The sequence below is a fragment of the Pelobates fuscus genome, chromosome 5 (genome assembly GCF_036172605.1).
Source record: "Pelobates fuscus isolate aPelFus1 chromosome 5, aPelFus1.pri, whole genome shotgun sequence".
Classification (NCBI taxonomy): domain Eukaryota; kingdom Metazoa; phylum Chordata; class Amphibia; order Anura; family Pelobatidae; genus Pelobates; species Pelobates fuscus.
In genome coordinates this window covers 370,297,597-370,369,685 of record NC_086321.1, presented here as the reverse complement: position 1 = coordinate 370,369,685, position 72,089 = coordinate 370,297,597, and the positions used below count along the sequence as shown (strand labels likewise).

At 41.6% G+C, this 72,089-nt stretch overlaps 2 protein-coding genes across 4 annotated transcripts in view; both read right to left on the bottom strand.

Annotated features, from left to right (window-relative positions):
• The window catches only part of LOC134611875 (sterile alpha motif domain-containing protein 9-like), a 32,458-nt gene extending 7,822 nt beyond the window's left edge, over nt 1-24,636 (bottom strand). Inside the window, exons 1-2 of one of the 2 annotated variants that reach the window (XM_063456162.1) lie at nt 24,555-24,636; nt 3,246-3,289 (exon numbers count right to left, since the gene is read on the bottom strand). In XM_063456162.1, the coding sequence (XP_063312232.1) occupies nt 3,246-3,255 (10 nt within the window). In that variant the 5' untranslated portion in view covers nt 3,256-3,289; nt 24,555-24,636. Of the gene's footprint in view, nt 1-3,245; nt 3,290-5,722; nt 5,812-24,554 lie in introns of those variants that run through there. The other variant, XM_063456163.1, reaches the window with a different exon arrangement.
• Nucleotides 24,637-29,231: 4,595 nt separating this feature from the next.
• ERN1 (endoplasmic reticulum to nucleus signaling 1) lies at nt 29,232-68,972 on the bottom strand. Of its 2 annotated transcripts, none has more exons than XM_063456160.1 (22): nt 68,781-68,972; nt 55,735-55,855; nt 52,796-52,829; nt 49,140-49,212; nt 48,675-48,747; nt 43,350-43,472; nt 43,109-43,210; nt 42,736-42,997; nt 42,334-42,412; nt 41,811-41,976; nt 40,297-40,415; nt 39,981-40,151; nt 39,415-39,685; nt 38,090-38,177; nt 37,675-37,864; nt 37,173-37,272; nt 36,146-36,345; nt 35,852-35,999; nt 32,061-32,188; nt 31,853-31,976; nt 31,417-31,484; nt 29,232-30,738 (listed from the first exon to the last, which is right to left on the bottom strand). In XM_063456160.1, exons 1-22 carry the CDS (start codon nt 68,829-68,831, stop codon nt 30,523-30,525), a joined length of 2,907 nt encoding a protein of 968 aa, XP_063312230.1. In that variant the 5' UTR covers nt 68,832-68,972; the 3' UTR covers nt 29,232-30,522. The 2 variants fall into 2 exon arrangements, with proteins under 2 accessions (XP_063312230.1, XP_063312231.1); XM_063456161.1 differs by having other exon boundaries at nt 30,515-30,738; nt 31,358-31,484.
• Nucleotides 68,973-72,089: the final 3,117 nt, after the last annotated feature.

The window sequence follows — 72,089 nt, the reverse complement described above, 5'->3', positions numbered from 1 at the left end:
TGGAACACAGCACCAGAATACTGCAAACACATGTTTGTTCTAAGCCAAGATATATCAATTCTCGCAAAGTTCATGTATGTTTAATGACAAATCCAACTAAGCAAAGCCTACGTATACTCAATCTTGGTCATTGCTTGATAACTGTGACGTACACGCCTCTGTGTAGGCAACCGTATGCTACTCTGATCAATTCGCAATATGCAAGCTCTCATGTCAATTGCAATTCTGATAAGCGCGCCTCTGCGTAGGCAACTGTTTGCTTTACCAGTAATATGTTTGACAACCGCGTATATACTAAGACGACAATAAAAATATTTAAAACAAATTGCAGTGGCGTTTTCCCTTTCAGGGCTGTGAAGATTCTTTGTTTATCGGCATAGGACTGACAGCATAATATGATGTCTCGGGTCGACTCTGCTGGTGCCTGGGGGGGGACTTTGCAATGCGGTACACTCCATCAAAGGAGAATTGTTTGGCCGGTCTTGATGATAATAAAAAGGCAATCAGGCGCCTTACGAAATGTGGAAGTTCCTCAGGGGGGAGTTTGTCCGCGACACCCCTTATCTTAATGTTTTTGTTCCTACTCCTGTCCTCTAGTTGCTCCATGCGGCTCAACAAGAGGAGCTGAGGTGTTGGACAGTGTCCCCAAGGCTATTCATGCCCTGTTTCAGGGTATTTATGTCTGTCTCTGAGGTGTGAAGCCTGGTGGTTACCTTTTGGAGCTCAGTTTTCACTGTTGTGATATCTGTTGTAAACAGCTTCTGCATGTATAGAAACAGATTGTATATGTCCCCCTTTGTGGACGGAGCATCACTGTCTGCTGATAACAGGGACCCTAGATCTGGGATAGTATCCTCAGGTGGGGTGAGTTGGGCCTCATGTCGCGAGGGCGCCATTTCTTTTGAGCGCGGCACCGAGGTAAGCATTTGTCCGATGTCCTGGGTGTCTCTTGCTGGCGGCTGGCTTAGTCGTGGGTTTTTGCGACCCATTGTGTCGTCAGGAGGGTCACCGAGTAGGTTCTTGGTGAAGAAGTCGAGGGTTGATGTAAGGCAGCTTTCTCGGGTCAGCCGCGGGCTACCCGCATGGTAGGCCCGAGATCCTCGGCGCCGGGTTTTAGTGGTCGCCGGGAGCAAAAAGGGCATCTGCGGACTTGGCTCGGTCCTCTGGATATAGATCTGGAGGTAGGATCGGTGTTTGTTGCTTTTTCCCCCACGAAAGGTGGGTTTTGTCGCTTATCTGGCCGAAGCCGTTTGTAATGGCGTCCGTCTCCGTGTGCTGTTACAGATTTCAAAGATCAGATTCTGTGTGCAAATGCAATATAAAGCTGCATCAAAACAGCCTGTTTGAATGTGTATCTATTAATGCAGAGGAAAAACTTACCATGGTGATATATCCTTCAGGCGATAACAAGATAACCTGCAACTGCCTACCTTGGAGAAGATTAAATTGTACTGTGTACTATTGAGCTATAAATATTTTTTTTGTTTTTCTTCAATCGAGAGATTGTGGTGGGTGGCCCTCTGTGTATATCCACCAACCCTTGCCCACTGTTATACAGAATGACACTTTGAAGGTGGGTACCTTGTACGTCTAAGGCAGCGTTTCAGTTGGTTCTGCGGAACACTAATTGGTGTTCCGCCAAAAAATGTGAAAACAAAATGGCCACGGGCGGTGAGGGAGCAGTGATCTCCCTGCTCAGCTCCCTCGCGCGCACAGCAGTGATGCCGGAGCCGGAATATGACTTGCCTCCGGCATCACTTAGAGGAGCACAAGGGAGCTGAGCAGGGAGATCACTGCTCACTTTCCGCCCGCACGCCAGCCGCTCAGCAGCCCCACTGGAACCCAGGGACTGCTCGTCAGCAACCCCACTGGACCCCAGGAACTCCATGCCTTCTCTCCAGCCACCCAGCAGCCCCACTGCACCCCAGGAACTCCATGCCAACACTCCTAAAGGTAGGGGGGCTGGGTGGAGTAAAATGTTTAAAAAAATAAATAAAAAATTGTGTGTCTGTTAGGGAGTTTGCCAGTGTGTATGTCAACGAGAGTGTATGTGTGTCTGTATAAGAGTGTGTGTGTTTGTCAGTGAGAGTGTATGTCAAAGAGTGTGTGTATTTGTGGGTTGTCACTGTGTGCATCTAAGTGTGTATGTGCCAGTATGTATCAGTGTGTTTGTATGTGCCTGTGTGTGTGTGTGTGTGTGTGTGTCTGAGTGTGTCAGTGTGTATCTGTGGGTGCAAGTGTGTGTATGTCACTGTGTGTATCTGAGTGTTTGAGTGTGTGGGTGTGTGTATTTGTGAGTCAAGATGTGTGTGTGTGTATATCTGTGTGTCAGATACATATACACACCGACACAGAGATACACACACACTGGCGCATACAAACACAGATATACACACCTTGACACACACACATACATACACACACACACACACACACTGTGTGTCAAGGTGTGTGTATCTGTGTGCCACTATCTGCCAGTGTGTATCTGTATGTCAGATTCATACACACTGGCACATACAAACACAGACACGCACACCTTGATATACAAACACATAGAAACACAGATACATACACACACACACACACAGAGATACACTTGCACATACAAACACAAATACACACACCTTGACACACAGATCGATCGATACATACATACATACATACACACACAGATACACACTGTGTGTCAAGGTGTGTGTATCTGTCAGTGTGTGTATCTGTGTGTCACTATCTGCCAATGTGTGTGTCAGATATACAACTGGCACATACAAGCACAGATATACACACCTTGACATACACCGGCACATTAAAAAAAAAACGGCGCAATTGAATTTTTTTTTTTCGCCGGGTGGGTGACGGGGAGGGGTTCGTTCCACAATGTTGATACACTATGTCAAAGGGTTCCACGGGAAAAACTAATTGGGAACCCCTGGTGTAAGGCATACTAAACCGAATAAGGATCAGAAAAGTCTGGCTGAGAGTGACAAGTGTGGCAGACCTCAGTACCGGTAATACCCCTCTTAAACCTGCAATGTGGGGTTCACTGCATATTATTTTTAATGTTGTGTCTGCCTTCAAGTGCTGAGTTGTTACTGCTTCACCCTGCTTATTCTTGACTTTTCTTCTTTTTTTTTCTTCATTTAAAAGATTTTTAAAAATTAAATATATTTAATTTATAGTTCTTGAGTTAGAATATTTGCTAGCCACCCTGTGTTATGTACTTTGCATATAGTCAAACTACTTACCCATTGCCATCGCTCAAGATTTGTTAGTTCTTCTGGCGCAGAATCTAGGAACAAAACAAATGTTCACTAAAATGAAAACTAATTCATTTAATAGATATCATGCGTCACCCTCCAGCCAGATACGAAGCCCCCTTCACTCCCCCTCTCTCCCCCCCCCCCCCCACCTCTGTTTTTCAAGCATCTTTTACCAATTACCAAGATTCCCTTTATGTTTCTTTTTTTTATTGTAATTTTTATTTATTTAAACATATTACAAATATATCTACATTAATAATTTATATTTCAATAAATATATTCAAATCTTCAATTTATATAAATTTCTTATGTGGAAGACAAAAACATACAACAAAGCTTAATACATTTACAATACTAATGATAAAGTCACTATACACAATTACAATACATTACACAATGTTGCAACATAGTTGAAAGTGTATACAATTTTCTCTGATAGGGTGGAAGGAGCAATCAAAGCATAACTCTTAGATTATCAATGTCCAAAGTATTTATTTTAATTGATATTATTTAAGTTTCATAAAGACCTTAAACTTACTCTCCCCTTCCTTTTCACTCTTTTTTAATGATTAATTAATTCCAAACGGATACTTTTTTTACTTAATTTTTGTTTGTTCAACATTAATTCCATTTTGATCTGAAAATCGAGTTGATTTTTAACTTTCCTCCAAGGAACGTCTAAATCTTTTTTCCATCATCTCGCGATCACTATCTTGGCATCTAAAAAAAGATGGGTGAGGATTAATTTTGATTCGTAAGACATAGAAGGCCAATTTAGGTGTAACAAAACAACTTCCGGGGAAATTTTCAACTCTACGGATATAAACCTTTGTATTTTTAGCCACAATTTTTTTAGTTTATGACAGTCCCACCATATGTGTTTAAAATTACCCCTTACAAAGCCACACCTCCAACATATATATTTTATTGAAGGATATATTGTGTTTAGTTTATCCGGTGTTAAGTACCATCTATTTAACCCCTTAAGGACACATGACATGTGTGACATGTCATGATTCCTTTTTATTCCAGAAGTTTGGTCCTTAAGGGGTTAAAACGTTAAAGTGAGTTTCTAACAGATTTAATGAATGTATGATCTTCGTAGCTTCCACCATTGAGGAGCCCCAGTGTTTCAAATTTATATCAATATTTAAATATTTTTTCCAAGCAGATATAGCTGTTGGAGTTTTATCCTTAACACTAGTTTTACTCAATACTAGAGCTTTAGAAAATGGTTTATCAGTTTTTTTTTTAGGTAAATAATAAATTTTGCGGATTATTCGAATTACATTTTAATATAATTAAATGAGTAGTCATATAACTTTTAAGTCTCAAAAAATTAAATAGCTCTTTAGCTGGAAGATCATACTCCTGTGTTATTTGTACGAAAGTTTTAATACCTCCTTCTGTCAGTGATTGTGTTAACCGTAGAATCCCTACTTTTTTCCAATCATTAACATTTAAATCCTCTACCTGTTTTTCCACAGTGTTTAGCTCTAAATAACTTGGAACTTTTTTTTTCCATGTCTAGTATTTTCTTTATTTTAAACCAACTATTTATTAAATGAGTTGAAATAGTATTGGGGTATTCTTTTTATAATATTTATCTATATTCCAAATTAAACAGTCCAAACTGGAAACTTCGCCTGCACGCATTTCCATCTTATACCATCCCTCATTTTTATTCTCTTCTAATTGTATTCTGTAGATATGTAAAATTGTGGCTGCTTTAAAGTTGTTCATTATTAACAGATATGCAAGTCTGCCTTTGCTTAATTTTTGTACTAATATTGTTTGCTTCAATCTTGGCTTCTTGCCTTTCCAAATATATTGAGTAAAACTTTTTTGTAGCAGCTCAAGCCAATGAATTGGAATGTGAAGACATATAGTTCCATTTTGGTATTACATATGAATTGATCACATTTATTCTTCCCCAAAAGGTCATTTCTAAATTTCTTCGATCTTTAACCCCTTAAGGACACATGACGTGTGTGACGTCATTATTCCATTTTATTCCAGAAGTTTGGTCCTTAAGGGGTTAAACCATTTATTGAGTTTTAGTAACAACTCTAAGAAATTTGTCTCCATGGTTTTGTTGGTCTCTCTGGTAATTTGAATTCCTAAATAATCCATACTATCTTTAACCCAAACAAAATCATATCTATTCTTAATTTCTTGTTGGGTTTTCTTATCAAGATTAATATCCAAAATCATAGATTTATTTGCATTTAATTTATAGTTTGATATGTGGCTATAACGGGCAATTTCCTGCATAAGGAACTCCAATGAACTTTTAGGGTTGGTTATAGTGATTAAAACATCATCAGCATATAGACTGATCTTTTGGTCCACATCCATTATTTTATAACCGTCAATCTTTTTATTATTTCTAATTTTTTCAGCTATGTTTCAACACACTTTAATGCAATTACAAAAAAAAGAAAACTTTAAGATTTATGCACCTGCATTCTTCCCGCACCCATCATCCAATAATCAAAAACTCATGAAATCTTCCAGCACACCATAAAAAGCCTCTGTGTAAAAGCACTCTACAGCCAAGTACCACGAGCCCCTTCATTTGTCAGTAAACTGATGTTCAAGCACTCACACAGCAATTGCCAAAATAAAAATTCCTTATTTTCAATTACCCAAAAGACAATTGTCAAGAGCCCTTGCTCTTCCAGTACATTCCGTCTCAGTCACAATACAAGTTTTGCAAATGGTACTGATAAATTCAGTTGATTCTGAAAACCTTAAAGGGACACTCCAGGCACCCAGACCACTTCTGCCCATTGGAGTGGTCTGGGTGCCAACTCCCACTACCCTTAACCCTGCAAGTGTAATTATCGCAGTTTTTCATAAACTGCAATAATTACATTGCAGGGTTAACTCCACCTCTAGTGGCTGTCTACTAGACAGCCACTAGAGGTCACTTCCTGGGTTCTAGCACAGGAAACCTGTACTAGAGCGTCGCTGGACGTCCTCACGCTGTGTGAGGACCTCCAGCGTCGCTCAAAACCCCATAGGAAAGCATTGAAATGATTTTTCAATGCTTTCGTATGGGGAGACGTAAGCAGAAGGTGGAGCGGCGGGGGAGGAGCAGGCAGCGACGTGGGACATGTCGCTGCCTCAGGTAAGTCACTGAAGGGGTTTTCACCCCTTCAGCAACTGGGGATTGGGGGGTGGGAGGGAGAGGGACACTCCAGTGCCAGAAAAACGGATCGTTTTTCTGGCACTGGAGTTTCCCTTTAACCCCTTAAGGACACATGACATGTCATGATTCCCTTTTATTCCAGAAGTTTGGTCCTTAAGGGGTTAAAGGGACACTATAGTCACCAGAAAAACTACAGCTTGTTGAATTTGTTCTGGTGAGTAGGAGAATCATTAGCTTCAGGCTTTTTGCTGTAAACACTGTCTTTCCAGAGAAAATGCAGTGTTTATAATACAGCCTAGTGATACCTATACTGGCCACTCCTCAGATGGCTGTTAGAGATCCTTCCTGGGTCATGGCTGCCTAAAATGCTTCCAAACATTCAGTGTCTCCTCCCTCTGCATGCAGACACTGACCTTTCCTCATAGAGACTCATTGATTCAATTAAAGGGACACTAGTCACCTAAACAAATTTGGCTTAATGAAGCAGTTTTGGTGTATAGAACATGCCCCTGCAGCCTCACTGCTCAATCCTCTGCCTTTGTTTATTAACCCTAGTCACACCTCCCTGCATGTGACTTGCACAGCCTTCCATAAACACTTCCTGTAAAGAGAGCCCTATTTAGGCTTTCTTTATTGCAAGTTCTGTTTAATTAAGATTTTCTTATCCCCTGCTATGTTAATAGCTTGCTAGACCCTGCAAGAGCCTCCTGTATGTGATTAAAGTTCAATTTAGAGATTGAGATACAATTATGTAAGGTAAATCACAAATGTTTGAAAGTGAAACCAGTTTTTTTTTCATGCAGTCTCTGTCAATCATAGCCAGGGGAGGTGTGGCTAGGGCTGCATAAACAGAAACAAAGCAATTTAACTCCCAAATGACAGTGAATTGAGCAGTGAAATTGCAGGGGAATGATCTATACACTAAAACTGCTTTATTTAGCTAAAGTAATTTAGGTGACTATAGTGTTCCTTTAATCTATATGAGGAGATGCTGATTGGCCAGGGCTGTGTTTGAATCATGCTGGCTCTGCCCCTGATCTGCCTCTTTGTCAGTCTTGGCCAATCCTATGGGGAAGCCTTGTGATTGGATCAGGCCACCACTTCTAATGATGTCAGCAGACTGCTTGTTTTTCTGAGTCTAACATCATGCAGAGTTACAGCTTCAGGCTTGAATACAGTAAGATAGTGCTATATTTATGGAGGCATGATGGGCCCAGGGGGGCTAGATGGTGGTGTTAACACTATAGGGTCAGGAATACATGTTTGTGTTCCTGACCCTATAGTGATCCTTTAACATTTTGATCATGCATTAGGACAGTGTTTCTCAACCTTTATGGAGAGTACCCATGCAGATCTAAAGACATTTCCTAAGTATCCCTTTCTGGAGAAAGTTTATTTCTATTGATATGAATTCCAAATGAAATGTGTAGATACTGATATTTAAGTAAATCCCATATTGGACAACAAGCCTGATTAAAGGTAATAAGAAATATTTTTAAAATAAATATGACATAATGTGAATATTGTGTATGAACTATTAATGTGAATAAAAGTCACAAAATAAAAATTTAATAGACACAAGTTACACACAGAGAACACTGACACACACAGGAAACAAATTACCCTGCACTCTATGCTCACATAACTTTTTTTTATTGTGTTTTATTATCAATAATTGATGTTTTTGATAATAGTTCTTAAAATCAGTTATCGTGGAAGGTACTTTTCCCCAGCATTATCCCATTTCTATTTCACTTATTCCCCTCCTAATTGGCCACCTAGCTGTTTATAGCTATCTAGTCCCCCCCCCCCCCCGGCCCCCACCCCTGGGCGGCGGGTGGGGGCCATAATAGTAATAAGGGGGGGGGACCTACTGTCCTCCAGCCCCCGGCCCCCACCCCTGGGCGGCGGGTGGGGGCCCTAATGGAAAAAAGGGGGGGGGGACCTACTGTCCTCCCCCCCAGCCCCCACCCCTGGGCGGCGGGTGGGGGCCATAATAGTAATAAGGGGGGGGGACCTACTGTCCTCCAGCCCCCGGCCCCCACCCCTGGGCGGCGGGTGGGGGCCCTAATGGAAAAAGGGGGGGGGACGACCTACTGTCCTCCCCCCCGGCCCCCACCCCTGGGCGGCGGGTGGGGGCCATAATAGTAATAAGGGGGGGGGGATCTACTGTCCTCCCCCCCCCCCCGGCCCCCACCCCTGGGCGGCGGGTGGGGGCCATAACGATAATGGGGGGGGGACCTACTGTCCTCCCCCCGCCCCCACCCCTGGGCGGCGGGTGGGGGCACTAAGTAGATTCCCCCCCCCCATCAAGGTGACTAGGGGTGCCCAAGCCCCTAGTCACCCACCCCCCACCCAAATAAAAAATGCCCCTACCTACCCCCCTCACCCTAAAAAATAGTGAGGGGGGAATAAAATTGCTAACCTGTAAAGTAAAATTAAACTTACCATTCGACGTCTTCTTTTTTCTAAAATCTTCATTTTTCAGCCCCAAAAAAGGCCAAATAAAAAACCATCATAGCCGTCGAACTAAAAATAAAATAAAAAACCCGAGCGCAAAAAAAAAAAAACCGACGAAAAAGAAAAAACCAGAGCGCACAAAAAAATAATCCATCTTCACCCATGGAGGGCTCCGCGCAGACTGAGCTCCGCAGGGCGGGGCAAGGCTTATAAAGCCTTGCCCCGCCCTGCAATTAGCCTAAGAACACTCTGATTGGTGGGTTTAAGCCAATCAGAGTGCTCTTTGTCATTTTACAAGCGTGGGAAAGTTCTTTGGAATTTTCCCACGCTTGTAAAACGACACAGAGCACTGTGATTGGATGGCTTGAAATTGCATCCTAACACCAATGGAGAAACTCTTCTCATTCTGTTAGGATGCAATTCAGCAGTTTTGCCGGCGTTCTGTCTAAGTGACAGGACGTTCGGCAATACTGACAGGAAGCATTGTGGGAACAGGGAGGAAAGCTAGGGATCATGGGAAAATTGCTCTGACCAGCGGAAATGAAGCACACTTTGCTCCTCCGCTGGTCAGAGCTGGTCAAGCGGAGGAATCCTCCATAAGACAGAGTCCCTACTTTGTCTTATGATTTTAAAGAAAACTAAAGAAGACAGGAAGAAAAGAATAACAGATCCTGAGAGAGGGGGAGAAGAGGAAGAGATTGAGGAAAGGTAAGTTCGGCATGACAGTGCCGCTTTAAATGAGTTAAAATAGTATTGGGCGTATTCTTTTTATAATATTTATCTATATTCCAAATTAAACAGTCCAAACTGGAAACTTCGTCTGCACGCATTTCCATCTTATACCATCCCTCACTTTTATTCTCTTCTAATTGTATTCTGTAGATATGTAAAATTGTGGCTGCTTTAAAGTTGTTCATTATTAACGGATATGCAAGTCCGCCTTTGCTTAATTTTTGTGCTAATATTGTTTGCTTCAATCTTGGCTTCTCGCCTTTCCAAATATATTGAGTAAAACTTTTTTGTATCAGCTCAAGCCAATGAATTGGAATGTGAAGACATATAGTTCCATTTTGGTATTACATATGAATTGATCACATTTATTCTTCCCCAAAAGGTAATTTCTAAATTTCTTCGATCTTTAAACCATTTATTGAGTTTTAGTAACAACTCTAGGAAATTTGTCTCCATGGTTTTGTTGGTCTCTCTGGTAATTTGAATTCCTAAATAATCCATACTATCTTTAACCCAAACAAAATCATATCTATTCTTAATTTCTTGTTGGGTTTTCTTATCAAGATTAATATCCAAAATCATAGATTTATTTGCATTTAATTTATAGTTTGATATGTGGCTATAACGGGCAATTTCCTGCATAAGGAACTCCAATGAACTTTTAGGGTTGGTTATAGTGATTAAAACATCATCAGCATATAGACTGATCTTTTGGTCCACATCCATTATTTTATAACCGTCAATCTTTTTATTATCTCTAATTTTTTCAGCTATGTTTCAACACACTTTAATGCAATTACAAAAAAAATTGCAGCACCCATCATCCAATAATCAAAAACTCATGAAATCTTCCAGCACACCATAAAAAGCCTCTGTGTAAAAGCACTCTACAGCCAAGTACCACGAGCCCCTTCATTTTTCAGTAAACTGATGTTCAAGCACCCACACAGCAATTGCCAAAAGAAAAATTCCTTATTTTCAATTACCCAAAAGACAATTGTGAAGAGCCCTTGCTCTTCCAGTACATTCCGTCCCAGTCACAATACAAGTTTTGCAAATGGTACTGATAAATTCAGTTGATTCTGAAAACCTTAAAGGGACACTATTGTCACCAGAAAAACTATAGCGTGTTGAATTTGTTCTGGTGAGTAGAAGAATCATTAGCTTCAGGCTTTTTGCTGTAAACACTGTCTTTCCAGAGAAAATGCAGTGTTTATATTACAGCCTACTGATACCTATACTGGCCACTCCTTAGATGGCTGTTAGAGATCCTTCCTGGGTCACGGCTGCCTAAAATGCTTCCAAACATTCAGTGTCTCCTCCCTCTGCATGCAGACACTGACCTTTCCTCATAGAGACTCATTGATTCAATTAAAGGGACACTCTAGTTACCTGAACAACTTTAGCTTTATGAAGCAGTTTTGGTGTATAGAACATGCCCCTGTAGCCTCACTGCTCAATCCTCTGCCATTTAGGAGGTAAATCCCTTTGTTTATGAACTCTAGTCACACCTCCCTGCATGTGACTTGCACAGCCTTCCATAAACACTTCCTGTAAAGAGAGCCCTGTTTAGGCTTTCTTTATTGCAAGTTCTGTTTAATTAAGATTTTCTTATCCCCTGCTATGTTAATAGCTTGCTAGACCCTGCAAGAGCCTCCTGTATGTGAATAAAGTTCAATTTAGAGATTGAGATACAATTATGTAAGGTAAATTACATCTGTTTGAAAGTGAAACCAGTTTTTTTTCTTTCATGCAGGCTCTGTCAAACATAGCCAGGGGAGGGGGCGGAGCCTAACAGCCAAAGCGGACGGTCGCACGTTTATGGAGCTCCGGTCTGAGAGGAGCATAACCCACCGATTTTCGACACCTAAGACAAACAAACGGGCCTCAAACGACCCCCCCAGCTCACTTCAGACCTATGGGGAAAAAATCGAAGAAACCTCGGCAAGAGGCACCCCGATTGGGCATGAGAATTGGGGATATGTGGAGACAGGCCCAAGGCGCCCACGGACACAACATGGCGGCCATCACAGGAGACTGCTCAGACCTTTCGGATGACTTCTCCTATGGCACAGAAGAAAACTACACGCCTGCTCCGGCGCTCCCACCACTGCCGCCCCCACCGGCAAAGCAAGACTCAGCTCCGGTGACTACCACAATATTGAAAGAGCTGCTGGCGGATCTGCAAAGAAACCTACAGTCAGATATGGCCACGATACGCCAGGATCTGAAGGGCCTGACAGGCCGCATTGGAGAGGTAGAAGCCACCTCAAGCTCCAACACACAGCAGATCACGGCCTTGCAACAAGAGGTCAGTGAACTGAAAAAGCAAAACCTTACCTATGAAGGCCGCTTTGCCACGCTAGAAGATGCCCGCCGTCGGAACAACTTAAAAGTACGGGGAATACCCGAAAACGTACCAGACGCTGAGCTCCAACACGTGGTGAGAAGACTGTTAACAGCCATACTGACACCCAAACAAGCCAAAACAATTGTGGCGGAGGGTGTGTTCAGGGTGCCCAAATCGGCGAAAGCACCGCCAACGACTTCCAGGGATCTAATAATCCAATTCCAACACGGAAAGGACAAAGCAGCAGTCTTAAATGCGTTAAGAGGCAACTCACCATACGCCTTTGAGGAAATGTCACGGTCATTCTATGCAGACCTCAGCAGCAGCACTCTGGCATGGCGCCGAGATATGAGACCACTCACCCTGCTTCTCCAACAGCATAAGATAAGTTACCGCTGGCGCCCCTCTCGATCGCTGTCCATCACCCATGGGGGCACAATCCACGTTGTTCGAGACCTCCATGAAGCCAACACGACCCTACCACACCTGGGTATCCACCCACAATCTCTTAGCACGGCCTCCCAAAGCACAACACATACATCGACTCACAACTGGAACCCAGGGACATCCACGGAATTTGTGCCCAAACAGGCGCCACTTGGTACACACATCCGAGACAACGCTAGACCCCAAATGGGGCAGCAACCCACAGGCCCAGACCGGGACTCTTATGCCTAAACACCCGTACCCACGCAAGGCACAATAACCCACACCCCACTGGTGTGTTGCTGAACCAGGACTGTGACATAAGCTGAAACCTCGGCCACGAACTCGACTCACTAGCACAATTGGACCATCTGAAGTCAATGACCCCGAGCACTTGACCTCACCACGAGCCTGGGGCACCGGGGCTTCCCCACCCCAGCGGCTCGACCACAGCACCCCAGTGAATCCCGAGTAAAGGAAGCAGCAGATCCGGGACTCACACCGTCAAATGGAGTGGGCCACACAAGCATCCTGGACACTCGCAGCGCAACCCCACTAGCTGCAGCCTATACATCACCTGCGGCTACGAACACTCCTTATTAAGCTAAGATATGTTACTCATGCGGTTTCATCTATAATTGACTTAACCTTGATAGATATACCTTTCAACATAAAATGTCCCCGAAGCTATGCTGGTACTGTTGTGTCTAATATTTTCCCTTATGTGGCCATAAATTTATAATGTCCAATAACGGGCTCCACTTTCGCTATATGGAGGAGCCATAAGTGCTAGCATCTGCCACCCTACCTAGGCTTCCAACCTCACACTAAACGAGTTTGAGCCCTAGCAATGTACACCTGTTGTCTTAGGCGTTGTGTTCTAATGTGTCATAGCTAAACATATACCTTACTTGTCCTCACAAGTAGTACTAGTGAACACAATTAATGACCGACACCACTACATATCAACATAATCAGCAGAATCTGATGCATATTTAATACACCCACTTGTTAGACTGACTAATCGTCCTAGCCGTGTTGGCACTATACGACAGAGAAGCAATGTTTTAAAGTACCTATATGATTAATCTTCTGTTATTTTATGTTCTTTTTACTTGCCTACAAATGTCTATGATAGCGTTCAAATAGTAATTGCAGATCCAAAACACGGTGGCTACTTTTGCAGTCGATACGAATATATCCCTCTTACCAACTGACAACATCAGAAGACAGTAAAGAGTGACCCGCACACATGACCATAGCACGTCTTGGATAGCAACCTAGGCACACTGTTTAACTTAAGCGACTACCTAATCTAATTACGCTAGCATTTTTTTTTTTGTAAATCTTTCTTTTATTATGGCACATGCTTTATGGGGTACAGAATAGAAAGAGGAGGCATTGTGGGGTAACATAAGGTAATTACAACAGGAAGACACGTAGTACGCTCCAAAGAAAGATTGCCAATTTTTTTGTTTTAAAGCGTCATATGAGTAACGTAGGAATACAGGAGCGATAACAGTAGTGAGTCATGTTAATACAAGGAGGATACTGGATGGATAACAGTGCTAGTATAGTAGGCATATTTGTACAATCAGTAACCATCTGTTTGAACGCGCCCATGTTCGCGGCTTCTGGTCAGTCTTGGCTCTCAGGGTTGGACATATATAATATTATCGTGATAAAATGACAATGCTACTAATTGTCCCACCTAAAGACTTAGCAATATGTTACTGGGCTGATTACGTTAACTATGCTAGCCCAACTATGACCTATCTAATCATGCTTGTTCATTTAGCCTGTATGACAGGATGCGATCTGCAGCTAATATGCTCTCTGTACTGCCGCTAGGTCTGAGCTGTACATGCTTGGTAGCGGAAGGCAGGGTAAAATGAAAACGAAAACGCTGGGGTTACATTCAATTTAGAGACATGCAAATAAATGTGACCACGTTAGTCTAGCTAGCAACAGCAATACAGCAACATAGACAATAGTATACCATTCAGTAAATAGGGAGATGTAAGTGATAGTTTATATTGTCTCTTCCATTACCAATGAGGGATGGCAAATTATGTCTAACCAGTGCGTGAACTGGCAAGAGTCCTGGCAGTGAAAGAAGGTATTATATGTCCACAATCCAGTCCCCTGCGGCCCATGCCGGTTCCCGACTTGCAGGATTTCGGTGCCAGCTCGCAGGTGTGTGTGCGGTGCGTGTCCGTTGCTGGGCCTCTGTAGCTCGCCGCATTGCAGGTGATGGTGAGCGTGCCTCCCTAGGTCTAGGCTGGTATGCTGGCCTGCGGTTTCTTGCCACAGTTTCATGTGTCGCTGGAGTCTGGGATTATTGTTGTGCCCCGGTTCCTCTGGCTGTCGCTGTGGGCGGGTGTTCCGGCATCATGTTCCCAGTGGTGGCTCCTCTGCGTCCGAGGGCCGCTTATCTTCGGCCTGAGGCCTGTGTAGGTGCTCGCGCCTAATGCCATTGGGCCCATCATCAGGTCCGTGGGCCCAGGGTTCCGCTGGATCCCAAGCTTCTCCCTGGGTGTATGGCAGGCTGTGGGGGGGGGATTCCCTCCCTGTGAGCGCCCAGCTCAGAAGAAGAGTGAGCGGGTCTCTCGGCATCGGTATCCACTGGTGTGGTGCTTGGAGTGCGTCAGATGCCAGGGGTATCACCGGGTATGAGGGCCTCTGCTTGGTGTTACCCTGTGTGCCGGAGTTAGTGATGTCTGCTAGTAGGCCTGTACTGCGCGCGTGGTCCCCGCCATCTTGTGAGTGGGTCTCAGGTCGCATGTCGGCGTTTTTTTAGAGAGCTGTGAGGCCTTGCTTGACTCAGCTTGGACCGGGATCACCCCCCCGGTCCGGTGGGGGGGGGTACGGGACCGGGTCCGCGGGCTTTTCATGTTTGTCGGGCTCCTTCGGGCGGGATAGCGCTGCGGCGGCCGTCCGCTGCACTCACCGCCAACATAGGTCCCGTCTGTTGCAACGGGCCCCATCCTCCGAGGGACTAAAACTTCAATAGCAAGCCTCTCCTCAGCTCAGGCAGCCCGGTTCCGTTGAGGGTCGCGGTAAGTTGCCGATGTTTCGTCCCAAAATATTATTTTACAGGCTATGTATGACCCAGTTTACAGGAGCTGAGCTGTCCTGCGACCGCTCAGCTCGGCGGCCCGGCCCCGCCCCTCACGCTAGCATTTTTAACTGTCTAGCGATCTGTACCCACACTACACACACGATAGACTAGAGCAGCATAAGGATACTCGACCAACTGCTTAAGGCAGATATAGAAGCACTATGTCATCGAGATACAGCTTGATATACGCAGCTAACTGTTAAGCATCAATTACTCATTTTTATTTCACTTTACGTCCATTACCAGAGCCTGCATTACTATGTTTATTATTCAAGTGTTATACTATTATCTATAATGAAGCCTGTTTCTTTAACTTAAAAAAGAAAAAGTGCAACTGTCTCTCATGCCATGACACTGTATACGAATGTTTGAACACATTAAGCTGGTGGATGCTGTTGTGGCGCTACCAGCCTGTATGTTATTTCTGTGTTGCACACTAAAATAAAGAATTAAAAAAAAAAAAAAACATAGCCAGGGGAGGTGTGGCTAGGGCTGCATAAACAGAAACAAAGCAATTTAACTCCTAAGTGAATTGAGCAGTGAAATTGCAGGGGAATGATCTATACACTAAAGCTGCTTTATTTAGCTAAAGTAATTTAGGTGACTATAGCGTTCCTTTAATCTATATGAGGAGATGCTGATTGGCCAGTGCTGTGTTTGAATCATGCTGGCTCTGCCCCTGATCTGCCTCTTTGTCAGTCTCGGCCAATCCTATGGGGAAGTCTTGTGATTGGATCAGGCCACCACTTCTAATGATGTCAGCAGACTGCTTGTTTTTCTGAGTCTAACAGCATGCAGTTACAGCTTCGGGCTTGAATACAGTAAGACTTTGCTATTATGGAGGCATGAGGGGCCCAGGGGGGCTAGATGGTGGTGTTAACACTATAGGCTCAGGAATACATGTTTGTGTTCCTGACCCTATAGTGATCCTTTAACATTTTGATCATGCATTAGGACAGTGTTTCTCAACCTTTATGGAGAGTACCCATGCAGATCTAAAGAAATTTCCTAAGTATCCCTTTCTTGAGAAAGTTTATTTCTATTGATATGAATTCCAAATGAAATGTGTAGATACTGATATTTAAGTAAATCCCATATTGGACAACAAGCCTGATTAAAGGTAATAAGAAATATTTTTAAAATAAATATGACATAATGTGAATATTGTGTATGTAAGGAGGAGTGTATGAACTATTTATGTGAATAAAAGTCACAAAATAAAAATTTAATAGACACAATATAGTTACACACAGAGAACACTGACACAACACAGGAAACAAATTACCCTGCACTCTATGCTCACATAACTTTTTCAATTGTGTTTTATTAACAATAATAGATGTTTTTGATAATAGTTCTTAAAATCAGCTATCGTGGAAGGTACTTTTCCCCAGCATTATCCCATTTCTATTTCACTTATTCCCCTCCCAATATGGCCACCTAGCTGTTTATAGCTATCTAGTACCCTCCCAAGATGGCTGCCATATGTGACCTCTTGATCACGCTAACTTTTACAGCACGCCCCTTTTGATGTCTCTATTATTGGAGAGGCATACTCTTTGCTTTTCCCATGCCTCGTCCCACTCTACGTCCCGATCGTGTCTCGGCTCCTCCCCTGGACGAATCACGTGTCCGGTCCTTTTCTTTCCCCTTTAGGGTCTCATCATGCATTATGCTCTCTTGGCCACCGAACTACATAACCATAACTCCTCAATAACATAGTTATGTGCTCTGCCATCACTATAACTCGATCGGCGAATATGAACTTCATATCCCAAAATGCATTGCACCTTAATGCCGTGATATACAAGCCACACCTCCTACACTTAATATTATTATTATTGGTAAATATATAGCGCCAACTAATTCCACAGTGCTTTACAATATTATGAAAGGGGGAAATTTACAATAAATTAGACAAATACACAGTGACACAAGAACAATAGGTAGATGAGGGCCCTGCTCAAACAAGCTTACAGTCTAGAGGAGATGGGGTACAAATACACAACAGACGAAAGAATGAGAGAATGACAGACCCAGGTGGGGGTTCGGGAGGCTGCAGGGCTAGGCGGACCGAGGAGGCGACGAGAGACAAGATAACTAACCACCAATCCTCAACCCCCTCACTCGCCCCCCAGAACCCTTCCACACACACTAACACACTCAAACAAATGACCACAGACACAAGAGAAGACCACATTACCGGACAAAGAGAAGAAGAAGACGCATAACACAACCGCAATCACCCACTAAGACGATACCCACACGACACAACCAACCCCACACAACACAGACACCAGAGAACAATCCGAGAGACTAAAGCAGACGAGTACGGACCGAACAAGACACCATGGCGCAACACAAACAACCCCCCAAACATCCAACACGACCACATGGGGTACGAGCCACTACAACGGTCCCCCCCCAACAAAAAACAAAACAGTTACACACACTAACACAACTGTCAAATACTTAGAACGAACGCAAGACCGAAGTAATGGAAACACCCCAACCCGAGGAGCTACACAGAGACAACTTGAGGATGCAAAACCACTTGACACATCAGATACAGTGCCACCCACTAGCTCCCGGCGGACCCCGCAAAAACCACGACAACAAGCAATACAATAAGACAAGACGGGAGGGGCCACTGAGGGGGTAGGCGGGTAAGACCACAACCACCGAACAACACACACACATAGGCAAAACCACACACAACACGCTATTGTCAGATGATAAAGCCGCAAATGATATGATCAAACCGCCTCTGCTCAGGCAACTAAATGTTACGATTGCACTGAGAAATACGCCACGCCTCTGCGAAGGCGACTAAACGTTACAGTAAAGTACAATTGTAAACTAAGCCTCTGACATGACACCAATAAAGATATTTAAAACAAATACACAACAGGAAGGGCAGCAAGGGTGACAGCCACCAAACAAGGTGGAAAAGTAGTAGAGCTGGAGGTGAGAGTGGAGTATGGCTCTTTTAGGAGAGCGAGAGACAGATTTGGATGAGTATAGGTAAGTTACTCTGGAAGCCCATACAAGCATTTCTGAACAGATGTGTTTTGAGGGACTTCTTAAATAATTGAAGACTAGGGGAGAGTCTGATGGTGGTAGGCAGGATGTTCCAAAAGAAGGGAGCCGCTGCGAGAAGTCCTGCAAGCGCGAGTTATATGCTCTGGCACCTTTCTTTTAAGCACTCGTTTTTGTTGTTTATGATTTTACCAAACGAATTGTGTTAGATATATTGTATAATTTAATGTTTTGTATCTCCAGTCAGAGTCGATGAAGTAATTTTGGCGGCAATTTTCTAAATTGAAGTCTTTTGAAGCCTATTTAAACGTATTATCAGGTATGTTTTCTATCCACTTGAAAAAGCCCTAAAGGGAGAAACGCGTTGTGGTTTTTATCTTATTTCTGTTCTAATAGTATTTTTGGCTACCTTATTATCTGCCGTATACTTTTTAACATTTATTTATAGAATTATGGATTGAGTTCCCTGCGGACTACCGTTAAAGAATCCTATGTGGGGATTATACCACCCAAGTTTGATACATAGAGCGGTTAATCTGCTCATTTTATTGTAAGTATATTTTATTTTATAAATACTTACATATATAGAGAGCTCTATTGGCTGCTTCTTGTCTTTCCATATGATCTACCTCATCGCAATCCTGCTGTGATTTGCCTCATCACCACTCTACTGTGTATTAACATCAGACGGATATCCTACAAGGATTAAAAACCACTACATTTTCTTTACCTAGAGTTGGTTATAGCTCCATCAAATGTGAGTTGACAACTTTTTTAAGTGTTGTATGTCTTATACTCCACTACCATATTCCACTATTGGTCCTCCCTTGTCTTTGCTTTTTTTTTTTTTCACATGATGTTACTAAGGGAAGTTGCCCAAAAAGCACCGTACAAGAGCTAGAAGATGGGTTGTTACCTCTAAGACTGTGTGCTATCGTTTGGTATTTTTATATTCTTTTCAATTCTGGACTTTACTGTGGACTCTTTTTATTTCATTTTTTGTGTATTTTATTGGTTGTAACAGAGGTATGTGTATTTTTGTCTAGTGTGTTATTTTCCTTGGCGCTACCTGTATTTTTGTTCTACTAATATAATACATAACAGTCTTACTGGTGGCGGACATATTGATTAACTTAACAAGCCTTTTATTTAGGTATCTACTAGGCTAATGCTGTCTTTGCAGATGAGGTATTACACCTTGAATATAAGAAGTATATAAATTTCAGAGGGAGACTGTTTCTAACCCCAGTACTTAGTAGGGCGCATTAAAGGGACACTATAGTCACCAGAACAACTACAGCTTAATGTATTTGTTCTGGTGAATATAATCAATGCCTTCAGGCATTTTCATGCAAACATTCCCTTTTCAGAAAAAAGGCAGTGTTTACATTCCCCCCCTATGTACACCTCCAAGTGGCCACTCCTCAGATGGCCACTGGAAGTGCTTCCTAGCTCAGTGCTGCACAGTAGGCAGCACTGCCGTTCAGGGTCTTCACGCTCTGCATGGGGTTCCTGAATTTTCAATGCATTTCTATAAGAAAGGTGCTGATTGGCCAAAACAGAGTTTGGCCCCACCCCCATGCCGATTTTAGCCAATCCAATGCTATCTGGGGAGAGCATTGCATTGGTTAAGAATCAGCAATTCTGATGATGTCACTAAGGAGGCGGATCGAGGGTGGGGCCAGCGGACCCGCGCGGCTCTGGAATTAAGGTATGTTTTAACCCCTTAACGGATTGTTTTCCTGGCACTGGAGTTTCCCTTTAATTAAGCAGTTTTTGTGTAAAGATCAAGCCTCTGGAGTTTCACTGCTCAATTCTCTGCCATTTTAGAGTTAAATCACTTTTGTTTCTGTTCATGCAGCCCTAGCCACACAGCCTGCATGAAAACAAAGCGGTTTCATTGTCAATCAGATGTAACTTACTTTAGACATTTTTATCTTCTGCTCTGTAAATTAAACTTTAATTACACACAGGAAGCTCATGCATGCTCTACAAGGCTATTAACAGAGCAGGAGATACAAAGTTGTAAATTAAACAGAATTTGCAATAAAGGAAGTATAAACATTAGATGACACTTTGCAGGAAGTGTTTAGGAAGGCTGGGCAAGTCACACGCAGGGAGGTGTGACTAGAGATGCATAAACAAAGTGATACAACTGATAAACTGAAGAGAATTGAGCATTGAGACAGCAGGGGAATGATCTGTACATCAAAACTGCTTCATTACAGGAACATTATAGGGTCAGGAACACAAACGTGTATTCCTAAACCTTTAGTAATAAACACTAGTCTTAAACAGGGCCGGACTGGCCCACTGGGATACCGGGAAATTCCCCGGTGGGCCGGTGTTCCTGGGGCCGGCAGTGCAGCACATTACTCTTTTTTATTTCATGGAAAATGCTCACACTGCACTCACAGTCCAGGTACAGTGAAGGTACAGGTAATTATATAGCCACTATGCAGCCCAGGATTGATAGTGAGAGAGAGAGAGTGAGAATGTGAGTGTGTATAGAGCTTGTAGTGATCTAGTGTGTGTGTGTGTGTGTGTGTGTGTAGAGCTTGTAGTGATCTAGTGTGTGTGTGTGTATGTATGTATAGAGCTTGTAGTGAGCTTCTGTGTGTGAATTAACCCCAATGGAAAACACTGGCAGGTGTATTCATTAAACTGAAAATTGACAGGAATTTACCACAGACTTTAAATTTAAAGGGACACTTGTGAGTTTCAGACAATGCACTGCTTAAATCAGGGCTGCCTAAAATGTAAATCCCCAGATGTTGTAGAACTACAACGTCTGGGGAGCTACCTATTGGGCAGCCCTGGTTTAAATAATAAAACTTTGTGGAGTATATACAGTAAGCACCAGTTTATAGTAAACCGTAAACTGAAATTCTAAATTGATAAAAACAATTCAAATACCACAACTACTACAGCATGCTACCATGCAGATTGAGGACAGCACTGATACTCTCAGCTTATGACTCCAGTCATAGTTTGTTCTAAGCAGTGAAATAGGGCTTCTCCTGCTGTAGAATACCAGATGTAACAGTTGCGGGATGGGCGCCCAGTAAAATCTAGATAAATGTCAATCCATGCTAAAAAAGTTTGACACCTTAGTGATGAATGGCAACAGGGCTCTCCTGGCACCATAACCACTACAGAGGTGTGTAGTGGTTAAAAAGCATTTGTTTATGATATTAGATGATGTAGACAAATTATCCAATTTAGCAATAGTCCCAGCGGGCTGTAGTGGTTAGGATGCTTGGAGTGTTCCTTTAAGACACTAATAGATGTAGAAAAACCTAAAAAGTTAATAATTATTTTCTAATCACCTGTTGGACGTATGTTACCTTTGATATAAATATTAAGGGGCTTATTTAATAAAAAAGTGACTTGTGCTGATGAATTGTCTTTCAATATTTAGGACAAATATCCAAGTTGTAAAAAAAAAATAATCTTTTTTAGTAGAATTGGAATTTTTTCCCCAACTTTGCTAATGTGGTCTTAAAGGTTCTTCTCAAATCACAAATAAACACCTCAGTGAATAGTCCCTTTTTAATATTAGAATAAAAGGTTCAGATGTAGTTCAAGATTTTCTGGGATAGTTATCGTCCTTAAATTTATTGTCACATTTTTTTTTCCTACATGTGAAAAATAATGTCAACGAGTTTGTAGTGAGCATGTCTACAGTGCTTGAGTGTGTGTCAGTGAGCTTATAGTGACATTGTATATGTCAGTGAGCATGTCTGTAGTGAGGTTGTGTGTCAGAGAGCTTGTAGTGAGCTTATGTGTGTGTGTGTGTGTGTGTGTGTGTGTGTGTGTGTCAGTGAGCTTGTAGTGAGCATGTGTGTGTCAGTGAGTCTGTAGTGAGTTTGTGTGTGAGCCTGTGTGTACTTTAGTGAGCTTGTAGTGAGCATGTCTGTAGTGAGCTTGTGTGTGCCAGTGAGTTTGTAGTGAGCATGTCTGTAGTGAGCTTGTGTTTCAGTAAGTTTATAGTTAGCTTATGTGTGTGTCAGTGAGCTTGTAGTGAGCATGTCTGTACAGTGCTTGAGTGTGTGTCACTGAGCTTATAGTGAGCTTGTTTGTGTCAGTGAGCTTGTCTGTATTATGCTTTTGTGTGTTTAGAGAGCGTCTATAGTGAGCTTGTGTGTGTCAGTGAGCATGTAGTGAGTTTGTAGTGAGCCAGTGTGTCAGTGAGCTTGTGTGTGTCAGTGAGTTTTTAGTGAGCTTATGTGTGTGAGCCTGTGTGTCAGTGAGCATGTCTGTAGTGAGCTTATGTGTGTGAGCCTGTGTGTCAGTGAGCTTGTAGTGAGCTTATTTGTGTGTGTGAGCCTCTGTGTGTGTCAGTGAGCTTGTAGTAAGCATGTCTGTAGTGAGCTTGTGTGTTTCAGTGTGTTTGTAGTGAGCTTATGTGTGTGCCAGTGTGTTTGTAGTGAGCTTGTATGTGTGTCATTGAGCTTGTCTTTAGTGAGCTTGTGTGTATCAGTGATCTTGACTTGAGTTAGCTTGTGTGTGTCAGCGAACTTGTCTGTAGTGAGGTTGTGTGTATCAGTCAGCTTGTCTGTAGTGAGCTTGTGTATGAGTAAGAGAACTGCAGGTAAGAAACAATATAACAGCCCCCAAAGCACATTGAGATAAAAAACACACTCTGTGGCCAGATTAATTATAAGGCTGGAATATTTTTTTTCCAGGGCTGCTTTCTGTTCCCAGTCCGGCCCTGGTCTTAAATAAAGGAAAATCATACATTTATTCTTACTAAGGGGGCAGAGCTAAACACAGCCCTAGCCAATCAGCATCTTCCCTAGAGATGCATTGAATCAATCTATGGGGAAAGTTTAGTGTCTCCATGCAGAGCGTGGGGACGTTAAACATCAGCAGCACTGACCCAGGAAGCACCTCTAGCAGCAACCTGAGTGACTGCCACTGGAGGTGTCCCTAGGCAGCAATGTAAACACTGCCTTTTCTCTGACCATTGGGGACACATCCACCATATATATGCAGGGATATTCATTAAACTGGGACTTACCAGGAATTCAAAGATAATTCAAAATTTTACGCCAAACTAGCTATAAAAATTCTCCAATTAAAAATAAAATAAAAAAATAAATATATATATATATATATATATATACACATGCAGGGCAAGGCCATTACATTATATTACAGAAGTCAGTTACAGAATTTTAGGAGCCAAATTAAAATGTTTAGGTGCTGCTGTTTGTGTCAGACCATGATGCTGTATTGTAGACATAGAATGACACAGCAAGTCCACACCCTATAAATATCTAAATATACCTGGAAGGTCTAACGTTTCATAGCAACGTTGGGTGTGACAATTGCTCTGCATACTGCAGAGAGTTTGTGATATCATCCCTGATATAGCTTTCCATAATAATATGTACCTGCATAGCATGCACCATTTACTATAACATTTTCTGAAAACAAGGATCTAGCAGGTTAACCCCTCCACTACCTGTCACATAGCTCCAATGTGAAGAGCATGCACACATACCAATATTAAATAACAATGTGATATATATATATATTAAGGACAATATTTGGGCTATGTAATACAGGGACAGAGTGCGAGAATTCTCCCCTTTAACAACACAAGACCTTTTGTCATACAAAGAATTTCTATGGGAGACGAACAATTTCCTGTTCAATGTCAACTGTGTAACATTAAACAATCACTGTAAACCATTTTAGCTGATACCAGTTTACAGACAAGCTGCACATATCCTATCAGTGGGAGTGCCCCAATAAGAATAGACCCCAAAAATCGAAATCAGAGCCCGTGATTGAAGAGTCTCTCCCTGGTTATTGAGGAGTGTGTCTGTAGCTGCAGTCAGACCCACTAAACAATGTAACTGGGGGGGAAGATTCACAGTAACTGGCTTTCTTTTTATTTTTTGCACTCATTTTAATGCATGTGTTTCCTATCATGCATTTTTTTAAAAAAAATGGGATTATGTAGACAATATTGCTTCCATTTAACATCCCTCTCACACTTACCTTCACATAGCTGACCGCCCCCACTTCTGCATAGTGGAGAAGAAATGACCCTTTCCCCTATCAGTTTCGTTTCCTAGTTTAGAAAGCAAAGGATGGGCCTGAAATCAGAGATCACTGTGGGCAGTGGCTTAGCACAAGGAGGAAATGGCAAGAGTAAAAACTGCACACAGAGTGTTACTTATTGTGACAATAGCTAGCAAAAAAAAGTGCAACTATTAGATCTGAGTTAACAGCTCTGGAGCAAAATAATTCTGTAAAACCAGAATTAGTTGTTTTTTGGTTTTTTTTTCATTCTCTGTGTATTAATAGATCAGAATGACAATGAGAAGGATTATAAATTGACTGTTAGTCTGTTTGTTATAACAGAATATAATGGGTTAAATGGAATTTGAGTATATAGACTTTTTTTTTTTTTTTTTTAACTTCGTTCCAATGTCCCACCATAACTGCAGTAAATAAAGGTGCTTCATTATTGCAAAACCATTGTATGTCAAGTTTTAATCACCATAAGCACTATAGCATGACCCTGGTTGCTCCCCATTAAAGATAAAGAAAAAATAAACACTATAAAACATAACATTAAACTAGTGCCAGGTCTTTGTCTCCTGTGCAGCTGCACCATATCTGCTGAAACGATGAGGTTTGTCCAATTCAGTGTTCCACTGGTCCTAAACCACCCACCAGTTCCAATTACCTACCTCTCAAAGTTGGGAGATATGAATACGCATAAGAGAAGTTGAATTTACAGGCCAGTGACTGTTTCCTTGGAAGGACAATTATTGATTAGTGACCTGAGAAGCATGCCGATCGCTGCCAATGTAACTTCAGAAATAGCAGTTCATAGGATAGGATATTCAGTTTCTTTATTTTTTTTTTCCTTCTCTTTTTTTATTTGTTGTAAATATCTTTTTATTAGATTTTTTGTGGTTAGCATTGAAAGTTTAGAACTGTATATTAAAACCATAGTATGGACATGCAGGTCCCACCAGTTGTATAATGCATCGAGTTGGCAAGAAAATTTCCGGTATCATTGATATTTGTCGGAGACGCACAGGTCTCCACATTTAGCGGTTAACATTTACTTGGTGGACTCGCAGGTCCCATAATATTATATATATATATACACAGTACTAACGTAACATACAAGGTTATGTTAGCTCATCATTAACTTGTACTAATGGCAGCTTTCACCGTATTTACTTAACTTAGACTCGTAGGTCTCGTGGAGAAGGTACAGTGCAAAGGCTCGCAGGTCACTTGTCAGCATTAGGTGTGTAATTCAGCAGAATGACGCCCACAGGCCCTCTACCCTTACACAGCTATGGGTGATGTGTGTGTGATGGGTACCTTTTGTCCTGGTATAGTGGGGTCGTGTGTGATGTGCTAGGCAATATAGGCCCTTGTTGGTTGTTAAGGGATTAGCATTGAGGCTTAAGGAGTTGGGGGTTCCGTCCAACTGTGGTTTGTTGATGTTCTGTGTAGGGTTAGTGCCCTAGCTTTCTTCTACAGGTCAAGTACTGTAATGCTTGGTGACTTCCCTTCATACTAAATGTATCTATCCATGGTCTCTACAGCTCGTCATGCTTGTCACTCTGTCCCGTTACTGATGCCCTGATAGCTTCTGCTGAGTAGATCTCCTCCATTCGTTCGTACCATTGCCCTAGTGTTGGGGTTTGTGGTTGTTTCCACAGTTTATTCCTTTTCTTAGTGGTTTTCCTTGTTTTTAAAATTAAACTAGGGTTGGATATGCAGTAATGCCCAGACAATGGTATAAATAAAAAATTTAAATACCATTGCGCAGTTAAGGAGATAACAAACCACAACGCTAAAAGTTAAAATATCACGAATCCCAAGATGGCATTATTTCCCTAGCCTAGAATATAAAAATGTGTTTGCATGTATGTAAAACTAATTAAGTCTATAACAAACACAAAAATGCCCATCAGTCATGGAGGAAAAGGCTATTCAAAATCCTAAACACACACACTGTAGACTAGAGAATGACCTTGTTTGAGATAATGTACTCCTGAATTTTGGATTGACTAAATTGGCAAATCATTTAAACAAACATTACGGATCTGGAAAAAGTCTCCAAATCGGCTATAGTCACTGCTTGGCTTTTTTAGCCTATATTTTAATTTGTTCCTATATTTAGTATGGATGAGATCGGTAAAATTGAGCACAATTGAGGCACTTTAAATTCACAAATCTCTCCTTATTCTAATTCTCCCCCTCCCCCCACTAGCGGCACAGTTGTGGATACATTGATGTTAAACAATCATCTGGGGTTGCTCTAACTCTTGTGCGGAGAGAACTTGCCAGTCATTTGGTTCTGATATTTAAATGGTATAGGTTCGCTCTGTAATGGCACAAGTAAACATAAATATTGAGACCTGAGCGGGCACAAATCAAAGGGGAAGCTATTAAGGTTTCACTCGTTACCAGAGATCTCATATTCTCTGTTCTTGTTGCAATGCATTTACATTACTTTAACAATGGTGTTTTTCTCACTGTATCCTTTTGTCTCAAAACACATTATCACTTTAGACTGTAAGCTCATGGGGCTCTTGCGCATAGCACTTTGTCGGAGGTACTGCATGCATTACATTAGGACACAGACCGTATTCCCTGCTCGGTTTGTATCAGGGTGTCTTATCATCCCTCTCTCTGTTAACTCACTTATGTTTTTATTGATTTCATTTTAAATGGCTCTGGTAACGAGTATTATATTGGAACTATAAAATACATGGAGGGATTGTATCAATTACACCACTGGAGTTTTGCTTATATCTCCTATGAGTAGTTACTGGATATACTTTTAGGTTCTGATCTACATGATTTTTCCCCTGTACATTTTTCACCAGCACAATCCACCTCAATAAATTACTACAGTTTCAAAATCCTGCAATATTACTTTAAAACACACTTTGTTTGGTTTATTTTTATTGCTATAGATTCAAAATGTTACACTGAGCTCAGTTCCAAGTTATACATGTAGGTGTCACTGCTCTAAAACAGTTGTAAATAGTCACGTTTTAGCTTTTAAAAGGAAGCACTAGGGTGTTTCAGCATTTTTGCTATGTGGAAGCATTAAGATACTACCGTTAAGGTGCTTTAAAAACTTTGTGTTCCTTTTCTTCTGTCTACAACCAGATTCTCCTATTTTGGAAGAAGTTTGACACCCATTCAGTGTGCAGTGCTGACTTATTAATTCACTGCGTGCAATGCAGAAAGCTGATGAATTCAGCTAAAGGTATAGCTATGAATTGGAAGAAGAAGATTTGCTAAATGTGCATCATGTTTATTAATGGATAAGACCAGACCGCTTCTATACTTACCTTGTGCCTTCCTTGCTCTGCTCTTTACTGCAGCTCAGCTCACACTCCTCTCAGTAACAGAGTTACATGTGTACTGATGGATAGGGGTCAAGCCAGGAATTGTGCAAAGGATGCATGGTTAAGGAGCAGCTGTCTTACGCTGCAGAAATCTGCAAAATATTATACTCTTAACAGAATTGAGCAATTACAAGGAGCTGGCTGGCATGTGTTAACTACTACGTAACCGGAGTAGAATGTGCAGCAAACCAAAAACATTACTTTTTTTTTGCACTTTTAAAGCGGTACTGTCAGTCTGGGGCCTTTGCATAATTTGTGACGACCCCAAACAGTGACATCGCCCCTGATGGCCCAGTGCACAAGGGGAGGGAGGTGTGACCGTGAATGCTTTGCCTATATCACTAGTCAATGGAGAGTATAGAAATTTACCCCAGGTGCATGTGCCATGGACTCTCCAGGCTTGCAGTGTCATGTAACGTAAGAGTGTCTCTATAATGAATTGGTCAAATCCAACCTGGAGGTTCATTTTAATATTTTAACCCAGGGATCTGGTGATTACGGTGTCACAACATTCCAGTAATAATGTAAACAATGTAATACTTCTGTTACAATACTCTACGGTCACCCACAGAAAGTCACTCTGACCAGGGTACAAAGCTGGAAAATCGAAAACCATTAATGTCATAAAACATGGAGTCCTAGAGAACAGTGGAGATAAAGGGTCTTCAGTCAGTAGAAAGGTGCATCTGGATATGCCCTTTAGGAGCAGCTTGATATGTGAAGTCTAGAAGTAAGGGATGGACAGAATATGTGACTATTGACAACATGCGACTTCACTGTGTATAAACGGACCGAGGAGGACTCACTACAGGATATAATAATGTGAAATACATGACCTATTGACCCATTATGTTCAGCTAGACTAGGCATGATGGCAAATGTAGTTCACAAACATCTGGAATGTCGAGGTTAACGTGTGTGTGTGTGTGTGTGTAATATATATATACACACATATATTCTCAGACAAAATATCGATAAATAGAATTACCTTCTCTGATTAATACAGTACATGCCAATGTTGAAACTCCAGAGGGTTGTGAAATACATTTTCCTTTCTGATCTAAAAAACTTTTTTATATTTTGAAAAACACTCTTAAAGAGCAGGTGCCTATTGTGGCAGTTTATATAATCTGTAAACACAGGATTAAAAGAAAAAAAGCTACCAGGGCAAGAAATACTTCTACAGAATCGTTCTTTGGTTTTTACTCATAGAATGACAGACTGTTTTACACGTAGCTTTCTTACAAAGAGTGTCAATAGTAAAGCTCAGACATTCCAAAAAAAGTTTTGAAAAAGTTTAAATTTATTTAAGATTTGTCTACCTCATTAGACTTATAGTAAATTGGGATTCACAATTTTGTGTTCATTTTCTTACACTGGGTCAAGTTCATAAACCTTTGACATTAAAATTTCAACAATACCCATCACTTGGGCTGGTTTGGAAAATGTTGCACATTTTCCAAAAGCGGAGAGAATGTAATGGGAACAAACTTCACCAGGATCTTCAGCAATATCTATACAACCCATAAAGCAATACCCACAAACCAGTTGTACCCTCAAAACATAGCCGTACCCACAAATCAGCAACATCAGACAATGATGTGAGGTTTTAAAGCAGGTGGTTAAAATGAAATAAGTATAAATAGAGCCCCAACCATTATAAAAAATACAGATGAATCCTAAATAAGGTACAGCTGGATTATCCCATTCCAGTACAAGTAAAAAAAATTCTATTAAAAAAAAAAAATGTTTAACTTTTTTTTCCCTTTTCTTAAAAAGAACATAAAATTCCCGACAGGCATACAATGGTCCCTGTACTGTAGTCTATTTATCATATTTCATTAAAAAACTATACATATTTCCAGTCTTTAAATACTTTGACTAGTTATTTCTGGTCTTCTAGAACCCAATACTTCATTTATGACGGGAACGTACGCTAAGCTACTCTGTAATGAATACTCATTAGGTCCTTTTCCAAACCAGCTCAGGGTGAAGAGTGTTCTTGGGAAAACTAGAAAATGTATTTTAAAAAATCTGAATTTTGTCCAGATTGTCCTTGGACTGTAACTAATACAGTGAAATAGGAATACTGCTCAGTGCCAAAATGGAGAAAACAAAATAGAACAGTTTGTGTAACAAAACTTTCATGATGATATGCAAGATATAACCTTACATTTCTAGATAAAACCGTTCCAGACAATAACAATTACTCTTATAAAAAAAATTAAATATTACATCAATTGATAAGGCCTTTGATTAAAGGTCACAGTATCTTTTTCCTGCTGGGGACACGGACCAGTCGTATCCCGCTGCAGCCACCATGAAAAATGGCGACTGTGGACACAATCTGTTTTACAGCAAACCTACAATTCTTCCAAAGCGCACCGGACAGGAAGAAAGCTATAGTGCAATAAACCTTAATACCAAGTCACTTATCCTCCACCTGTGCTTCAAAGTTCAGGTCTTCATCATTGTCTCCATTTCAGCAACTGAAAAGGCACTTTGTGAGGTCCCTAGGCTTAAGCCTACGCCAGCCAGATCCCCAATTATTAGAAAATCGCATTCATGGTCTTTCACGCTACATCTGGACACGTAGTGCTGGTCAAATCTTCTGGGGGGCTGGGGTGATAATAAGTTCGAAATAGTCTCTCTTCACTGCACATCTTCATCGCCAGGTAGGTGTGGAGCAGGAGGCTGGGGAAACGGGAGGTAAAGTAGCGCACAAATTCATCGGGGACAGACCCCAAAGTCTCTTGCACCTCCGCGGGCAGTTCTCTGTAGTGATGTTTCTGTGCATAAAACAAATTTCAAAGATGTAATTCTGAAAAGTGCTGGATGTCATTTTTTTTCAATTGTTAGTTTTCATCTTGACACAATTATTCACAGATTGATATCAAGAGCAAAGGATTACACCAAGCAGCATAAATGGTGGCTTTGAACAAATTAGAAATACACTCCTGGCACCATAACTACTGCAGTTAGATGTCGTTGTTATGATGTTTGAAGTAGATCAGAAACAAAGTAATGGTTTATACCCCTGCTACAGACTGGGTGTAATAGGCCAGTGGCCGAAAAGCTCTTCCTGCTTATTTCAGCAACCATCATTATCATGAGAGTGGCAGAACGGTGTCCTGTAGCAGCCAAAATCTGTGTTTTACACCAAAGTCAAAAGCACCTTGACCAAATATAAGGCCAAAGTAGTCAAACGTAAAACACAGCTGACTTGGCCAAAACTTTAAAGTTCACGTTGAATTCCCAGAAATTCTTACCGTAGTGAATGACTGCCAATTTTGACTTGTCCCTTTCATTTTGTATCTTACAAGCTACTAACTAGGAGAAGTAAGCTGCCTAAACAGTGGTATTAATCAAATCTTCCTTAAGTGTTAACGTAAGAGAAAGATAGTATACCGCCAAACTCCTGTACTGATCTCCAATGAAAAGCATGGATTAGCAGACAAAGCCTTTACCTTGTTTCTTAAAGCTCGGAGCAGATCTCGGACGGATCTTCCTTTGTAACTGCGGAATTTTCTGAGATCTGTGTTTGAAACAACAAAATGGGAAAAGATTGGTATTTTGTTATCTGCCTTCTTGGCTGAGGTCATCTGAAGTGGCGATCTGAGCCAATCACAATACATAGGGAAGAATTGGATTGGCTGATATTGTCAAAGAGGCAGATCGGGGCATAGCCAGCACAAGCAAAAAACAGCCCTGGCCAATCAGCATCTCAAAATGCATGCAAAACCAGAACAAATACAATAAGCTATAGTCGTTCTGGTTACTATGGTGTCCCTTTAAGTTGTTGTAATAAGTACAGTGTTAATTTAACTATAAACTAGTGCGTACGACATTGCGTCTTCACCCACAGATTTGCCAACTTGTCAGTGTCCGTAAAGTTAGAAATACCTGTTTGAAGAGGCACAGTGATCTGTTCTCGCCAATCCATTTTTACCACCTGCCGTCCTCCCTTCTCCAGCTGTTTCACTATGGGGCCGTCAAGAGCTTCTTTCTCTATCCGGTCACTGACATCCTGCAGGAATAGAAGGGTATCAAACATAATATCACAACCCTGCAAACCAAGTGTGCTGTAAGGCTGCCTTATTGAATTACTAACCTGAAAAAACTGGAGTTGCTTTTCCAGATTCCAGAAAAATGGATGTTTTAGGACGCTCTCTGCTGACGGGCGTTTCGGTGGATCTTTATTAATCATTTGCTCAATGAGTTGATGAGCAATTACATCTTCTAAAAAAAGACACATAATGAAAAACTTTATTTTTCTCAAGAAAGAATCATCTGTACAGATTCAGATTACAGAGTCTATTTAAAATATCCAGTTAAAGGAACACTATAGTCACCTAAATTACTTTAGCTAAATAAAGCAGTTTTAGTGTATAGATCATTCCCCTGCAATTTCACTGCTCAATTCACTGTCATTTAGGAGTTAAATCACTTTGTTTCTGTTTATGCAGCCCTAGCCACACCTCCCCTGGCTATGATTGACAGAGCCTGCATGAAAAAAAAAAACTGGTTTCACTTTCAAACAGATGTAATTTACCTTAAATAATTGTATCTCAATCTCTAAATTGAACTTTAATCACATACAGGAGGCTCTTGCAGGGTCTAGCAAGCTATTAACATAGCAGGGGATAAGAAAATCTTAATTAAACAGAACTTGCAATAAAGAAAGCCTAAATAGGGCTCTCTTTACAGGAAGCGTTTATGGAAGGCTGTGCAAGTCACATGCAGGGAGGTGTGACTAGGGTTTATAAACAAAGGGATTTAACTACTAAATAGCAGAGGATTGAGCAGTGAGGCTGCAGGGGCATGTTCTATACACCAAAACTGCTTCATTAAGCTAAAGTTGTTCAGGTGACTATAGTGTCCCTTTAAGCTCAGAGATAAGGTTAAACCTTTAAATATTAGAAATAAATAAATGTAATCTGACAGATCTGAGTTGACATCCATTCTAAATGAATCCTAAAACAAAAAACACAGACTTAAGAAGGGAAGAGTGACGAACAGGTTTTCATTCTTGCCACTTAATTACATGATAACCAGCCCACCTTGGACAGACAGATCATGTCCTAAGCAGAGATGCCAAACTGGAACCACAATGTTATGGTAAAATGAGAGAGAACATCCAAAACCTGCTCATGTAAGCACAGCCTCCTTAAAAAGAAAGACATTATTAAAAAATAAAAAATAATTTAAAGGAAAATGAATGCCTTACAGATGTCAATATTTATTTTATTGAGTGGTCAGCAAGATAAACATGACATCAAAATATATCAGCTTGGCATAAACAGGTAATGTACATTTTAAGTCACATAATTCAGGATGAGAAAGATCTCGCTTTTTTTTTGGAAGGGAAAGATAAGCATCAGGCAAGATGTCTAGAATTACATATAGCAAGTTAAACATTCTATCGGTGGATAAATACTAAGCAAGCAGAGTATTAGGCTACTATATGTCCAGGTAGAACATGCAAGCACGGGCTAAACCAACTTGTCTATGCTGAGAACCGATAGCATATCATATTTTTGTTATTTGTTTTGTGTTTGACAATCTTTGTCTGTTTTTCAACTTCAGTACATGGAGGTTCTTCGCGTGCAATACAGGGTACAAAGGTATGTGCTTTTAGAGATCTGCTTTAGGCGTGCACAATGATAAACGGGACCATAAATTGGCTCTATAGTAGACTTGACTTTATGATTCATGCAATGCACTCATATACAATGGGCAAAGGTATCGATGTAACAACGGATAGCAACACAGTTAGTGTAGTTTAAGCACGCATTTTGTGTAGGTATTATAGTGTCAGTAGGGTTAAATAGGTCAGTCTGGTGGTTGGTGCGGCATGTCTGGCCACTGTAGGTCATGCAGGTCAAGTGCGGGCTTGTGGTCTTACAGGTGGAAGCCGACTACCCCGGGAGTGCCGGATGCCTCTGGGGTAGAGGAGCGTGTAGCCCCTGTGAGTCATGCCGGTACTTGCAAATTGAGCTTATGCAGGGTGTCAGCTGCGAGCTGACACACGGCATCCGTGATATTGGTGGGCACTCCGTGCTGACCTGCCTGCATATTTGATGCTTTTGGTCCACAGATGTCTGTGGTTTTGATTGCTAGTGGTTGGGGGCACCGGAATATCCCCCACCAGCAGTGTGCTGGAGGGTTACGTCTAATGTCTCTCTGTTACAAAGAATGTAAGGCGGTACGATTGACCGCCACTCTCACATCCTTGTCTTTGAGCAAGCCACAATGCAAATTCTTGCTTTTGCCACTTAGTGTGCTTCCAGTAGGTTGAGAAAATGACACCTGTAATGCCAGGTAAGTTCCTAACGATCTCCCGATGACAGCTTGCCTTTAGTTAGGGAGTATTAGTTTAAAAGAACGGTTATTGGGAACTTTGGCACAGAGCTCATGCAAGGCACGTCCGTCCAGTACTGTCAAACCCTGCACCCCCACTTTTGAGCATTCAGTAAGATAGGAGCTTTTCAGAAAGATTCTATCGACTATATGCTATTTTAGCAAAAACAGATATGAGAACTTTTAAAGGGACACTATAGTCACCTGAACAACTTTAGCTTAATGAAGCAGTTTTGGTGTATAGAACATGCCCCTGCAGCCTCACTGCTCAATCCTCTGCCATTTAGGAGTTAAATCCCTTTGTTTATGAACCCTAGTCACACCTCCCTGCATGTGACTTGCACAGCCTTCCATAAACAATTCCTGTATAGAGAGCCCTATTTAGGCTTTCTATATTGCAAGTTCTGTTTAATTAAGATTTTATTATCCCCTGCTATGTTAATAGCTTGCTAGACCCGGCAAGAGCCTCCTGTATGTGATTAAAGTTCAATTTAGAGATTGAGATACAATTATTTAAGGTAAATTACATCTGTTTGAAAGTGAAACCAGTTTTTTTTTTTTCATGCAGGCTCTTTCAATCATAGCCAGGGGAGGTGTGACTAGGGCTGCATAAACAGAAACAAAGTGATTTAACTCCTAAATGACAGTGAATTGAGCAGTGAAATTGCAGGGGAATGATCTATACACTAAAACTGCTTTATTTAGCTAAAGTAATTTAGGTGACTTTAGTGTTCCGTTAAAAGCTTAGATCAACACAGTACCTTGCCCTTCAGTAAATCCCCCCACTAAGGTCTCCGTTTTTGCTTACTTGTGCCATTACATAGTGAACCTATACCATTTACAGAGACTAATTCTGCCCATGAGAGCAGTTCAGATGTTAAATGCTGCCCACTGCATGAGAGATACAGCAACCTCAGACAATTATTTCAGCCTTCGTTGAGCCTCATCAACGAGGTTATCAGATATCCCTCTAGGCACAATGAGCATGGGGTCCACATTTAAATTACCTTTTATAACTTAGAGAAACCCTAAGCAAACGCACTGAAGCAAAAACATACAATATGAGAAGTCTGAGAGCGGGCAAAATACATTGTTATTTTACTGACATCCCAACATAATCAAATAATAGAAGACAAAGTTTGACGGTGCCTTGTTTAATGTAGAAACTATTTATTTTTTTTGTCAGTAAGTTGCGAAAGGCGCTTCAATCAACTTCCACCATCTCTATCACTTGCTGTATGAAACTAGTAACGTCACCAATAAATATCTTAATAACGTTTAGAGTTGAAAAGTGATTCAATTATCACTTAAACCTTTGTTAGTTGAAAAAAGAAAAGCAGAAGTATGCCGTGTATACCACTTAATTGCTCTATGAATCCATACTTTATCTGACATAACCTACTTTTATTATACAGACACCACGACAACTACATTCATAACAATAGGAAATAAGCCAGGACATTGTAGCTATTTGTTATGATTCCAGAAGCCATACATATCATGTGCTGTACGGTTTCCATGTATAGAATACACCTCACTCACCGTGTTTGTCTAGATTCAAACAGTCCAAGCTGTAAGCACCTAGGAGGATGTTGGCTTGCCGCTGCAGGGACTTGCCAAATGGGTGCTTCCCTTCTGACACCACGTAATAGAACACGCAGCCAGCTGAGAAGAGGTCCACTGTGTAGGTCTGTAATGAAACCCTTGTCATTTCATTTATTCAGATCAAACAACATTCATAACAAAAACATGGAGCTGCATTCCGTGCGATAACAACAAATACTCTGTATATATGTGACTATATCCTTGTCACGGGGATATTCAGAGAGAACTCACAGGGTTGTCTTTGAAATCTTCGCTCAGTATCTCTGGTGCGATCCAGCCTTCTGTCCCTGGAATACCAGATCGCCGGCTAAAACTGTTCCTTCCAACAGCTAACTTCTTACACAGGCCGAAATCGGAGATCATGGCTTTCACCTTCCCGTGAGCATTGGGCATCGAAATCAGGATATTGTGAGGCTTTAGATCTCTGTGCACTGAGGGTCAAACATTGAAAAAATAATAATTAGGATTGAATATGGATATCAAAGTCATGCTCCCATCTCTTGAATGCAGTAAGTTTTTCTTTTTTTTCTTTTCCTCCTTATGTGAATTTGTTGCGCACAATACTGACACTTTGCATGGCTATATAAACCTATTACTCAGAAGGAAACTACCTTAAAATAATTTTTGTAAGCGTAAATAACGTAAAGAAGGAAAATGGAATATGCATGATGACTAAATTAGCATTTAACACGTATTTAAAGTTAGCTTTTAGAAGGATAGCTTTGGAATGCACTTTACACTGCAAATAATTTATAGCACATAATTTAAAGGGAAAGGGGGGGGGAGTTGATTATAGGAAATATTGGTGAGAGAATATGAGAGACTTTCTACTTAAGAAGAAAGAATTGTAAAATAAATAATTATAAAAGGAGGGGGGGGTTCTTTGATTAATAAATCAGCACTTAACACGTATTTAGATTTAAATTTATTTAATTTAAATTTATTTAGATTTAGTACTTTGAATGAATGTTTGGAATGCACTTTATATTGTTTAGAATTTATCACATAAAATTTAAAGAAGGAAAAAGAGTCTATTATAAGAAATATTGGTGAGAGCGCGTATGAGGGATTTTACTTAAGAAAAGTTGAGAGATTTGCAAAGGGAGAAGTGTTTTTTTTTGTTTGTTTTTTTAAACTTAAAAAAAAAAAAAGGTTATTGTCACAGAAATATGAAATATGGACAAGATTTGAGAATGGTTCCTGGATCAGAACCAGAATCAAAAAACACTTTGTCTGTTCAGAATACGGTAGTTCTTACCAATGTTTAGAGAATGCAAGTATGCAAGTCCAGACATAGTCTGCTCCAGGAGGGCTATCGGCTCCAAGCCATGACGGTCAAAATCCTTCTCTTCCACATACTAATACAGAGGAGAAAAAAAAAAAGAATTTAGGAGGGGAAGGAGCTCACCTTTTTGATTAGTCAGTCAGCTTTTATTAGAACACGGGATACAGTATCCAATAACAGTCACTAGATTAGATCAACGGGCAGCCACATTTTGCTAACAGGCAACAAAGAAGTGGACTATTCTGTATTTAACTGCAGCAAAAAATAAAAAGAATAAACACATCTGAATTCCAGCTGCTTCCAATTTTCACATAATCCAAATACCGATAGGATTTAAACCTCGGTCAACGAAGATAAAATAAAAAGATGAGAACAAACATCTGTTTGCTCTCTGTCTGCTATGAAGATATATCATTTTCTAAGCATCCTGCGTTGTAGAAAAAATATCCAAAATATTTGTACAGCGAGCTCTGACCTCTTGCAGAGTGGCGGAGCACAGCTCGATGGCGATGTACTGGAACTGGCGATCTTTCTCCGTGCAGAAATAGCGGATTACGTTCGGATACTCATCGGACTCTCTGAGCAGCTGCACCTCCCGGTCTGCAAAACTGAAGCACTCTGGGAGAATTCTCTTCACCGCCACATCTCGATTATCAAACTGGCCTCTGTAGGGCAAAGTAAAAGGAATCTGTTAAATGCCCAGGCATGGGGAGTCAATTTTGATTTATATAAGGTGATAAAGTTTTAGAAAAAAAATACAAAAAAAACCTTTAAGCGAATATCAAATTCTATAATAATACATTTACATTCTAGGCTGGTATGAGGGAATATACAGATTTTAAAAGGGTTGGCATGGAACACATTCAGTTTTTTTAAGAAGCACAATATACCTGTAAACTATGGTGCCCTCTGCTCCATGTCCAAGAACGTCTCTAGGATTAAAGGAAATCTTTCCAATGGTTACTCTCCCATCTTCATCTGTGGGGGAAAAAAAACAATATCCCATACATTACAACCATAACCACTGTGCGAGTCACAGCCAAGTATGCCTGAATGGAACGGAAACAGTCCAAAGTGGCCTGGAGGTCTCCAAGAATGGACAAAAGAAGCCGATGGGCCAATGGTGCAGCGGAAAGGCTTCAAACTAACAGGACAGTATCTGCATCAAGCTTATTCCCCCCCCCCCCCCCCCCTCTTGTTAATAATGCTTAAAGGGATTCTATAGTGTTAGGAATACAAACCTGTATTTGTAACACTACAGGAGCCGTTTTGTCCCCCCCTTTCCTCAATGCTTTCCTATGAGGGTTTAACGGACGCTCGATGTCCTCATGCAGAGTGTAAGGATGTCCAGCGTCCGTTAAGGGACCAAAAGTCTATTAGCAACCAGGAAGTTCCTCTAGTGGCGGTCTGATTGAAATGTGCTTTTAGTAAGTGTTTTAATACACAGTGAAAAAATTATAAAAAAAAAAATAAAAAAGCAGGAATTGTAATGCACCTCAATATTCAACTTAACTCCACCCCTACTGTCCTTTTCTTATCTGTGTATGGTTTCAAAACAATGCTAAGGCAAAAGGCAGCAGATAGTAAGAAAACAGTGATTGGCTGTGGGGCCTCGTAATGATAACAACTCCTACTGATCTCTTATTGGCCGTGTACTCCGTACATTTCCTCTTCATTTTAAGGGCACCCTTACTTTTGTTTTATTTTCTGGAGACGGCTGTGCATTATGACCTTATCTGTCGTTGAAAAGTGTTATATTTTTGAGTATAGATTTAGTTTTAGGATCAACTGATATTGTCGATGACCAAGTTATGCTTTATTTACATTTTTCTATCTATCTAAGCAGAAGATAAATGCACCTGTCGGTTGCTGTATACTGGACAATACTGTATACTGGACAGTGAAGTGAAAGGGTTATAAAGGTTTTAGTGAAATCCACATTTGTGAGGTTGGAAGTCTAAGATTGGCAGAATCAGTGGCCGAGCCTGTAGCGCTTGGAGAATAGAATAAGGAACCACAAAAGGGACAACCTGTGCTATAGACCTCAAACCTCCACGACAAACCAACAGAAACACCCCTTTTCCAGGCAAATTACTCTTCCACAGACCCCACAATCCGTCCTCAGCAACCAGTTATGCTGGAGACCCCAAACTAAGCCACAAGGCAAGACATCATGACAGAGGAAGATCGCACGGTATGAAGACACTAGATTTACCTTCATCCTCCACCTCTGTGGACACCATGCTGCCAATCTCAGACGTGGACATGTTGGAGTGTAATGAATGGTTTGAGGCCCTTGGAGACACATTAGGAGTGCTGTTGGCTGAGCTTTCACCACGCAGGCCAGGTATATCCAGATAATCTCCTTCAGACGTCCCCTCGGCTGGTGTCTGGAAGGTGACGTGCTGCATCTGCAAGAGCTGAATCTTCTCATCCAGCTGTTTCTGGAACTGCTGGTGCTGGAGTTGCTGCTGCTGTTGCACGGTCTGGAAAAGTGTCAAGAGCCAGTGTTTCAGTCGCTAGGTAATGTAATATTTGGTAATAGAAGATTGAAAGGAACAAGTTTGTCCAAACAAGGACAGAATTTTGGAGGCAATTAGCTGGTAATTATTTTATTCATAATAGAATTTTCCAAACCTTGGCATAAATACATTGAAAAACTAAACTAAATGTATAAGTATTTGTTGGCCCATATCACATCAGAGGTTCTGAACAGTTTCCGTCACATCTCTATAAAAGACAAACAGCGATTATAAAAGAACCAAATAGAAACTGGGTTACCTTTGGATAGGTGATAACAAACGCCAACCATCCAGCCAACAGAAATGTGCTGAATATAATGGTAGCCATATCTTTAAGCATGGAGTCTACGGGAGCTTCCGGCTTGGGAAGAAATGGATTGGAAACATCCCTGATCTCTTCAGGTGGATCAACTGCCAACTCTATAACCTCCTGTAGAAGAAAAACAAATAATCAAGTCAAGAAAGCACAGACCACATGCAAACGAACAGTGCTTGGAAGATGAACAACGACCATTTATATTAAGTATCTTGTTTTGTTTTGGCACATTTCCACAAGTGAATCCATCCTCACACACCTCCTTAAAGTGGGATTTGTCCAGATTGGCTTCAATAACATTGTCTTCACCTCTGGGAAAGGTGGCTGGAAAAGTATCCAGGATCTTCGTTGGAGCAGACAGAGGTATCTCATGGTGCCCTTGGGAAGAACACAAACTAATTAATAGACATGTATGTATGAGAGACAGTTTAAACCATAGGTAGTCAACCTGGTCCCTACCGCCCACTAGTGGGCAGTTGGGGATTTTAGGTGGGCGGTGGTGGGTTCTGCAGAAAATGCCCGGTGGACCTCGATGACCATAGACCAAGGCAGATAGGGAAGATAATTTCATCTCACCTGCCGGCCCATGCAAAGCCAGCCTTGCATTTATCCCTCTCGGGCTGGTGAGGAGATCAAAGATCACTTCATTCCAGCAAAGGGAGGGAAGGGTCTCCCATGAGCAAACTGTTCGGAGTGTTACCACGCATTACCATGGCAACGCTCTGATACAGTGCTGTGCTCGCAGGAGGACAACAGAGTAAGCCTGCAGCTGCAGGAGCTGCAGACTAAAGTGAACATGCCACGACTGGATAACCAGGGCTTGCAGCATTATGTCCCCTCTCCCTGGTAAAAAGGTAAGAAGGGGGCATGGGGAGACATTAAGATAGATTTTCCCATATTACCGAGCTACACACAGCATAGACCCTATGCACCCTTCTCACACAAACACACACTACACCCCTCACTGCCCTCCTTCATACACTGCACCCTTCTCACACACACACACACACACACACACACACAGAAAAAATGTAGAATAGAAAATAGAAAAAAAGGAAAAAAAAGAAATAGATAAATGTAAGTACTTTTTTTTCAAACCTTTCTAAAAAAAATAAAAAAAATGCACTTGCGCTATAAAATTAGTTACTGTGTCACTTGTGGGCGTTAAGGAAATTTGACCATCAACAAAGATACAAAAGTGGGCAGTAGGTATTAAAGGGTTGACTACCCCTGGTTTAAACTATAGAAACATAGAATGTGATGGCAATACTTCCTGAAAATATTTTTAAACCTTTGCCCCTCTAATTTAAGACTATGTCGTAAAGCAGAAAGTGTGGGTATTCCACACAAGAAGTCGGTACTCGGTAAAGTTAGAGAGGATGCCTAACAAACCTCCTCAATGAAATAAACAGGACTGCAGATAGATATATTGGCCGGAATAATACACCATGTGCACTCCTGTATTAAGAGGTTGGAGGTAAATTGGTGGATTACACCAGGGGCCAGTAAGCATGTCTGTACCTCTATGTGAGAGGTGCTGGATTAACATTTAGTTCTATGCCTTTTTAGACCCCTCTTTCTGTAGTTTTCTGTATGTGCAAATGATATTGGCATAGAGTTGTGCTGTAATACAATATATTCCATAATCAAACGTAATTATCCAACCTAGTAGTATAAATGCCTGCCCTTTATATGTGCTCCCTCTAGGTGGCAGCATGCAGAGTGCCTTAATGTGATCTCTGTATTCCTCTGGGTGGAGACATGTATCTCTACCTATTAATAACCATTGGTTCCTCCAGTAGTTTAGATGGTCTTTCCCCTTCATCCCCGCAGAAAACTTCAGATCAGTGCTAGGTGTGAATTCACACTCCCCATGGTCTTCAATGGTGACTCCCTCTGTTGTCGGCCCATCGAGAAGTGGGATTGCTCTGCCCCTTGGCTGCAAGAATGCAAGAAATCGGGTTTTGTATGGTATACGGCGTTTACATGAAGGAGATACTGTGAAAAATTATTTTACGCACAAAAAGAATAGATTTTGCCTGAAAACAGAGACTGCAGAATTTGGAGAGGGGACCAGGTTATAAACATACTACAAATTGTGCTCCAAACAAAAATTAGACGGGAAATGCAACACATTTAAACAAATTACAAAAAACAAAACATGAACTACAAGCCAGTGCAACAATAAAAGTGGCAACCTCCCCATCCAACCTTTAAATTAGTACGCCTGATTATCAGTAAGTGAGAATATTTCATTTATCTGCTAGAGAAAAGAAATGTAAAAATCCAAACTTACCACAACAGTTACCCCTTCATGTACAAAGGATGATGATGCATAGAGGCTGGTAGAGTACTTTCCAACATAAAGCGTAGGCCTTGTAAAAATAAAAAACAATGTAAATATATATATAAAAAAAAAGTATACCAGATTAGTATAGATTGCAATAAGTAATCATTAGAAATACAATGTGTTTGTAAATAGAGCAATAAACTTGTGGTTGATCCTTCACATTCTAGTATATACATTTCACGGAAGTAGGAGATCAGTTGTGGCGTTTAGTGTGGATCATGCTGTGTTATGGTCATATTTAGAGAACCACATGGCTCAAAATGGTTTAGCACACGGTACAGAACCCACTCAGTCCATTCCAACAAGGTCAGACCTTTTTAATGACTGAATCTAAGCCAACATACTCACATCAACTTGCTTTTTGTCTCGGTTTCTTTTGGAAACGGATACTTCCACTTTGTTATGCGTCCTACTTCCCCAGACATAAAGGTCAGGTACCGAAGAGTTTCAACACCCACATTTGTGTGGATCACCTTCCTCAGACCCTCTCTCTGCCAGATGTACAAGGCTACCACAGGGGAGGCGTAGTTCTGTATCCACAAAACATCTCCAGAGTCACTGTCCACTGTAACCACCATACCGTCACCGTTGGACACAAAGTGAGACATTTCTGGAGGAGAACAGGTAAAAAAAAAAAAAACAATTACATTTCAACAAAACAAACATGTACTGAACATTCTGAATCACAGACTGAACCATACATTCTATTATAATTACTTACTGTATTCTGTGCCCTCGTCGGGCAGAGTGGCAGCATAATCGTAGTAGGTGGCGTTCCAACGCAGCTCTTTGTTTTTCGTGTCATACATGGTGATTGTATATTCTGAAAAATCATAGAGGTATTCAATTTGGTGACCTACAATCTTAACTATAAATGCTTGCTATTGGTAGATTCATGGTTACAGGTTACATTTCATACATCCAATATGGCAGTTACAATTCGCACACTGATGGGTAAGTACCTGTCCGTCCAAGATACAGGAGGGATGTGGAGGGACAGAGACTCTCTGCGAAAGAGGACGTCAGAGTCTGTTGTTTCTCCCCAGTTACCAGATCGATGACGTACCAGACATCTTGTTTCTTCCCTGTAATGAGTGAAAACAAATGGCTATGAGGAGTACTGTGTAAAAAAAAAAAAAAAAACCTAAAACAAAACAGATATAACCATATCAACAGATTTAGTCTGCAAGAAGATTTCAAAACAACAAAAAAGAATTACAAAAAATAAAACAAACAGTATGCTCTATGAATAAAGGTACTATAGCCAACACACGCTACCATGCTCCCTGTACCAACAATAAATTGCACTACTGAGCGCCCTGCACTAACCAGGAATGCACACTACCACACTAAACATAAAGCATCATACAATGCTTCCCGAACGAATCTTTTTATTCTGTATTTTTATTGTACAAAGAAGAACAAACAAGCTTGTGGTGCCACGACAGCGTTGACTTTCAGGAAAATCACACCTACATAAAGCACCATACAATTATCACACCTACATAAAGCTCCATACAATTATCACACCAACATAAAGCTCCATACAATTATCACACCTACATAAAGCTCCATACAATTATCACACCAACATAAAGCTCCATACAATTATCACACCAACATAAAGCTCCATACAATTATCACACCAACATAAAGCTCCATACAATTATCACACCTACATAAAGCTCCATACAATTATCACACCAACATAAAGCTCCATACAATTATCACACCAACATAAAGCTCCATACAATTATCACACCAACATAAAGCTCCATACAATTATCACACCAACATAAAGCTCCATACAATTATCACACCAACATAAAGCTCCATACAATTATCACACCAACATAAAGCTCCATACAATTATCACACCAACATAAAGCTCCATACAATTATCACACCTACATAAAGCTCCATACAATTATCACACCTACATAAAGCTCCATACAATTATCACACCAACATAAAGCTCCATACAATTATCACACCAACATAACGCTCCATACAATTATCACACCAACATAAAGCTCCATACAATTATCACACCTACATAAAGCTCCATACAATTATCACACCTACATAAAGCTCCATACAATTATCACACCTACATAAAGCTCCATACAATTATCACACCTACATAAAGCTCCATACAATTATCACACCAACATAAAGCTCCATACAATTATCACACCAACATAAAGCTCCATACAATTATCACACCAACATAAAGCTCCATACAATTATCACACCAACATAAAGCTCCATACAATTATCACACCTACATAAAGCACCATACAATTATCACACCTACATAAAGCTCCATACAATTATCACACCTACATAAAGCTCCATACAATTATCACACCAACATAAAGCTCCATACAATTATCACACCAACATAACGCTCCATACAATTATCACACCAACATAAAGCTCCATACAATTATCACACCTACATAAAGCTCCATACAATTATCACACCTACATAAAGCTCCATACAATTATCACACCTACATAAAGCTCCATACAATTATCACACCAACATAAAGCTCCATACAATTATCACATCAACATAAAGCTCCATACAATTATCACACCTACATAAAGCTCCATACAATTATCACACCTACATAAAGCTCCATACAATTATCACACCAACATAAAGCTCCATACAATTATCACACCAACATAAAGCTCCATACAATTATCACACCAACATAAAGCTCCATACAATTATCACACCAACATAAAGCTCCATACAATTATCACACCAACATAAAGCTCCATACAATTATCACACCTACATAAAGCACCATACAATTATCACACCAACATAACGCTCCATACAATTATCACACCAACATAAAGCTCCATACAATTATCACACCTACATAAAGCTCCATACAATTATCACACCTACATAAAGCTCCATACAATTATCACACCAACATAAAGCTCCATACAATTATCACACCAACATAACGCTCCATACAATTATCACACCAACATAAAGCTCCATACAATTATCACACCTACATAAAGCTCCATGCAATTATCACACCTACATAAAGCTCCATACAATTATCACACCAACATAAAGCTCCATACAATTATCACACCAACATAAAGCTCCATACAATTATCACACCAACATAAAGCTCCATACAATTATCACACCTACATAAAGCTCCATACAATTATCACACCAACATAAAGCACCATACAATTATCACACCAACATAAAGCTCCATACAATTATCACACCTACATAAAGCTCCATACAATTATCACACCAACATGAAGCTCCATACAATTATCACACCAACATAAAGCTCCATACAATTATCACACCAACATAAAGCTCCATACAATTATCACACCTACATAAAGCTCCATACAATTATCACACCTACATAAAGCTCCATACAATTATCACACCAACATAAAGCTCCATACAATTATCACACCAACATAAAGCTCCATACAATTATCACACCAACATAAAGCTCCATACAATTATCACACCTACATAAAGCTCCATACAATTATCACACCAACATAAAGCTCCATACAATTATCACACCTACATAAAGCTCCATACAATTATCACACCAACATAAAGCTCCATACAATTATCACACCAACATAAAGCTCCATACAATTATCACACCTACATAAAGCTCCATACAATTATCACACCAACATAAAGCTCCATACAATTATCACACCTACATAAAGCTCCATACAATTATCACACCTACATAAAGCTCCATACAATTATCACACCTACATAAAGCACCATACAATTATCACACCAACATAAAGCTCCATACAATTATCACACCAACATAAAGCTCCATACAATTATCACACCTACATAAAGCTCCATACAATTATCACACCTACATAAAGCACCATACAATTATCACACCAACATAAAGCTCCATACAATTATCACACCAACATAAAGCTCCATACAATTATCACACCTACATAAAGCTCCATACAATTATCACACCTACATAAAGCTCCATACAATTATCACACCAACATAAAGCTCCATACAATTATCACACCTACATAAAGCTCCATACAATTATCACACCAACATAAAGCTCCATACAATTATCACACCTACATAAAGCTCCATACAATTATCACACCTACATAAAGCACCATACAATTATCACACCAACATAAAGCTCCATACAATTATCACACCAACATAAAGCTCCATACAATTATCACACCTACATAAAGCACCATACAATTATCACACCTACATAAAGCTCCATACAATTATCACACCAACATAAAGCTCCATACAATTATCACACCAACATAAAGCTCCATACAATTATCACACCTACATAAAGCTCCATACAATTATCACACCAACATAAAGCTCCATACAATTATCACACCAACATAAAGCTCCATACAATTATCACACCTACATAAAGCACCATACAATTATCACACCTACATAAAGCTCCATACAATTATCACACCTACATAAAGCTCCATACAATTATCACACCTACATAAAGCTCCATACAATTATCACACCAACATAAAGCTCCATACAATTATCACACCAACATAAAGCTCCATACAATTATCACACCTACATAAAGCACCATACAATTATCACACCTACATAAAGCTCCATACAATTATCACACCTACATAAAGCTCCATACAATTATCACACCTACATAAAGCTCCATACAATTATCACACCTACATAAAGCTCCATACAATTATCACACCTACATAAAGCTCCATACAATTATCACACCTACATAAAGCTCCATACAATTATCACACCAACATAAAGCTCCATACAATTATCACACCAACATAAAGCTCCATACAATTATCACACCTACATAAAGCACCATACAATTATCACACCTACATAAAGCTCCATACAATTATCACACCTACATAAAGCTCCATACAATTATCACACCTACATAAAGCTCCATACAATTATCACACCAACATAAAGCTCCATACAATTATCACACCAACATAAAGCTCCATACAATTATCACACCTACATAAAGCTCCATACAATTATCACACCAACATAAAGCTCCATACAATTATCACACCAACATAAAGCTCCATACAATTATCACACCTACATAAAGCACCATACAATTATCACACCTACATAAAGCTCCATACAATTATCACACCTACATAAAGCTCCATACAATTATCACACCTACATAAAGCTCCATACAATTATCACACCAACATAAAGCTCCATACAATTATCACACCAACATAAAGCTCCATACAATTATCACACCAACATAAAGCTCCATACAATTATCACACCTACATAAAGCTCCATACAATTATCACACCTACATAAAGCTCCATACAATTATCACACCTACATAAAGCTCCATACAATTATCACACCAACATAAAGCTCCATACAATTATCACACCAACATAAAGCTCCATACAATTATCACACCAACATAAAGCTCCATACAATTATCACACCTACATAAAGCTCCATACAATTATCACACCTACATAAAGCTCCATACAATTATCACACCAACATAAAGCTCCATACAATTATCACACCTACATAAAGCTCCATACAATTATCACACCAACATAAAGCTCCATACAATTATCACACCAACATAAAGCTCCATACAATTATCACACCTACATAAAGCTCCATACAATTATCACACCAACATAAAGCTCCATACAATTATCACACCAACATAAAGCTCCATACAATTATCACACCAACATAAAGCTCCATACAATTATCACACCTACATAAAGCACCATACAATTATCACACCTACATAAAGCTCCATACAATTATCACACCAACATAAAGCTCCATACAATTATCACACCTACATAAAGCTCCATACAATTATCACACCAACATAAAGCTCCATACAATTATCACACCTACATAAAGCTCCATACAATTATCACACCTACATAAAGCTCCATACAATTATCACACCAACATAAAGCTCCATACAATTATCACACCAACATAAAGCTCCATACAATTATCACACCAACATAAAGCTCCATACAATTATCACACCAAAAAAAAAAAAAATATCACATGCTTTTACAGTAATTTAATCCCAGTGTTATAAATTGAATTGATGAATTCTATTTGGTTGCGCTTTGCACTCATCACCCTCATTCAGGAATCCCATGATCATGCAGCGCCATCTACTGACTAACTGGTACAGTACGGTGTGTACAGTACTTACCCATATACAAGACACCATCCGTACTGCGGCATGGAGAGGCCTGCACCAACTGAGGAATGGTAAACGGTAGTTTCTAATAAGAAAAAAAAAAAAATACATATAGAACTTGTCACATGAAATGAAAATATGCAGTCAGATTCTAAAGGGAGACATTATTATTCACAGTGTGCAATTTAAATCCCTACTGTTACCACATGTACTGTGCGGTCTAGATAAGGAGTTAAGATTATAATTTACATAGAAGCAATATGTCCGATTCTAACAATGCATTCAGGAAAAGCTTTCAATGGATGCCAATTGAGCATATCTCCAGAGTATCGGGGGTCAAACATCTAAATGTTAATGTAATCTAGAGGAATGACACCAATGTTCGTGGATAACGACACAATCCAGGTTTTATTATTTATAAAGCGCCAACAAATTCGGCAGCGTTGTACAAAGAGTCATCACCAACACAGATCTCACCGTTAAGCCTTCGTTATTTTTACTGCCCAAGGTGTACAAACTGCCATCGTTTGGATCTGGAAGAAACGCCGGCCTGTGAAAGACAGACATAGTTTAACCTCTGCCGACGATTAGAAGAACAGCTTTAACCCCTTAAGGACAGATGACGGATATATTCCATCATGATTCCCTTTTATTCCAGAAGTTGTGTCCTTAGGGGGTTAATGGGAGTGATTTGGGCAGAATTCCACATCTCCCTGCACTACAAAGTAATTTTACCCAAGATATAACAAGATATAACTAGGTAACTGAAAACAGTGTACAGTAGGACACAGGAAAGGGATCTTACAAAGACGGATAAACAAAACATTCTCTTGTTAAAAAATCTCTGGGGCAAGTTTTGGGGTTTGGCTGTTACATATACTATGGAAGCCTAATACATTTTAATGAATTCACCCATTAACCCTTAGAGCATCAGGTGTGGCCAAAATTATATATATATATATATATATATATATATATATATATATATATATATATATATATAAATAAATGTAGCGTGCAGATTGACGTTTCGACCCCTCAGGGTCTTTCTCAAGATCAATGTGACCAAGATATAACAAGCTATGCACATTGTAATTTTGGAATAAAAGAACACTATTACTTTGCTGCAGAAGGATTTAGATAGACTGGAGGACTGGGCACTCAAATGGCAGATGAAATTTAATGTTGAAAAATGCAAAGTTATGCACTTCGGCGTAAAGAATACACAAGCAACGTATACCCTTAATGGAAGTGAATTAGGAATAACAACACACGAAAAGGACTTGGGAATTGTTATAGACAACAAACTATGCAACAATGTGCAATGTCAATCAGCAGTGGCTAAGGCCATTAAGGTATTGTCATGCATGAAAAAGGGCATTCATTCTCGGGACGAGAATATCATTTTGCCTCTCTATAAATCACTGGTAAGACCACATATTGAATATGCTGTGCAATTTTGGGCACCTGTTCTAAAGAAGGATATCATGGCACTAGAAAAAGTGCAGAGGCGGGCTACAAAATTAATAAAAGGAATGGAACATATCAGCTATGAAGAAAGGTTAACAAATTTAAACCTATTTAGTTTAGAAAAACGTCGCCTGAGAGGGGATATGATAACATTATACAAATATATTCGGGGCCAATACAAACCATTGTGTGGAAATCTATTCACAAACCGGACTTTACATAGGACACGAGGCCATGCGTTTAGACTAGAAGAAAGAAGATTTCGTCTAAGGCAAAGGAAAGGTTTTTTTTACTGTAAGAACAATCAGGATGTGGAATTCTCTGCCTGAAGAAGTGGTTTTATCAGAGTCCATACAGATGTTCAAACAGCTACTAGATGCATACTTGCAAAGACAGAATATTCAAGGATATAATCTTTCAATGTAGGGTAATATGTGGATAAATCTGACTGCCATTCTGGGGTCAAGAAGGAATTTTTTGTCCTAGCTTGTTGCAAAATTGTGCTTCAAACTGGGTTTTTTGTTTTTTTTTGCCTTTTGGATCAACAGCAAAAAACAGGTGTGAGGAAGGCTGAACTTGATGGACGCAAGTCTCTTTTCAGCTATGTAACTATGTAACTTCACGGAAAAGACCTGTGAGTGCACAATATCCATATATATCGTCCAGTTGGCTAAATGATTGTGTAGAGATATTGGAAGATCTTACAAATATTATAAAAGGTTAGATTTTAGTCAGACAGTGCTCAGAATTTTCGTTCTAATACAAGTGATTCTGTTTAGTCATCAGATATTAATTTTTCTAGATGTGGATTGGTTAGCGAGATGCATTATTGGCTTCCTCAGTAAAACCGATCCTGGTAGAAAACACAAGTATCTTTGAAAGGGAATTGTCTATCAAATACCAAAATCTTTACTTTTCCCCACACACCCCCACTGGACCAAGATTGATGGTATTTGCAAAATTCTCATAGACTTCTAACAAAACAGATCTAAGTAGAGGGCTTAAGCACAGAGCCCATACATGTACGTGGGACACACGGCCACCCACTGCCCCTCCAGGATTTGATCTGTATCCAACGCGTACTGCAATAATGATGGCGGCCAGGAGAGGGAGATATGTATTACGATCCCTTCCCTTGCAGTCTGTAGTTGTGATTCTGTTACTGTGCGCACACTGACAGCAGCTGCCTTCCAGAGAACAGGTTACTGGCTGTACACTGGGAGCAGAACGCAATGTAGGAAGCTCCTTATGGTGATCAGATGTGCTTAGCGTGGTACTGGAGTACAAAGGTTAACGTTGGGTAGCGGTCACCCTTGCTACCCTGTTGTGTATTTGTACCCCACCTCCTCTAGACTGGAAGCTTGTTTGTGCAGGGCTCTCATCTACCTATTGTTCCTGTGTCACTGTGTAATTGTCTCATTTGTTGGAAGTTTTCCCCTTTCATAATATTATAAAGCGCTGCGGAATTAGTTGGCGCTATATAAATACCAATAATAATAATAATAATACTACTAACGTACGCTGGAGGTTGACCTGATACCATATCACCCAAGTCCCCATCTCAGAATCTATGGGATGTATCTAAACTTCACAATGAACATCTTTTGAAACTGCAACTTTTATTAAACGGATAACTGAATAAAAAACCTGAGGCAAAAAAGTGCTGATTTGGGGGAGAAAAAAAAAAATTCTAATTATTATGTAGTAACAACTTTAACTCTTTGTCTAAAATTCTGACCCTCTTGCTTTAATAAAATACGCTGGCCTTGTTAACTTCCCTTTTTTAAGTGACGGAATACTCTCAGCAGGCATGAAGTCTCTTATAACAAATCCGAAGATTAAAAAAAAAAAAAAGCCTCCCTTAGCACTTCGGCAGCTCCTTGGTTTGTGGTTTTCCACCGTTAGTCATCAGGAAGTTGGTCTTAAGGGTGATCTTTCATTTGTAATGTTTCATTTAAATGGAATCTTCATGAATAACGACCTGTATGTTGTGTTGGAATTTTAGCAGAAATTCTAATGGAAACCTGGAGATATACAAGACACTGTGTTGGATAAAAGCCTTTGGAAGAAGATAAAACCAGATGTTTCTCAGCAAGATGGCAGAACCAAGGAAAAACCAACCAAAGATAGCAAGTCTATATCCTAAATCATAGCTCCTGGTCATCATTAATTCAGCGTTTCTTTTACTTAAATGGCGCTACTGTCTGAAAAGAATTGAGAGTATGCATCGCTGGGCCATGCTCATTACCCAGCATGCCCTGGTAATAAAGAATAGTTAGCAATGCCAGTTGACAGGTTGGCATTTTTTATTTTAATGGCTGTAGGGCAGATTGAACACCAGTGTATAGTGTACACCAGTCTATTCTGGTGCAGACTGAGTAACCCAGACAATATAGTCGGTATATCGATAGGTATCAGTAACACTGTGACATGAGCAAGAATATTCCATTGGTTTCCATGACGATATCTCCACTTATGGATGCTGCCCCTATTTTTATGTTCTCGGCAGATGTATAACTCTCCCCCAGGGTGTCTTCATGCCATTGTAGAACTGGTAGATTTACATGGATGATGCACAATTGTATAAGGGAAAGACAGTTTGGAGTCTAGGCTCCCTCCCACCTGTGTCAATACCCTCCAGGCTAAATGACTAAAGAACTTACTCTTCAACGTGCGTCGGAACTTGAAGTACTGGATCTGCAGAAAGAAACAATTGATTAACAGTAATTAACAGAGAGCTAAATGTCAGATGTATCTTGGAACAAGTTCAAAACTCACATCTTACCAACATGATGCCAGCTGCTCATTTCACTCATTGAAAGGATGGTAATGTACACAGAGTAATGTTCTGAGCTTGGTGGGCAAATGTGCCAGGCTCTAGAACGCTCTGTTCTAATGATCAAATGTGCCAGGCTCTAGAACGCTCTGTTCCAGTGACCAAATGTGCCAGGCTCTAGAACGCTCTGTTCCAGTGACCAAATGTGCCAGGCTCTAGAACGCTCTGTTCCAGTGACAGCCAACCTATGAATAACACCCTAAGCCCCCCCTCCCCCCCACCGATAAATGTGGATCTAGATTTTTCCATGATGCTTAACCAGTTTTAACATGGGCTGAGCATCATAGGAGATCCAGGAATAGCCCTCAGAGCTCCACAGTCTTTGCAGCGAGGTATCCCAAGGGATAGGGGGTGCTGAATAGCGCCCCTCCAAAAAGTATGTAATTACAACTCCCAAAGTTCTCTGCAAGTCAAGGAATGACCGCATATTGTGGGAGATGTAATATAACCTGATCTGGAAATGGCACAACCCCTGCTCTTTAATCTCCATCCCACCCTTTCCCTATGATTTAAAACATGACTTCGGGCACATTTTGGTTAAATCTCAAAACACAGACAAGTTTAAAAGGGGTCTTAAGAATTTCACTGATGTGCAGTTCATTCACTCAACAGTGACTGGTGGGAGGACAAATTAAATACAAAGATTATTCTAAACTTTTTTTGGGGGGTAGAAGATATCAGGTCGGAGATAAGAGGATTTGCCCAGGGAACACCATTTACTAAAACAATATATAAATCAGTTAACAGATTCAGACTTTGCAGGGCTTGGTGACTGGACAGCAAACACTAAAGGGTCCAAGATCCCTAGCAGAGACTACCCACTCTGGTGACCACATGAATTCATACATTGGGGAGTCTCTAGAAGTGGTTGAAGCTGTAAGTATTGCAAATTGGCATGTAAACCTAAAGTTGTAACGTTGGTGTGGGACCCAGCGATGTTGGGTGCTGTGACGTAGTCCCACCATACGGCCGCTGGTGAAACTTAACCCCCATATTTGTTTCTGAGATAGGCGATTTTAAGTAGCATTGTAAAGTTTAAAACTGTATTTTTGATTTTGTTCATTTAACTGTATTTACTACCCACTCCTACAATGCTCAGCCAGGCTTACAGCGATAGGTCTGTCATAACAAAATGTGCCATCATTGTGCGAACGTGACTTGGCAGATTTTATTGCACACTCAGGAGCACAAATAGTTAATAAGATAAACGGATTTGCTCACACTGCATAACACTGGTGTTTTCACTTTGTCCTAATCTGCACCCGGTTAGAGACACTGGACAGGTCTGCTTGGTAGAGCAGGGAACAAATGTTTACCTTTCAGCCTTGGCTGAACACACGAGGTGAAATGATGCAAGATAGCAGAAATCCTGCTGCCTGTCTATAGAATACACCAGCCCCTCACTGCAAACCCTGGCTCACAGCCGTATTAACAACACCCAGCCATCCACTATTACCCCGGTTCTACCCACAGCCAGGCCCACCATGAACACAGCCAGTTTGCTGCAAGGACACAGAAATGCGGCCACGTCTGAACCTGCATAAACCCCCAAAGCATCGCGAAGATTCCATCACAGATTGCGCATCATGGGCAGTGGTTGGAACAGGACGGTAGTTTAGGGGTGCACGCAGAGTTAATTAATACAATGTTCTGGAAAAATGAAGCATTGTGTGATGGATGCAGTGCAACAAACTGCATGAAATTCAGCCCAGGGGATTAGCATTTCCCTAATTAACACACATAAAGACCATTCACATTTAAATATTTAAAAGTCACAGACATGGGAAGACGCCCTTTATTGTGTGAGAGCTCTTCTGCTGGGAACAGAGAGCAAGGACTGGCCCTGTGGAGCTCCCAGAGGGTAGGATCAATCTTCACCGGCTGTTTACAGGTTGGGTCCTTAACCCCTGACCTGATTGTTTGCAGAGCTAGTTGACCACTAACCTGTCTTCAGGTGGGGTCGTTTTATTGATATATTGCTCCGTATCACATGAGATAAAATCAGAAATGGCCAAAAGCCACGACAGAAATAATATTTCAATGTCAGGGTTACAGTGACCCGACTACAACTCATACAGCAGAATAACTCGCTGGCAGGTGCAGCCATGAATTTCACCTCCACCATGGGAGAAATAAAAAAAAAAAAAAAAAAAAAAAACCCTCCCTGAATCGATGAACATAGGATGGGAAACCATATTTTCCTGCGGTTTGTGGAAAGATGATGCAGGTTCAGTTTGCAAAACTTTAAAATGTTATAGACAGAAAGTGAGAAGAATTTATCTAATTCAGAGAAAGGCAGGTAAGCAGAGGGAAGCAGGCAGGGCATTCAAGAGAGACAGAGAGGGATTCGGACGTATCCTGAATCTAACTGCTGGCTAAAGAACCAAACAGAGCCATTGTTGGCAACCTTGTGCCTTCAAGATATTGTGGACTACATCACCCATATTGCTCGAAAAGATCAGGGGAGATATAGTCGACAACATCTGAACTGCTGAAGGTTGCCTATCCCTGAGATACCATATACTAGACATGAGGCCCAGGCTACCGAGGTACCAACAAACATTTTAAACAATACAGTAATCAACAGAGTCTCCACACTATCCATCCACACTATGGCACACAAAATCAGAAATGAAAAAAGGAGTGAAGCGCTTTAGTAAGCTGTGCAACAAGTGCTACCACATTTATTGAATTACAAAGATATTATGCAAACGGGTTGGGCAACATCTTGTCCTCAACCCCTGAGATAGAGAGAGGCTGAATTACCTTCTTTTAATGTCCACTTGATTGAGCCCGTTCTCTTACTGACAGCGTGAAGACTGCCGTCCAACGTGGACACAAAGAGTAACGTTTCTGGCAGAGACACCGTACTGCAGCTCCCGCCATCCTGGAATGGAAAGATAATGGAATCAGTGGGGCCCTGGGAATGACGGCAAACCTTATGTAGAAATATCAAAGACATTTATATTGAGATCTGACAGCGTTCTACTTTTAATACAATGGAGCAGAGATGGACACAAAGTAAAGTCATGCATTACATCCGCAAGAATCAGAAGGTGTGTTGGGGTAGACCAACAAGATCTACTGATAATTAACCTCTTGTTATTGTGGTATTCCAGATCTAATTAATGTATAGAAAGAGCATGATGTGTTAGACTAATTACATGTTCTGTCTAGGTTCACAATCCCACAAATGTAACACTTGAAGTTAAGGAAGAAAACAAAAAATAAAATAAAAAATGGAGAATGTGTGATTCTGGGTTTTGTGAGAGGGCGCGAGATGCCTATGATGAGGACTGACCAGAGTTACAACCGTCAACCAATAATGACCAATGTCATATCTGTCAGCATCACAATCTGTTACCTACAGACCCTCGGACGGCATAGAACATCCCACTCACAGAGCAGACAGCCCTATAAAGTCTTGCGGTTACATAATGTTTTGGTGATTTCGAGTAGGAATGAATCCTTAAAGGGACAGTCCCATGTTATTTTTCCAATCTCTAGGCTTACAAACCATGGTGGGTGCTTCAGAGTGATTTACCTTATCGCCCCGGCATAGTACATCATACGGAGTTAATCTGTATTTGTTTTGAATCTCTGGCATGAATGGGTTGGAGATAGATATATAGAGATATATATATATATATATATATAGATATATATATATATATATATAGATAACGAACAATTCAAAGATAGCACTCCAGGGACTTAATAAAATGTAACTTTTATTTTTCTCACTAAAACATCAAAGGTGTCAACGTTTCAGCTTGATCCCCTCAAGCTTTCGTCAGGACATAGATATATATATATATATATATATATTTTTTTTTTTTTTTTTTTCTTAGCACAGCTGGAAGCGACCCAGACAGGATTCTGGGTTTCTTGACTTTTTCGAAGCTCTTGGTGAGGACAAAACAAATAAAAACAGAGTCTAACGGATTGTCTGGGTTTCTCTTGTGCCACAAACAGCGACAAAAGTTCTCCTGAAAGCCACAAAGCGACATGTGGTTTATTTCCCAGAAACAGAAGCTCAGTTATCACACTGTGTAAACAAGCCGAGGCAGAAATAACCGCTGCACCTGCAACATTTACCTTGGGCCGAGGGATCCAAACAGCCGCTGCAGGCTGCGAGGGCGCTGCGTTCAGACTGACAGCGAGCATTAACCCTTTATTGTCACAGGGCAGGAACAATAAAAAAAAGTGTATTATTAATTCAGTTTGTAAAAATCCATCATCATTTTGGCACATTTTATCAGATGTATGGGAAACCATGGCAACGCAGCTGGTGGAAAGTAGCTTTACCCAGGATGCAATGACATACGAATTGGTCTCCATAAATTGAATCCTCCGTGCCGACAATCAGTTTGCGAAAGTTATGGGTCCAGGGACACAAAGGGAGTCAAGCACTAGAAGCATTAATGCAGAATTTGTAGCTTAGTCTGTGTGACGGAGGCCCCTGTGCCACTGGCTACCCTCCTCCCTACAAACAACAGACCCTGTACCAGGACTCTGCCGGATCGGAGGATGGCAGCGACCTGGTGGAACAGTCGCATGGGGTGGGTACCTCCAATCCGGGTGCTATTTGGACATTAGGGAGCGAGCTACCTAGAGATGTATGGTTTGTGGGAAGAGGATTTGGGGGCTCAGAATCCACATTTGTACTGTGTGTATATATAGAGTGCTGGGTGTTCAATAAAATGTGTTTATTCTACTCCCTACATTCAGTCTCAACTAACGTGTTGGGGGAAAGGACTATAATCACTGCAGCTGTACATGAGATAAAGATTCTAAGGAAAAAGAACTATAACCACTGTAGCTGTGTCCAGAGGAAAAAGGTCCCCCAGAGATCCCAGTGCAGCTTCAGTGACAGGGTCTGAAGTGCTCCATAGTCCCCTGTTAGCGGTGAGGACACAGACGGAGGTCCTCAGCCAAGGTACAGGAGGTCTGTTATAGTCTGCAAGGAGCAGACATTAAGGAGCTAACAATCCAAGGTCAGGCGCTCCTGGCATTAGAAGGGTTAACTCATTCACTGATATTTACTATCACAGCATTTACCCACTAAATGCGAGCTGTCAACTCCATCCAAATACAAGGCCCAGGTCCGTTTAACGCCTGCCACTCTTTCCATTCATGCACAGGATGGGAATGAAGTGTACACACAGGAAGACTGACAGGTGTTAAACAGACCAGCACCAAGTAAATAATGATTAAAAACAACCGTTTGGGGTAACGGCCAGGATCAGTCATTAAGGGGTTAACTGTGCATTTCTGGCACTTTAAAACAGAGTTTGTACTTTAATCTTGCAGGATCTGATATTTCCGGACACAGAGTTGGCTCGCTTCCCTTTATTTCTAAGAAGAGTAAGCAGGTTGAGAAACAGCCCAGATACTAATCTGGAAAGGGCAATGATTACATACAGTGTACAGCAGGGGGTGGTTAACGGGTAGGCCCCAGGAGCCGTACAACTACCATGTTGCATTGCCTGCTCATAGAATGACAAGTTATCATGGCTGGGGGGGACAGGACCTGCTTGGTATACAGAGCCTGCAGATATAGTCAGCTAATATAAGACAAGGTAATTTATCAACCATTAAACACGATAAACAACAACAAAAGAAACAACAGATTTTAAAGCAAGATTTAAAATCTGAGCAGGTTTTAATTCTTGGATTTCTAGACATGTAGTTCTCGTTACAATATTACATGATAATTATATTTAATGTTTAAACAACATCCTGTAAAATCTGCCCTTTGTATTAAAGCTCCCAACTGAATGAAAAGTAATTACCGTCAACACATGCCAGTGGAAGTTAACCGTTTACCCATCGTGAAAACAGCACCCCCTTGTGGTAAGGCAAAAACAAACAAAAAACTATTTGAATTATTCCAAGCCCTAAACGAATCTGGGTCACAGAAAGACTAATTTGCAGTAATAACGGACAGAGAGCTGTATGATTAGTTGAGACACGAAAAGGACTAAAGACAAAATGGTAATGAAATATTGCATAAACCGAGGTACAATAACTGGCATGGTGCCACTCAGCAGAACCCACACTGCCTGGCACAGCAGATCTGTTGCATCAAAGACTTGACAGATTTTTTTTAACCAGTTCATTTCCAAGCAGTTTGCATTATGTCACTTCAGGGAGAAAGCACACAGCAGCACACAAATAGCCCCCCCATCTGAGCTTTTACAGGGGAACATCTTAAATATATAGAATAATTTCAAACTGAAACGATATATATATATGAGCAGTACTAGAGAATGAAAATCAAGTTAAAAACAATAAACCTTGTAACTAGGAAAAAATAAAGAGACCGGTCTTTTGCCATCAAAACTAGACTTTGTGCAAAAATTAGGACCGGTTTATCCGGATCAAATTTCTTTTAATCCACACCTGAACAAATTGATTTGTCCAGAATTTACCTGTGGAGTCTTATTAACCGAATGAGACCCTGCAGGTAAATCCAATACTAATCAATTGCCTTGGTGTGGATTAAAAGGAATTTGATCAAGACCAACCGGTCCGAATTATGTTTTTTGCACAAGTCTAAGCAAAACCACTTCTGGGTCAGATAGGCAGGGTCCCTAGGACCTCATGTTAAGCTCGAGAGAAATCATTAAGGCCCTGTCTCTTCAACCATGTACAGCAGAGTAAAGATTAATAACGCAGCATATTATATCTGTATTTAACATAAGAGGGCCTGCAGGCGGCCACTGAGAGGGCAGATCTATTACACCTGGGACCAACTGCACCCCATGTCCCCCAAACTATTGATTTATATATCAGTGATGCTAAAGACTAATATGGCACTAGGATAATCCATTTGCAAAACCCGCTCGCTCTTTAATCAATAAGCCGAGAAATGCGTTTACAATTCACAGTACTGAGAATTCTAAATATTGACACTTCTATTTAAAACACAATTGAATTAACTGCCATTATCAGATACAGCACATGCTGCTGGCTCCTTTAATGTTCTTACATTTAGTAAGTACATAAAAGGGACAAGGCTGCCCTGTGATTATATTGTAAACAGCGGGACTATTACTAGATTACATGGGGCTAGTTCTGCAGTATAACTCCATGCCAAACACACAAAAACAATGTCTTGTGGCAAACGCAATCATTTCAGGATTATTAAGGACCAGGTTTATTTTTACTGGGAAATCCGATCTTCGCCCGGGAGAAATAAGACCCCCAAAAAGCAGACAAGACATTATGTGATCTCTGCAAAATCTGCTTGTTTTGTTACAAGTAGAATGTAACCTTCCGTTCCAGAACAGAAAATGATTTAGAAAGTATTCCATGAAGATAAAATGTTTATGAAATGTTCATATTGACTGCTTGGGAATTGTATTGAGATTCCAATGCAGTCAAGAGGGACTTCTTTGCTTTGGGGCAAAGTCTAAAGTTAAAAAAAAAAAAAAAAAAAAAAGCTTGACAAAAAGTGGAACTTCTGCCGTCAGGTTTTGTCAGTAGATCACGATACGGGATATATGGACGCTCCCACAGTAATCTGAGTTATGAACCGACATGCTCTCCCGGCAGGTAAAGCATTAAGAAAGATGATGGCGGAACCCATAGGGAAAAGATTTACTGAAGTATAACTTACTTCTGATAGCCGCTGGGGTCACTGCACTATGGGGGGTCTTTGCACAATAAGTAAAGACTCCGGGAAAGAGACAGAGCTGTTTATAAGTACCGCAGCCCATTTAATGGCTAACGGGAGACAATCTGGATCTGTACCTTATATTGTTATTGATTTAAAAAAAAAAAAAAAAATCACACACACACCAACAAATGATAGACTTGGGCAAACATTTGTTTCGAGCGGTTTGTTCATATCCAGACAAATCAATCTTCTATTCAATAAATAAGATTGCATAGGTAAATCCTGGACAGTTTATTTGTCAAGGTGTAGGTTAAAATGCATTTGATGTGGACGAACTGTCCCAAATTAACTAGGGAGTAGTCACCTTCGAAACAATTAGATGGTTGACACTGAGAACGGGCAAACAGTTGCTCTATAGTTGGCCCTGCTAAGTACTAAGCTACTACAAAGGGAGCATATAACTGGTGAGAGATTCCAATCAATATAGTATTCCCAGCCCAGAACATCCATCCATAACTAGTGACAGACTCACTACCAATAGAGTAAAACAACATAAAACTCTATAAGTGGCTGACACATCTACCTGTGACTGGGATCTAGGGACTCCATGGGGGGGGGGGGGAGGGGATGTGTAGGTCACACCTAGGCCTGCCCTATAAACAGTACGCTCATTTAAACTCAGAGCAGATCTAATCACTCCTAGCTGGTAGAATTGCAGATCATTTCCCAGTAACAACGGGCACCATTGTTCAAGGTTTTTCAAACTCTAATTGAAGTGGTTTGATATCAGCCGATCAAGTAGCAGGTTCTTAACTTTCAGCAAGAAGAACTACCGATAGTGGGTACAATCAGTACATCTACGTAACGCGGCTGGACGGTAACCATATCCAACAGTGCATGGATTGTATTTATAGAACAGTCTGTGAAACGCGTTTTCCAGGGCAGAGCATTTCAAATTAAAGTTTATTTGTGCAACCCCAGAACAGAATTCTCATTGAATGTATCATCTGATGCAGGAGAATTCTCAACTTGTTAAATCAGCCTAAACCTTTAGACAACCCGTCTTGCCAAGTTTATGTACCAACGGCAGCAAGTTAGCCTTCAGGCCAAGTCTGCAGAGTTTCTTTGGAAAATAAAAGAATTTATCATGGGGGGGGGGGGGCCTGAATGCAGAGCTGAGCAGATGCACACAAACACAGCTCCTGCTCTGCACAATCTTTCACTCAACGAAACGACACAAATAAGCCCAGAAATGCGATCAAATGAGCTACCGACGGATAAACGAAGTTAAACTGAACAGTTTAATACCTCACACGAAGCAATCCAAGCCGGTTTGCCAGGATCCGCATCTGAGGCCTAGCATGAACAGCAGCCTGATTGCCGGGAGAGGCGGACGATCTCCCGACGCTGGGTTGGTACCGCATTGCAGCTCTTCTGTTCCCCTGCTACCCCCCCCCTATGGACCGGCGGGGGATATCCCGGTCCCCGCTGGAGACTCAGATTTACCTACCACAGGGGGAACTGCAGTCCGGCGGCAAATCGCATGAGGCATCTAAAATGTCCGCCAAGCCATGTCCTGAACACGCTACAGAAGACCCAGGGCTCCAGCAATGGAGGCAGCGCTTTGACCAACTCTGCAGTACCTTCTGGACGTGACTACAGCGCAAACCTTTCTCCCAAACCTCGCATGAAAAGCAGGGGCACGCACCAGAGGCTGCACATCGCCCAAACACCCGGAGGGCTCCCCGCAAGCCCCAGGGCTCCAAAACCCAGGTACACGCTGGGCAAGGCACAGCTACATGGCCACCCACAAAGCGGCGTTACTCAAAGCTGAAGACAACGGAGAAGCGGTGGAGGGCAGCTGGACACAGCCAATACAAAAGCTCCCATTACAGACCTGCCTATGGCCCTCAGAACAAGCAAAGGTCGCAAGGAGCGACCCAAACGACCACTCCAACAAACGGGACACTCACCAAGCACTAAAACCCCCCAGAGAAGAAAAGAGAGGTACCGCTTACCCTACCGGGAGTCCTGGGAGCTTCCCGAACCGGGGCATTGGCTGAGTCGGAGACACCCTGAAAACAGAGGGCTGAGCATCTAACCTCTGAGTCCCCAATGGACACCATCTTGTTACAATGACATAACGTACCATCATAACAGCCCTGTGTCCCAGCGGCTAATTGGCTACCTAACTAGCGAGCACTATACACACACGAGTATAATGTTTTTTCCCCTTTTTTTGGTTAATACATAGCTTGCAGATTATAACCTTATCACTGGGACATCTCATCTCACCTTTTATATATAGGGGGCTTGTTTAGCGACATTCAAACATAAGAGTTGCCATGTTGTCAGCTACACTTATAGCACACGTATAGTGTTAACTTTTAAGAATGTTATCTCTATAGTTGCATAATATCACATACAGTGCATTCACTTAAGTTAAGAGACTACAACAAAGTCGATAGCAAGGCTGTTTTATTTAACGATGTCTGCCATGCATGATTAATCACTAACTGATCCAAGCAATAACCATGCAGATTACAATGTCAAGCTATATCATATGTTTATCTTGTTCACTTAACCCAAAAAATGTGCAATGCTTTCAATGCCATAGTGTTGTTTCTTTCTGTGTATCGTCTGGTTTGCTTCAGCTATTGTGGCAGAGCAAACTTGCCTGTTAATTATTTGCACGAATAAAAAAAAAAAGAATTTATCATTCTCAGATCTCACTGCTCCCTCAATCTTTTCAACTACATTATCCCCTAAAGCCAACGAGGTAAGCCACCCAACTGGTAGTCAACGGAAAAATTGTCATCCACCATCTGCTAAACAGCAACCGCAGATCACGGACCATTAGCCAACAAGTTAAACTGGATAATTATTATCCCCGCCAGGCGACCACAGATAGCATTAGCCCACCCAAACGTAAGTAAACACACCCAGATATGTAATTACCCCGTAAAAAAAAAAAAAGCAACTCTAAATAAACTATCACCTACCAGAAACAACAAATTACAATTGGTAAAATAAAACCACACATTAAAAAACAATGCACATAAAATCGATCTGCAAAACAAACTAAAAAACACATCTCATGATTACATGCCTAGAACATCTATGTATTCTCTGGTATGGAGTTACCATAAACCTCATGAAATAATAGTGATACTTCAAACAAAACAACAGGTAATGAAACTAAAAATGTGAAACTTAATGTAAATTTAAGATGAGCTAAATAAGGCCGTGCCACACACGGGGATCGTTTCAGATTTGCGTTCATGTGATTTTCAGCCTTGTGATCGATGACCATCCGTGTGAATTCACCGTTAGCAGATCTATTTGGAGAGAATGCCATGCGCGATATACTAGGGCTCAGACAGCATGAATCAGGACGTACACATTAACACAAACAAGATAAATCTCACAGTATAGAAACAGCCGGAGAGCAGTGATACATAACGAGTAAAAGAATTGGAATTAGAGGAACTCTTTGTATCATTTCTCTATAAAAACAAAAAGTATTCATGTTTCCCTTAAAATAAATAAAAGCACCTAAATTGAATGGTGTGGTCACATTGGCATGGCTTATTTTGGTGTATAGAGTGACCTTTTTATAAAAGTTAAATTTTACAGATACAATCCCATACAATGATACTCCTCCCTCTGCATTTCACTCTGTTGTTTCTACATGTGCAGTATGCGTTGTACGTCATTATATTGTCCATAATTCTTGGCTTACATTTCATTCTATTGTATCTGTTGAACGATTTTGAAATTTAATCTCGTGTTCACGGGTTTAAACAGGTTTAAATATAACTAGTGGGGAGATGACAAAAGGTACAGAAGCCAAGAAGACAAAAAAACAAAATCAAACTGGGACATTTATTGGAGAGTGGGAGCACATGTCGGGAGTCTAAGACCATTGGTTGAAACTACATTGAGCATGAGAACATAGTAAGTTAGTCCGCTATTAGGAACATGGCTCGTCTTCCAGTGGATACAAGGGATGTTATATCATTTTATATACAGTACAGACATATGAACATGGATTAGTCAAACAAATGGGTTTCAAAAAGCAGAGTATGAATAAATCTCTACATAAGCGACTTGTGTGAGATTTCTCCCTCCCCAATATACATAAAAGCTGCTAGTCTCCACAGCGCCAACACCACTCCAGCTGCCAGTCTCCACACCCCTCCAGCTGCCAGTCTCCACAGCGCCGACACAACTCCAGCTGCTAGCACAAACAGCTGCCAGTCTCCACAGCGCCCACACCACTCCAGCTGCCAGTCTCCACACCCCTCCAGCTGCCAGTCTCCACAGCGCCGACACAACTCCAGCTGCTAGCACAAACAGCTGCCAGTCTCCACAGCGCCCACACCCCTCCAGCTGCCAGTCTCCGCAGCGCCCACACCACTCCAGCTGCCAGTCTCCGCAGCGCCCACACCCCTCCAGCTGCCAGTCTCCGCAGCGCCCACACCCCTCCAGCTGCCAGTCTCCGCAGCGCCCACACCCCTCCAGCTGCTAGCACAAACAGCTGCCAGTCTCCACAGCGCCCACACCCCTCCAGCTGCCAGTCTCCAAAGCGCCCACATCCCTCCAGCTGCTAGCCCAAACAGCTGCCAGTCTCCACAGCGCCCACACCACTCCAGCTGCCAGTCTCCGCAGCGCCCACACCACTCCAGCTGCCAGTCTACGCAGCGCCCACACCACTCCAGCTGCCAGTCTACGCAGCGCCCACACCCCTCCAGCTGCCAGTCTACGCAGCGCCCACACCCCTCCAGCTGCCAGTCTCCAAAGCGCCCACATCCCTCCAGCTGCTAGCCCAAACAGCTGCCAGTCTCCGCAGCGCCCACACCACTCCAGCTGCCAGTCTCCGCAGCGCCCACACCCCTCCAGCTGCCAGTCTCCGCAGCGCCCACACCTCTCCAGCTGCTAGCACAAACAGCTGCCAGTCTCCACAGCGCCCACACCCCTCCAGCTGCCAGACGCCACAGTACCCACACCCCTCCAGCTGCCAGTCTCCAAGGCGCCCACATCCCTCCAGCTGCTAGCCCAAACAGATGCCAGTCTCCACAGCGCCCACACCACTCCAGCTGCCAGTCTACGCAGCGCCCACACCCCTCCAGCTGCCAGTCTACGCAGCGCCCACACCCCTCCAGCTGCCAGTCTACGCAGCGCCCACACCCCTCCAGCTGCCAGTCTACGCAGCGCCCACACCCCTCCAGCTGCCAGTCTACGCAGCGCCCACACCCCTCCAGCTGCCAGTCTACGCAGCGCCCACACCCCTCCAGCTGCCAGTCTACGCAGCGCCCACACCCCTCCAGCTGCCAGACGCCACAGTACCCACACCCCTCCAGCTGCCAGTCTCCAAAGCGCCCACATCCCTCCAGCTGCTAGCCCAAACAGCTGCCAGTCTCCACAGCGACCACACCTCTCCAGCTGCCAGACGCCACAGCGCCCACACCCCTCCAACTGCCAGTCTCCACAGTGCCCACACCACTCCAGCTGCTAGCCCAAACAGCTGCCAGTCTCCACAGCGCCGACACCACTCCAGCTGCTAGTCCAAACAGCTGCCAGTCTCCACACCACTCCAGCTGCCAGAAGCCAAAGCGCCCACACCCATCCAGCTGCCAGTCTCCACAGCGCCCACACCCCTCCAGCTGCTAGCTCAAACAGCTGCCAGTCTCCACAGCGCCCGCACCCCTCCAGCTGCCAGTCTCCACAGCGCCCGCACCCCTCCAGCTGCCAGACGCCACAGCCCTCCAGCTGCCACAGCCCTCCAGCTGCCACAGCCCTCCAGCTGCCAGACGCCACAGCGCCCACAGCCCTCCAGCTGCCACAGCGCCCACAGCCCTCCAGCTGCCACAGCGCCCACAGCCCTCCAGCTGCCACAGCGCCCACAGCCCCTACAGCCCTCCAGCTGCCACAGCGCCCACAGCTGCCAGTCTCCACAGGGCTCACACTCCTCCAGCTGCCAGTCTCCACAGGGCCCACACCCCTCCAGACACCACAGCGCCCACACCCCTCCAGCTGCCAGTCTCCACTCTTCTATAGCTAAACCCTCCCCATATGACGGTTCACGTATTTAGTTGTTGCTCATTATCTAGACTTTTCAAACAGTAATTAAATCATGAACAGGTTACTAAATAATAGGAATTAGACCCAAAATGCCTCTGTTCTATGGGTGAATATTCTTATTAATTTTAATTCTGAAAAGCCTCAGCAATACAGACGCAGTGCACATTTACAGATATAATACAGTTTTCGACTGGGATATCCGCGTACTCCATACTTATCCCACGCGTATAGCATCCAGATGGGAACAGAAGCAGCTAATTTAGTGACTCCTCATCCCCGAGTTGGGACCCAAAATTGCTTTATCAAGCGATGTCAGTAGGTCCCTAACTCTCAAAAGTTGCACATTAGCTTCATCCAGCCCCTAACTAACTAAAATAAATTAACAGAACTTCCTTCCCCAGGGCAGTGAGATAACCTTTTCATACTGGGAAGAGTCTAATGAAGGCATTCAGCAGAATTTATTGAGTTCCATATTTTATTATTTATAGAATAGATCATCAAGCTAGCGCCACGCATGCCATCTGGGACTCAGTACCAACCTGCACTGCACTCCCAACGGGTACCATTGTGACTTCTTCCAATATATCCATTTATAAGCGGGGAGAACACATGGTTTCTGTATATTGATCACCAAATCCTGTGCGTTCAACAATAAATGCACACAGAGACAGAAACCGCAGCAGATCTGGGTGCAACCTTGGGCAAGCACACAGCTAAAGAGGTACACCATGTACAGCACGGGGGCACAAAAGGTAGGTCACCAGATGTTTTCAAACTACAGCTTCCATGATGCTTTGTAATCCTAAAATTATTCTAAAAGGCATGGAAAGCATCATAGGAGTTGTAGTTCTCTTGGGCACCGCTGCTGTAGAGGGATGGAGGACAGACGGGTACATATTGTGTAAAAAGAGGTAGGTTGGAGCACAATGTAGAAGGTCAGGTAAGTAGGGACATCCTGTATAGAATGAGAAGGAATCTAGTACATGCTGTAAAATGATGGATGGTGGGAGACACTGTACAGTGACGGATAGGTAGGTACACACTGTACAGTGACGGATAGGTAGGTACACACTGTACAGTGACGGATAGGTAGGTACACAATGTAAAATAACTAAAAATTGTACAGGGAGGATGGAAAGAGCATATTGTATATCTATACACACTATATAGGTAAGTATACAATGTATATTGATGTAAAGTAGTTACACTGTGTATAAGGCGGGAAGGTAGAAAGGTTTATAAAGTAAGCACTGTACAGAGAGGGGATAGGTAGGTACACACTGTACAGAGAGGGGATAGGTAGGTACACACTGTACAGAGAGGGGATAGGTAGGTACACACTGTACAGAGAGGGGATAGGTAGGTACACACTGTACAGAGAGGGGATAGGTAGGTACACACTGTACAGAGAGGGGATAGGTAGGTACACACTGTACAGAGAGGGGATAGGTAGGTACACACTGTACAGAGAGGGGATAGGTAGGTGCACACTGTACAGAGAGGGGATAGGTAGGTGCACACTGTACAGAGAGGGGATAGGTAGGTGCACACTGTACAGAGAGGGGATAGGTAGGTGCACACTGTACAGAGAGGGGATAGGTAGGTGCACACTGTACAGAGAGGGGATAGGTAGGTGCACACTGTACAGAGAGGGGATAGGTAGGTGCACACTGTACAGAGAGGGGATAGGTAGGTGCACACTGTACAGAGAGGGGATAGGTAGGTGCACACTGTACAGAGAGGGGATAGGTAGGTACACACTGTACAGAGAGGGGATAGGTAGGTACACACTGTACAGAGAGGGTATAGGTAGGTGCACAGTCTATAATTACTATAATCAGTTACCCACGGACAATGAGTGACAAGTAGAAGACACTCTAAAGGGGAGATGGCAAGCACGCCAGGTAGGTACACACTGTACAATGATGGCTACGTAGGTACACACTGTAATGATGGAAGGTAGGTACATACTGTAATGATGGAAGGTAGGTACACACTGTAATGATGGAAGGTAGGTACACACTGTAATGATGGAAGGTAGGTACATGCTGTACAGGGAGGGATTACACACAGGTCAGACAAAGCTCTGAGTGAAGCCACTTACCATATGGAGCAGCAAGAAGCAGCTCAGTAGCTGCAGCAGGACCCGGGCCATGTTGCCCCTGCCAGCACTGGGTGCCCCAGTGTGGGCAATGCGAGCTCACTGCAGGGCAGAAAGTGGCAGAGAGCTGGGTAGATCTAGCAGCTGATCCCAATTTGCACCTTCCTCCATTACTGTTCAATGTGCTGCTGCTTCCTGTAGGTGGAGCCAAACCTCCCCCTGCTGACATCACAGATATTTAAATATCCTGGATCCCTGGCTCAGCATGGAGTCCTCCTACAGACACAGGGAACAGGCTGTGTGATGGCTGACTGCACTGCCCATCAAGCTCAGCCAGCCACACAGCTGTCAGTGTTTGAGATATCCAGGATTTTATAATATTGCAGTGCTGTGGTCAGTGAATGTAATAATGGTCTCCTAATTGATCTATTCTGTTATCCTAGCAATATCTCTTATTCATGCTGATGGGCAGTGCATGTAAAGTGTTTCCCCATAGTAGGTAGAAGTCATGTGCTGCAAGGCTGATCCTTTGGGATTACAGCATTAAGAAATTGATTTCCCTCTTGTAGTGAATTCACATACTGCAGGGCAGCCCTTTTCATGTACCAACCTGCAGCATGTTCAACAGATATGGTTCTGGTAACTTCCCTTTCTACAGGATATGCTGTCCTAATGACACTGTACCAAAGAGCTTGCCATCTATTGCAATTCCAAGATGATACCATAATGGTAGATTATTCTGTAAAAATCTGGGCTTTTTGCAATTCATTTTATGGTTAATAATTCCATATAACTTGGAGTTGACTAAATAATTAATTCTCATATTTGTGGAAATCCATCATATTTATTGACCATCATGTCACTAAAGACTGTATGGGAGAATGGGGTTCCTCTTCTAACTGGGAGCAGGACTGGTCCCCTCAACCTAAGGCCTAACCCTAACCTGAAACCCTGCTAACCCTGGCTTAACAATACATGGACCATAACCTGGGACAATTCTAACCTAACAATCCATGAATCCTAAACTGGGACAATTCGAGTTCTAACCTTAGAATCCATAAACCTTAAAGGAACACTATAGTCACCTAAATTACTTTAGCTAAATAAAGCAGTTTTAGTGTATAGATCATTCCCCTGCAATTTCACTGCTCAATTCACTGTCATTTAGGAGTTAAATCACTTTGTTTCTGTTTATGCAGCCCTAGCCACACCTCCCCTGGCTATGATTGACAGAGCCTGCATGAAAAAAATCTGGTTTCACTTTCAAACAGATGTAATTTACCTTAAATAATTGTATCTCAATCTCTAAATTGAACTTTAATCACATACAGGAGGCTCTTGCAGGGTCTAGCAAGCTATTATTATAGCAGGAGATAAGAAAATCTTAATTAACCCCTTAAGGACACATGACATGTGTTCATAAACAAAGGGATTTAACTCCTAAATGGCAGAGGATTGAGCAGTGAGGCTGCAGGGGCATGTTCTATACATTAAGCTAAAGTTGTTCAGGTGACTATAGTGTCCCTTTAACCTGGGACACTACTAATCCTAAACCAACAATTCATTAAAGGGACACTCCAGGCACCCAGACCACTTCTGCTCATTGGAGTGGTCTGGGTGCCAACTCCCACTACCCTTAACCCTGCAAGTGTAATTATTGCAGTTTTTCATAAACTGCAATAATTACATTGCAGGGTTAACTCCACCTCTAGTGGCTGTCTACTAGACAGCCACTAGAGGTCACTTCCTGGTCCATAGCACAGGAAACCTGTGCTAGAGCGTCGCTGGACATCCTCACGCTGTGTGAGGACCTCCAGCGTCGCTCAAAACCCCATAGGAAAGCATTGAAATGATTTTTCAATGCTTTCCTATGGGGAGACGTAATGCGCATGCGCGGCATTTCCGCGCATGCGCATTAGGTCTCCTCGGCCGGTTGGCGAGATCAGTCTCGCCCACCGGGCGACGCAATCACAAGGAGGAGCGTCGCGAAGGAGGAGACAGCGACGAGGGACATCGCCGCTGCCTCAGGTAAGTCACTGAAGGGGTTTTCACCCCTTCAGTAACCGGGGATTGGTGGGTGGGAGGGAGAGGGACCCTCCAGTGCCAGGAAAACTGATCGTTTTCCTGGCACTGGAGTTTCCCTTTAACCATAGACTTTGATTCCACTAATTCCACTTAACCTCAGACCCCTCCAAACACCAATCCTGGACACCACTAAAGCCAACTCTTTAACACTCTCTCTTTCTAGCTGTGGCCCCTAACTCAAATTTTGACCTCCCTGAATGCATCCTGAAAGCCGGCAACTACAATTGTGATCCCCTAAACTATAAACATGGAGCCTGACCTCCCCCCATAAATAGACTAATATGAAATCTGATAAGGAGTCAAATACGATTGTGCCTTAATTATGTAGAACGGCTCATTACAATACTGTTTACAGGGTTATTAACTAATGTGATAATTCAAGGTTAATACAAAGTGAATTTCAAATTTAAGGCCAGAACAGCGAAAAGGAAAGCAGAGCCGACTTAGAGTATTTTTTCAATTTGACTATTTTTACCTAAAATTTGAAATTCTCTTTAACTTCTCACGTTAGTGAATAACCATGATAATCTCTCTTTCAAAATATTCCCTTCCCCTGAATCCAGTTATGTCTATAAACTTCGAGTTCTAAATGAAATGTCAGGGTAGGTAGTGACAGTGACGGTTGACGCAGAGGATTGAATGGAAGCAAATTTCCTTTGAGAAAAACAAGCATTTGAGGAACTTAATATTCAGTCATGGAAAGATTCCACGTACATTAAACAGGTCCCTGCGTAATACAATCCTTCCTGTCCTTTTATTTACCTTTTGCCATCTGTCGTACTCAGAAATCAAAATAATAAATATTTACCAAGCAGCGACGACTTATTACGGGTGCTTTCATTTAAATAGGGGGTTTACAGAAAAATGTATCGTTCCACTACACAGGGTGGTGTGGCCCTCAGAGTTATCACTAGCTCCAGATTAACAGCACCGAGTTATTAGCTCCGGGAAACAGAGATCCCCAGTCCCTCACCGTATAATCTACGTTTGATCCACGGGTTATACAATGAAGGGCTAAATCCAAACATGTATTGGTGAACACAGAATACAACATATTATCTGTATAGCACCCACATTGTGTACTTAGATTCTAGGAAAAGGTATATTGCGGGGCCCCACTGAAACAAGCACTGTCCTACTGGATGTATATTTATTAAAAGAACATGCTAAACACCATAACCACTACACTGTGCTGTAGGGTTTTGGTTCCAGGAAAAAAATATTGAT

Excerpts from the sequence above, each read along its gene's own strand:
- ERN1 (XM_063456160.1), bottom strand. The coding sequence starts at position 68,831 with ATGGCCCGGGTCCTGCTGCAGCTACTGAGCTGCTTCTTGCTGCTCCAT. Across the intron at positions 43,211-43,349 it reads CCTGTATCTTGGACGGACAG|AATATACAATCACCATGTAT; the intron begins GTACTTACCCAT and ends ATGATTTTTCAG. Across the intron at positions 42,413-42,735 it reads GAGACAAAAAGCAAGTTGAT|GCCTACGCTTTATGTTGGAA; the intron begins GTGAGTATGTTG and ends TATTTTTACAAG.